The sequence below is a fragment of the Sabethes cyaneus genome, chromosome 2, assembly GCF_943734655.1.
Source record: "Sabethes cyaneus chromosome 2, idSabCyanKW18_F2, whole genome shotgun sequence".
NCBI classification, from domain to species: domain Eukaryota; kingdom Metazoa; phylum Arthropoda; class Insecta; order Diptera; family Culicidae; genus Sabethes; species Sabethes cyaneus.
Genome location: NC_071354.1, coordinates 242,662,988 through 242,735,076, shown reverse-complemented (window position 1 = coordinate 242,735,076; position 72,089 = coordinate 242,662,988).

Below are 72,089 nucleotides of genomic sequence, written 5' to 3'. Positions count from 1 at the left end.
AGGGTTTTTTTTTCTAATTCCCGTCGTACTAAGTAAAGCCATTCTAATTTTCATCATTTGTTGGATGGATTTAATGAATATTTCGAAAGTTCTTGTGCTGATTTGACTAAAACACATTTACCTTCCGATCCGTGAACTTTGAATTCACTGAAACGCGATTATTAAAGCATATTATTGAAATTACGCAACTGACTTTATTTCTAAAATTCGTCGTACCGTTTTAAAATCCGTCCATCAAAATTTTTCATTGTCCGAACTAAAAATCACAACAATGTTTATGAAGTTAACGTAACGTGCATGTATTTGTGTAGGACGGCATGACAAATGTTATTCTGCAAAATTTCTGCAGGTCAGGCAAGTTTTCCTGGCTGTAGAATAACGACAATGCCTTGCGTGAGTTATTTTCATTTATGAATGACGGAAATTAAAACGATTAGTCGACACTGTCTTCTTCGTCGCACGAAAAAACGAAGGAAATTCGGCTGGTAGGACTTCTTTAATGAAAGAAAGCATTTAAATAGATCTCAGCTCACTTTGATTGATCGCGTATGATAGACAACAAACTAAAATATTTGAGAATAACTAGTTTTGCATTGTGTGTCATAAAAATGTTGATATTTTTAATAATTTGTGTTGGATAGGACGGGAATAGGCAATTACGACGAAGTAGCAACATACCCTAATAAATATATTTGATTAGTGAATCGTAGTTTCTAAATTCGTATTCGGTTCTAAATTTAGTTGCATTCTAGCATGAAAACCGATTAATAATAACTTTCTTTCTATAACACATAGTTTGCTTTGATGAATTGTTGTTTGGTGATCAAAAAATAAATGCTAGAAAAGGGAAAGATGACCTCGCATAAAAAAAAAAAGTTGACTGAGTGAGGTGTTGCGCTCTCACATTCTTAAAAAAAGCAGCAATAAATCTGTTTGGTCAGGGTTTAGCATATTAGTAGCCTCATCATATTAGTAGCACAATAAAACTAACAGTTTTATTGTGTCTTGACCAGCAACCGTAATAAGATCAACTTTGTTTGATGCGCCATATTGTATTGCTACATCCCACTTATGGTAAGTTTATAAGAGATATGTCGCAGCCCGCCAGTTTTATCGTGGTAATATAAGTAATCACAATAAATTTGATTTATTAACAGTTTCTTTATGGTTTTATAGCTTGCTATAAGTAGTTTTTGACTTGTATAATGTCGGTAATGCGCAACGCCATGATAAAACCAGAGGTAAATGATTTGTGCCGTCATAAAACCTTTATAAAATTCAAATAAAACTATGCAGCTTTAAAGTTTAGAATCGTCAAGAATCAATGGAATCGTTTACCAGAAGGATTTCGATCTTTTCGGGCCAATGAGCCATTAAAAAGGACTGGACATTGATACTGGTTCTAGCGGTCAAAATACGTGCCTGGAAGTTGAAAAATGAGGTTCTTACAAAATACGACGGATCGTCCAATATTCACGTGTTACTTAAACAACAATTTAAGTAATAACTTTTTGAGTAAATTTTTTTTTCACCTTTTTGGTTTCAGAATATTAAAGATAAACCAATCTCAAGTGTTTTTTCTGAAGATATCAAACTTCTACCTTTTACCCATTTTCAGCAATAGACCTTTGATTATAAACGACCCCTCAAATCACATTTCTTTCTGTAACATGTTTATTTCAACAGACAGCTCAATGTGATGTTCTAGACAACATTTTGCACATTAAATAGGAATATTTTTGCTGGAGACTGTTTCGCTTTTTCTGCATTATTTAATAAGATATAACTGTTTTAGGCTAAAAACCGTTTGATGAAAAATGTGCATTTTTTCAAGGGTGGTGTCTTCGGAGAAGTAAAATAATAAAATATAGCGCATCTTCCTGCACTATTAGGGTGACCATGAATTCACCTATTAGGATGATACAAACTTTTGTTTTCTTAAATAATTTAAAAAAAAAGGTTTTTTCTCCAAAAGTTGCAGAAAATACTAAAATAAGCAACTTTGCTGAATAAAGTAACTACCTATCTCTTACCGGTTACGAAATATAATGATGTGTTAAAAAAGAGCATTTAAAAATCAATTACACTCAATAACTCTGCACACGATTATTTTATTGCTTACAAATATTCTACAAAGTTATTTAGAATGTTGAAATACATATTTTCTGTGAAGACTGTTTGACGCTGGGACGCATATTTATTAAGTTACTAGCTGACCCGACAAACTTCGTATTGCCACAAATTAACCTGTGTTGTACATAAATCATGAATCTCGGATGGTCTTTGTCACAATCTCGAGTTTTGCAAGCCCCCCAGTGGGCGGCGCTTCCGACGGCGGGTCACCGGCAACACTCGCGACCGTCTCGTCCTGAATGATCTAGTGTTACTATAGATAGTTTTTGTGGTCTTGTATTGATTAATGTTTTATGGAAGAGTCTCGAATTTCTCGAGTTTGATTAGTTTTTGAGTTTCGCAAAAATTTCTGTTTTATTTGTATGAGAGTCCATATCCCCCTACCACAGGGATGAGAGGTCTCTAACTATCGTAAAACAAATTCAAGACTCCAAAAACTCCCACATGCCAAATTTGGTTCCATTTGATTGATTAGTTCTCGAGATAAGAGAAAATTTGCATTTCATTTTTATGGAAGCCCACCCTCTTAAAGGGGAGATGGGTCATAACTCGCTTTCTAAAGAAGAGAGGGGTCTCAATTCACCACAGAAAAAAATCTTGCGTCCAAAACCACTTACATGTCAAATTTGGTTCCATTTGCTTGATTAGTTCTCGAGTTATGAGGAAATTTGTTTTTATTTATTTATTTATTTATTTATTTATTCTACACAAATACATGACATAAGACAAAGTCTTTTTATGGCCATTCACGATAAGATCACGAAATATAATAATAACTAACAACACAATGACTAACTGAACTATACTAAAATAATTATTGGTTGAAAAATATCAAGCAGCCTCTCTTAAACATTACTTCCGAGCTTAACAGCTTCAATTCTGGAGGTAACATGTTCCAATACGCCACACACCTCACAAAGAAAGTTCCTCCGTATTTCGCTGTAGAATGAGATGGAATCACCAGGTTGTTGGTCCTTCGGCTTCGTGATAAAGTCAGCTTGTCAAAAAGATAATTCGGGGCACGACGATTTATGATTTTGTGCAGAAACAAGCATGCTCTCAAAGCATAGAAACATCGGAAAGGACACCCCACAAGCTGTTTCTGCAAATGACGTACCGACGTTCGGCGATTAATGTTGTACACGTATCTGGTGCAGTCGTTTAGGGCCACTTCCAATTTCGAAGCCATAGCAGCACTCATGTTTAAGAGTACAATATCACAAAAAATAAAATGTGGTAAAATTAAGGACTTGAAGAGTTGCATCTTAGTATGTTCTGGTAAGCACGAGGACGTCGTCCTTAAAGTACGAAGACAGGAGTAGATTTTACCGCATTTTATAGAGACTGCTCTATCCCACTCAAGATTATCTTGAAAACAAAGTCCAAGGTTGTTGGCTTCACTGCTTAGCTCGACACGGTGACCTTCAAGAGATATTCCTGGTAGTGTTGATAGAGGTGTTTGCCTTGGTCCGAATAACATTGCTTTAGTTTTTGCAGGATTTAATTTTAAAGAATTTTTCCTCGCCCAATTTGCTAAGTGCAGTAGGTCCTGATTGGCAAGTTGAATCAATTCTTGTACAGCTACATCGGGTCTGATGCATATCAACTGAACATCATCAGCAAACATTTGCACACTGGTATGTCTAAGTACATTAGGTAGATCGTTAATGTAAATAGAGAAGAGCAGTGGACCAAGAACAGATCCCTGTGGTACACCCGACGACACGGCCAGCTTACACGAATTAGAGTTCCCGCAATACACTGCCTGGGTTCTTCCCATAAGATAGGATTCGATGAGCTTCACAGCAGAATTCCGAAATTGAAAACGAGACGCCAATTTGTAACACAAATACCGATGTGATATAGTGTCGAAAGCTTTGGAGAAATCGAGCAACAGTAGAATCGCATTCTGCTTCTTGTCGACTACAGCAGCAATATCATCATATACCCTCAAAAGGGCCGTGTTAACTCCCTGGCCTTCTCTAAAACCTGCTTGACGGTCCGTTAATAAATTCCAGTGTTTCAAGTGACCACATATTTGTCCCTTCAAAAGCTTTTCGAAAGCTTTCGACAGTCCACTCAGCAGGCTAATGGGTCGAAGATTATCGATACACTTGAGATTCTTCTTCTTCTGTAGAGGTATTATTCTGGCATCTTTCCAGAGCGATGGAAAAACCGACGACGTAAGTATTTTGTTGAACAAAAAAGTAATTTGTTCAATGACGAGAGGAGTAATCATTTTTAAAAATTTGATTGATAAGCCATCATTGCCAACTGCATTTGACTTCACATCAATGATTGCATTGACTACCTCAAAGGTTTGCGCACTACGAAAAGCAAACTGTTGTTCGGATTCAGAGTTATCAGTTTCATAGTAGGTCTCATCTGTCGTAAAATGCTCAGCAAAGGCAGAATTAATTTCGTCGGGATCAAAGTGACAATGATTCTGTTGCTTCTGCTTTCCTATACCAAGAGATTTGAGCTTTTTCCATAGTGCGCTAGACGAACCACAAGATGCAATTAATTTGTTTAGACTTTCCTGTTTACTTTTCCGGATAAGTAGCGTTACTTTGTTACGTAGTATATGGAATACCTGTTTCTTCGAATCTTTTAATTCGGCAGAAGACTTTTTCCAATCTTTGTACGCCAATTCTCTTTCAATAATCGCCATCCGTATCTCGTCGTTGAACCAGATGTTATGTATTCTACGTTGCTTAACCTGCCGAAGGGGAATGCACGAATCATGAGCCGAAACTATGTTAGCTGTGAAAAACTCGGTGAGACCATCAGTAGTATCCAGATCATAGAACTGCTGCCACGGTATGTCTTCAATCGTTGTCCGAAGTATTGTTGCGTCAAAATTCGTGTAATCTCGGTACGTGCTCAGAGAAACATCATGAAGAATATCTAAATCGTAAGAACCGAATATCATGTCGTGCTTGGAGAGACATGATACAGAGACTTGATTGAAAACAGCCACTTTATCGGGATGATTCGTGACGAATAGATCGATTTGAGAGTAGCCGTCGTCCCGAAAATGCGTTGGCTCAGTATTTATAACCCCTAGACCGAACGACCGAAACACATTTTCTAATGTATTACGACTCGCACCAGCTCGCAACCAATCAACATTTAGGTCGCCAGTAACTATTATATGCTCATAAGAAGACATGAGATCTGCAAGGGTATTTTGAATGTATGGTGCAGGGTCGGTTCCGGGTGGATTGTATATCGCAATCAATAAAACTGTTGCTCCAGGTATTACAATCTCCACAGCAAGGCATTCAGTTCGTTCCATATCTGTCGCATTAGAGGCATGCACGATACTATACCGCAAACCATTACGAATGTACAGTATGATTCCACCCCCTCTTCTATACGCACGGTCATTTCTTACAGTTTCAAAACCAGATATAGAAACAGCATTTGCAGGGATCGATTCACTGAGCCACGATTCTGTAAAACAGGCAACGAAAACCTTTGACCCCATCAGCATTGACTTCACTTCTTCAAATTTACTAAAACGGCGGGCACACAAACTTTGAACGTTGGCATGACAAACATTGAATTTGTTCATCAGTAAAGCTGAGTTCATCACTACTTTCGGTATGATATGTTGAGGTAGTGTGGCATTAACTGGATCAATCATCGTTTGTATGGGAAGCAATGCATAGAGATAGGCTGCATAACGTAATGACGAATATAAATATTACATACAAATCTTTCATAGAACTTCAAATCTTTCATTTCTTCTAATTTACTTTAGCAAATGATAGTGTACAGAAAATAATACATACTAGCAACTTGATTTCAGAGCTGCGCTAACATGTCCATGGATGTAATAGCAATGGAACGGCCATCAGATTTCTTAACATGTACAACACCTAGCTTTGTTGTGACTGCTATCAACTTATTTTCCTTACGCATTTTCAATGCGGCACGTTTGATTGCCCGGGCACTAACAGTAAGATTCTCATTTACGTACACACGATGATCAGAGTTGATACCAAAATGCTTTAGACATAAGTCTCTCTTTGATAAATACTTCGCATAAAATTCGTCTCTTAAACAGGCCATGGAAAACTGCAGGAGAATAAAACAATGTTGTCCATCTGATAGAACGCCGGACCGCAATCGCTTCGAAACGATGTGTGTAGTTTTGCTGTTATCAAATCCAATTGCTCTGGCCATATTCAGAACATGATTGTTGAGATTTTCGTTAGTGATGTACGGAATACCAACAGCAATTAATTCGGTTCTGTGTTCGAGGCGGCTGACCGTTTCCGATGTCGAGTCCAGACGATGATGAACCGAATCCACCTCGGCGCATATTCGCTCAGATTCGGAACTGCAACCAGACTTTAGATCACTGATTTCCTTTTTAATAGTGTTAATTTGTTCTTGCAAGTCCAGTTTGATTCCATCCAGCTTTAGGTTCAGTTCGTCTTTCATAGAATCGATTTTCGCGTTGGTATCATCGAAACGTTTTACTAATGTATGCATAATAGAGTCCAGGGAAGTAGATGATTCAACGGGTTCGACGTCTTTCTTAGAAACAGGTAATGAACCGGGCGTTGTGTTTTTCTGGCGTCGGGTGTTTCTTTCATCAGCAGACATTTTTAAGGGAAACAATAGCACAGCCCTATTTTAACCAGTACAATGCACTCAATCGAAGCTAAGAAGCCAGCAGCGCCTTTCGATAAAAACGGAGTTTATCTTCTGGAATCACGGAGTATATGCAGGAAAATGTCCACACAGTCTTTTCTTCATAGAACGAAAACTATAGTGCTAGTAAAAGTGATAATTTTGGTATAAAACACTAACTATTTGCTATTTCTCGTAGCTATTATACAGAGCGTTCCGCTTTCGACATGGTTGCCAGTTATCTCCAGTTTTTATTTGTATAGGAACCCCCTCCCCCTCTTAAAGTGGGGAAATCCACAGAAAATATACCATAGAAAATATTCTTGCCTACAAAAACACCCACATGATAAATTTGGTTCCAGTTGCTTGATTAGTTCTAGAGTTATGAGGAAATTTGTATTTCGTTTGTATGAGAGCCCCCCCTCTTAAAAAGGTAAGGGGTCCTAATTCATCATAGAAAAAATGGTTGCCTCCAAAAACACTCACATGCCAAATATAGTTCCATTTGCTTGATTAGTTCTCGAATTATGAGGAAATTTGTATTTCATTTGTGTAGAAGCACCCCCTCTTAAAGTTGGGAAGGGTCCTAATTCACCATAGAAAATATTCTTGCCCTCGAAAATTTTCACATGCCAAATTTGGTTTCATTTTCTTGATTAGCTCTCGAGTTATGAGGAAATTTGCATTTCATTTGTATAGGAGCCCCCCCTCCTAAAGTGAGGAGGGGTCCCAGTTCATCATAGAAAAAAATTTTGTCTCCAAAAACACCCACGTGTCACATTTGGTTCCATTTGCTTGATTAGTTCTCGAGTTATGAGGAAATTTGTATTTCGTTTGTATAGGAGCCCCTCCTCTTAAAGTTAATTCACCATAGAAAATATTCTTGCCCTCGAAAATTTTCACATGCCAAATTTGGTTTCATTTTCTTGATTAGCTCTCGAGTTATGAGGAAATTTGTATTTCATTTGTATAGGAGCCCCCCCTCCTAAAGTGAGGAGGGGTCCCAGTTCATCATAGAAAAAAAATTTGTCTCCAAAAACACCCACGTGTCACATTTGGTTCCATTTGCTTGATTAGTTCTCGAGTTATGAGGAAATTTGTATTTCGTTTGTATAGGAGCCCCCCTCTTAAAGTGGGGAGGGGTTCTAATTCACAATAGAAAATATTCTTGCCCTCGAAAACTTTCACATGCCAAATTTGGTTTCATTTGCTTGATTAGTTCTAGAAATTTGTATTTCGTTTGTATAGGAGCCCCCCCTCTTAAAATGGGGAGGGGTCCTTATTCACCATAGAAAATATTCTTGCCCTCGAAAACTTTCACATGCCAAATTTTGTTCCATTTGCTTGATTGGTTCTTCAGTTATGAGGAAATTTGTATTTCATGTGTATAGGATCCCCCCTCCTAAAACGGGGAGGAGTTCCAATTCATCATAGAAAAAAATTTTGTTTCCAAAAACAGCCACATGCCAAATGTGGTTCCATTTGCTTAATTACTTCTCGAGTTATGAGGAAAATTGTGTTTCTTTGGAACAGGAGCCCCCCCCCCCTCTTAAAGTGGGGAGGGGTCCTAATTTACTATAGACAATATTCTTGCCCTCGAAAACCTTCACATGCCAAATTTGGTTCCATTTGCTTGATTAGTTCTCGAGTTATGAGGAAATTTGTATGGAAGCCCCCCCTTTTAAAGAGGATAGGAGTTATAATTCCCCTAATAAAGAGGGGAGGGGTCTCAATTTACCATAGAATAAATTCTTGTCACCGAAAACACCCACATTCCAAATTTTGTTCTATTTGCTTGATTAGTTGTCGAGTTATGCAGAAATTTGTGTTTCATTTGTATGGGAGCCTTCCCTCTTAGTGGGGGGAGGGGTTTCTAACCATCACTAAAACCTTCCCTGGCCCCAAAAAACCTCTACATGCATATTTTCATGCCGATTGGTTCAGTAGTTTTCGATTCTATAAGGAACATACGGACAGACAGACAGACAGACAGAAATCCTTCTTTATAGGTATAGATAAAATGTATGAAAAAACAATCCGCACTATTCCCAGGTATTCCCAGCCATGGTATTCCCAGGTATTCTCTGAAATACACATTTGGGCAGATAGCTTTAATAATTCCCTACAAATTGGTATGCCAACTAATTGCAGATACTTGCAGATGGCTAAGATATTCCGATTTTTCATCAAACGGTTTTTAACCTAAAATCAGTTATATATTATTAATTAATGCATATAAAGCAAAAAAGTCTTCAGTAAAAATACAGTGGTAACCCGATTTTGTCACTCCCCGATTTTGTCACTCCCCGATTTTGTCACCCCCGATTTTGTCACGTTTTTGACCCGATTTTGTCACCCCCGATTTTGTCACGTTTTTTACCCGATTTTGTCACGCTTTTGATTTATCAAAAGCTTAGTATGTCAAATGTGTTAAAACACTGTGAAAAGAATTATGTTCACCAAGTTGATTATCGTGGAGTTTCCACAAAAGTTGTTTCTTATCTCCACAACTATAATAGCTAGAAGGTTACTTTCTTTGTTAAAGTTCTTTATAATAATCTTCTCAAAAGTTTTGTAGAACATTGTTTTGCTCTATCTCTTACTGCTTGAAAAATAAATTTTCTATCTTACTTTTAGGGGGGTTAATCAAAGAATCGTTCATACCATAAGAAAGAGCTTCTTACGCTGTGAAATTTCTCTGAACATAGTTAACCAGTATAATCAACCATTTCGGCGCAATTAAAAAACGCGTGTTTTCATACCTTTGGGAGTGCTGTGAAAAGGTGACAAATGTCCACAGAAAGGTAGAAGGAAGTGCGACATGTCCTTAAAGTGATCAGAATGAAGTATATGTAGTTCGTTCTAAGTTATCTGCAAAAAAATAAAAAATTGAAAAAATACCCGATTTTGTCACTGCCCCGTTTTTGTCACCCCTAAATTCATCATGGGGGTGACAAAATCGGGTCATTACTGTATTCCTCTTTTATGTGCAAAATACTTTCTAGAACATCACATTGAGCTGTCTGTTGAAATAAACATGTTACAAGAAGAAATGTGATTTGAGGGGTCGTTTATATACAAAGGTCTATTGCTGAAAATGGGCAAAAGGTAGAAGTTTGATATCTTCACAAAAATTACTTGAAATTAGTTTATCTTTAATATTTTGAAACCAAAAAGGTAAAAAAAAAGTTTACTCAAAAAGTTATTACTTAAATTGTTGTTTAAGTAACGCTCAAATATTGGACGACCCCTTCAAAATGTGCATCAATTTTTTATTCAAAAAGTTGCCGAAGACCACAGTGCTGAGACATGCTGTTTAACAGCAAATATTTTTGTCCCGAAATTTTAATTTATGGCCCATAGTGCAGCTACCATATACTTCATTTTGGCAGAGTGTATGACCAGCCCTATCCTCGCAGCTTCCTTCTTAAGTGGCTTGTACGCCTCTTTCACAGTTCTTCGGTTAACACCGATGGTATCGATGTCGTTCGCAAGCCCTAGGTGCATTTGAGCTTTTGTGATGATGTTACCGATTCGTGGCACGGCAGCCCTTCGAATATACCTTCCACTGCAATGTTGAATAGGAAATTCAACGAACGATAATTGTTGCATTCGAGTCGGTGCCCCTTTTTGTAAGTAAGGCATATGAGACCTTCCAACCGGTTCGTAGGTAGTTTCTCCTCAGTCTTCCTGATGGATTGCACAATACAGCCGTTCACTCCCGACTTTCAAAAGTCGTTGCACGTAACAGGAGTTGGCACGGTTCGGTTGCTGATTCTGTTGATCGTTTTAAAGAAGCTTCTTGTATCGTGCCTCTCGAAGCAATTCTCCGCTGCCGCAAGAACGCAATCCCATCGCTGGCATTTTCTTACGACGGTTAATTCGTTTTTCGGCAGCTCTAGCATCTCGGTATCTCTCTCTCTGCTATGGCGTAACACAGATTCTTTTCGTCAGTTACTGTCACAATCAGTTGCCACTGATTGGCGTTGATGTTGTTAACTACCGAATGTTCAGTCGTATCTTCCTCGTTGGTCTCGATTCAAAATACGAAGTCGACGTTTGGTCGCCGGAATGACCGCACGTTTACGACATCAGAAAAGTGCCAGCCATCAGCCGGGACGTGGTCGATCTGAGAGCAGGTCTCTCTAGGCCCCTCCTTAGTCTACACTCCATAAAACACAAGTGTAGCGAATATTTGTAAATATTTTTGCGATCATAAAAAACTTTGAGCTGTATTATTTTCTTGAAAGCTTATTAAAACTACTTTTCATTAATTAACAATATCATTGAAATCGGTTTACGAACGGTCAACTGTGGTGTGGGGCTTGACTTGCCATTTATTACATACATGCACCACACCTTTCCCTTTTAAAGAAGAATGGTAGTCTGATTGAAAATCGCGGGATCATATTTTATTAATCTTTGATTTTTAATTCGGTCAGTTTTTCTATATATTTAAATAAAATTTTGACTTAATGTTGAAGCATTGAGCTTGTTTAAACAACAAGTTATAAATTGCTTGAATTTAAATGACAATTTGTTATCAAAGCAAATGTTCATAATAATAAAATACTGCCGGTACCCATTAGTTTCATGTGTTCTTTCTTAGAATATAAGCGTGCAGTAATGTTTCAAATGTCTAAACTGAAAATCATGTTTGAGCAGTAGAAATCGATATACCTATTTTGTTTTTGAGTGCAGTCTCTTGTGCAATGTGACAGTACATACATATCATATGATATATTTTAGAAATTTTTCAGATATTTCAAATCTTCAGGTTGACGAAACTCTTACAACATTTGGAGAAAGTGGTTACGGAAATCGTTGGGCTGGAATTCAGATGAAAAATTAAAATCATTTTTAAAAATGCTATTTATCAAAGATTTTTATCAATTTTTGACAACCGAGGTCACTGTTGTGCTTGGTTGAGACACAATTGCCTCTCTGGGTTGTTAAGTGCTCAGCCCCCACTAGTAAAATTTTTCGGAGCACGCTAGTACGGGTTTGTTGGGTTTTATCCTCACAATTCTACACGGCTTTAGAAGACAGTAGTAACTGACTGGAACTGGACTGGAAGCCAACAAAGAGTACCCACAATATAATATATTTTTAATAGAAAAAAATAGACGCTCAATCAGATTCTCTTTATTGAACGGACAGCTTTACAATTGAATGCAAAAAAATACATACATATGCACATACTCAATTTCTATTATCGATAAATCAGGTAAAATGTCAAAAGCCGAATTTAATATAATTGTACCGTGCAATGCGAATATTTGAACGTTTATATTTTAATTATTCATGACAGCATGTGCAGCAGCCGCTTTCACATGCAACAGTGTCTTGTCGGTTGATGTATTATGTTGGTAGATTAATATGCTGTATAATCGCATCGCATGCATCGTTTGCGAGGCTTCCGAGTCGACAACATCACACGGGTAATTACTGCCGCTGATAATGTTTCTCCGGGTGGTTGTCATTATTTAATCGAATATTTAAGTAAAGTGCGTGCACAGTGAGCGTTTACCTGCGTATTTGGAGTGACCACTTTTCAGCAGTCTTTCTTGGCATCTGTTACGAACATGAGAACAAAAAAATAAAATCGTAATAGAAAGTTTTCAGTTTCCTATCGATCAACTCTTTCCCCCTTCGATATGTAGATCTACTCGATGTGATGTGGTTAGACAGCGAAAGCTTCCGGTTTTAACGGTCGTGCGTGCGTGTGAGATAGTTTTCCAAAATTCATAACTCTGAAAGCTGTTCGAATCCCGAGGGAAATTAGCTTTAGTAATTATTACGCTGATGCTTATGGTAATGAAACCCGGTTTGCATATAAATTTTGTGGTTAAAGCAAGCATTAATGCATAAGTGTGTTAACAAGGCGTCAAACTAGTGCTGTGTAATTGTATTGTGTAATTTGGGAGGCGATGTGTTTTGACATGCAATTATAATTTATGTGTTAATTCAAAAAAAAAATTATTTACTTATAGATTTGACCTTTTGTCAGATACATGAGCTGTCAAATGCGATTCTACTTTTAAATAAAGAACTTTACTAATTCCACATTTCGTTTTTTGATTTAATAAATTATAAATTCTTCTCTCTTTTGAAAAATCTGTCATACAAAAATTAATCACAATCCACCGTTGTCGTTCCGAGAAATCCGAATTGAATGTGTCAAATAAATCAAATGACGAGAAAAAAATCTGTATTGAAGTTCTTTCTTACCGTGTTCGATTTTACAATCATGGAAACGATTGGAAACTTTCACTACAAACATGCTCTTCAGTACTTTTCGTTTATGGCACTGCTGAACTGAACCGAACGTAAACAATGAAAGCGTCAAGATTGAACTGCAGCATTGTAAATGCATTCCTTTTATTAACCGGGCGTGACGAATGGACTATAGACTATACTTCAGTGCCAACTATGATAAGCAATAACAATCATACCGCACAGAATTCGACACAGCATTTGTGAATTTTTGAGAGCGGAATGTAGGGATCAAAGCAAGCAGGGACTGCTGTTTTCTCGAAAGCAAGATGGTTGAAGTAGAACTAGATAGGGAGGTTTTCGTTATATATAAAGCCAATATAGCATAAAAAGCAAATATGGAAATAAAATTGTATTCTTCCTAAACAATCAATTATTTATTTATTTATTTGCTTTTTACTGGGGCTTTCAACCGGTGGTTGGTTCACCCCAATAAACAATCAATCATAAAATCATAAGTTTCCGTGTTGTTTAGGACACATCTATTCATCTTCTTCTACCAGCTGAAAGCCGAAGTGGTTTTTGCCGCATCAAGAATTCCTGTCCATTGTAATCCATCGTGGCTACAACCTGAGCGAGCCATCTGGCATGTTGGGCCCCTCTATGCCTGGTGCCGGTGGACATCTTGAAGAGAACGGATTTCACTGTACATTCGTCCGGCATCCTTGCGACGTGGCCGGCCCACCGTAGTCTTCCGACTTTCGCTAGGTGTACGATTGGAATCTCTCCAACTAGTGCCTACAACTCGTGGTTCATACGTCTAAGCCACTCTTCGCTATCCGTTCGCAACACCTTTCGTTCAAATAAGGCAAGTGCACGTATGTCTTCCGTAAGCAAGGTTACTGTCTCAAGTCCGTAGAGGACTACCGGTCTGATTAGCGTTTTGTACACATCGTCAGCTTTGTATGCAGGTGGCGTATGCTCTTTGATCGAAACGTCTTGGAGAGGGAAAAGTAGGTTCGGAATCTCCTTTCTCATATTATTGTCGGCGGTGACCAGAGATCCCAAATATAAGAACTCATCAACCACTTCCAGTTCATCGCCGTCAATAATCACTGTCCGTAAGAGACAAACGTTGCTTTTTCTGGGGCGTCTCCCTAGCATATATTTGGTTTCTGACGCTTTGATTTGTAAAGATCCAAACAGAATGTTGCTTCAACGCATCCGTTAGCGTCAATTTGACAGTAAACCCATGGGAAAACTGTCATTCATAACCCAATCATCCTGACCTCCGTTTTTAGTCTGGCGTAGATTACCTCCGCCGTCTCTAGTAATGAGGTCGTCTACGTAAGCTATGAGTTGACTACTCTAGCTGAAGATCGTTCCTTTCGTTTCGATGCCCGCTTGCCGGATCACACCTTCAATAGCGATGTTGAATAACATTACAGGACAGTCCATCTCCTTGCCGCAACTCTATACGCTTCGAAAGGACTCGAGAGTGTCCCCGAACAAGGCACGTAATCAGTTTGTCCGGAGAACCGTACTGGTACGCTATCTTTCAAAGCTGTTCACGCTCGACTTTATCGTATGCTGCCCTGAAATCCACGCAAATATGATGCGTATATGTACTTCCGACATTTCTGGAGGACTTGTCGAAGAGTGAAAATTTTGATCCTTAGCAGCACGGACCCTCCTTAAGTTTGTCTGGTAGTGCCCTACGAGTCCTCTTGTTATTGGGGATAGACGACGTAAGAAAATCTAGGAGAGCACCTTGTAGGCGGTGTTGACCAGCGTAACACCGCGATAATTACTGCAATCTAGCTGACCGTCCTTTTTGTAGATAGGATAAACCACACCTTTTATCCACTCCTCGGGTAGTTTCTTCACCTCCCAAAGCCTTGATTATCCAGTTGTAGTGCCAGTGTAGTGCCTGCTAATAAAATAAGACAACATTCACTTGACGAAAACATTGTACCGTTTTGGACCCGAGCATTCAAATGGCATCCTAGGTCAGTCTCTTCACTACGCAGCATTACGCACGGAAGCCCTCAATTCCCCCGCCACTACTGGTCGTGCTACTGCAGCCAGCGATCCTTAGACATCCCGATCTTGTGTATGAGTGTGGAGAAAGGGTCTTCCAATCCGTCTTTAGTGGCAAGTATGCAAAAAATTTAAGGCATTCAAACGTTGATCCATCTTACGTTTTCTTTGCAATATCTCTTCTTATTGGAAAATTCATCAGAATGTGATCCGAAGTAACAATTTGAGTTTTACTGCACTCTTATGATGGTATATTATAACCAATTTTGGTGACAAAACCCATCATAATGGTGTGATAAAACTCAAATTGTTACTTGAGATGTCGATTCATATCAGTAATACAAGTTAAATGTACGAAGATCATCGAAGATACTCTCAACACACACCAATAAAGCGGATGGCATTAGAGCGTACTATCAGAATGTGCGAGGTTTATGGACTAAAGTAGTCCACCTGTTCTTTGCATCTAATAACTACTGCAGCTATGATGTAATCATGTTAACTGAAACCGGACTAGATGGCTGCATCAATTCCCATAAGCTGTTTAGAACCGCCTTCAACGTTTATCGATGTGATCGTAGCCAGAAGAACAGTCACAAAAGTTTTTTTGGTGGTGTATTGATTGCTGGCGCTCAACAGTTTCCTAGTTCGATGGTCGATCTAAACCATGGAAGTTGACTCGAACAAGTCTGTGTTTTTGCTGTTATCAGAGTCATGAAGTTTTTGCTTGTAGTAGTTTACATCCCTCCCGATAGAAGTCAGGTTCATAGACGAGCATATCCCCTCTACCCGTGGATTACGTGAGAAAGGAGCTACTGACCACAGAATTCTCATGTGTGGTGATTACAACCAACCGGAAATTGCAATACGGCAATTCCTTTCTGCTTCATGTTGCTAGTGCTGCTGTGGTTGATGGATTCCTTAACTTAAAACAAGTAAATCCTCTGAGTAATTACCTTGAGCGAACACTTGACCTCGTTTACTGTTTTCCTGTTCAAGAGATGTCTGTGATTTGCGCAATATCTCCGCTGCTTCCCGGCGATCATCACCGTCCTCCACTGGATTTATACCAATGTTGCAATGGCAGTTCTAAATTATTGTCGTATAAACTTTGAAGCACTTGATAAATACCTTTCTTTCCTGGAGTGGGCTGCATTGTTGGGCGAGATGGACGTGGTTGATATGACGGACGTCTATCTTGAGTTAAACTTCCTTTAAACCCTGCCTGAAGTAACAGTGAGCTGCGCAGACTGAAAGGGCATTGGAACGCAAAACGGAGACTACTTCGCAAGCAACGAACCAAGCTAAATAAACGCGCTTTCAAAGATGCCAGTGACGCAAACCGTAGGCTGAATAGTGCTGTTGATCTGGATGTTTTTGACCTCACACCAGATATGGTTATTACGGATACCAAGAAATTGAAGAGCTCCTCCTACTCACCTGGTCCCGATGGTGTCCCATTGCTATTATTTTCTGTCGCTTTAGTAACACTTCTGATGTCCTACAAGGCAGGGATGGTCCGATCACTTTGACTCAATTTTGATTCATTTGACAGTACCGTCTCAGCGGAGCAAAATTTGACAAAGTTATGTATAGGACATTTGTAGAACTAGTTATTATCTACAACTTTGGTGGTTAAAGTTTTGCTGTATCCTTTGCAGTTACGCAGCTACAATGCTAGTATCTCATTATTAACTAAGTGAACGTTCATTTAGTTAATAATGAGTTGCTAGCATTGTATGAATATGAATATGAATATGAATATGAATATGAATATGAATATGAATATGAATATGAATATGAATATGAATATGAATATGAATATGAATATGAATATGAATATGAATATGAATATGAATATGAATATGAATATGAATATGAATATGAATATGAATATGAATATGAATATGAATATGAATATGAATATGAATATGAATATGAATATGAATATGAATATGAATATGAATATGAATATGAATATGAATATGAATATGAATATGAATATGAATATGAATATGAATATGAATATGAATATGAATATGAATATGAATATGAATATGAATATGAATATGAATATGAATATGAATATGAATATGAATATGAATATGAATATGAATATGAATATGAATATGAATATGAATATGAATATGAATATGAATATGAATATGAATATGAATATGAATATGAATATGAATATGAATATGAATATGAATATGAATATGAATATGAATATGAATATGAATATGAATATGAATATATATAGTATGTACTATCACCTGCCTTAGCAGAACATACGTTCATAGCAATGAGCCTATCATGTCAAAAAGAGTTGTACATATTCAACGATTGGTCATGCTTCCCAACTCTTGTATGAAGGGCCAAATAGGGAATTGATCGATAAGCAACATCACTTACACGTACCTTAAGGATTTAGAGAATCTCCTTCCAAGGGCTAAGTCGTTTGAGTCAAACGTTGAATAAACCGTCTTAATGCAGAATGACTCCAGCAGGTGGGGAGAAGTGCCCGTTCATTATTCACGATGTGTTGTTAATCGGGCCAAGATTAACCCTAGAAAGTTGACTGTTGCACTCTCCCTAGGCGCACCGCTTCAAACAAGTACTCTGATGGTCCCTCCCTCTTCCCGATTCTAGTTTATTTATGAAACGTTGTATATTTGGGAAAAAATAGAACAATCTCACCAGCAGTCCTTCGAATGGAATAGAGTTGCGTCCTTTGAGTTTCCATAAGTGCTTCTAATAATTAATTTAACTTTTTCTTCTGGTATCCATGTGCAGTATTAACACTCGTATTGGCCAAAGTTTTCACTATATAGCAGGAGGTGCTTCATAAGCTAAAAAGAAAAAAAATAATTAAAATAACTTATATTATGCTTACCTATTAGCAAGGTCGTGTCGCTCCGCCGTCTGCCCAAAGCCGCGGTTTTGAGATCAGACAGCCGGGAATCACCCATTATCAAGTTAGGTGGTAGTCTCGATAAATACTTACTTATTCTTTATCAAGCGCACGTTTGTCTGCAGCTGCTCCTGGCAGTGAACAAACTGATATCTGTACTAGTAAAACACCTCGTTTTCTTAGTAAATGTACTGACAATGACCAAAACAAAGCATTGTTCGACAGTTAACAATTTTTAACAGCGCGTACTTCAAAAAAATCAATAATATTTCTTTATTTCGCTGAGCTATGAGCTGAGCGCCGGTAACCTAACCACTTCGTGACACGCACCCAACCTCCCCGTAAGACGCAGTGCTACGTCAAAAAATTGCTGCAACCAGTTCGTGGTGGTTCGATTGGTAAAAGAAAAGAATTTATCCTATTGCCAAAGAGGACTGTTTCTTTGTTTATTATGTTCGGAATTGCAAAAGAAACTGAAGTGAACCTGTTCAATCATTTTTGTGATTCTTGAAACGATGGAAAGTAAAAAAACAGCAATCCAGGTAATGCTGACGGAACACGAAATGGAATAATGTTTTGTACTGTTTTATTGTATCTCCATATTCCTTGAACGATTCGTTGGTAATTAGTTTGGAACTTATTCAATTGAAATTACTTTTATTATAATTGAGCTTTTGATTTCTTAGTTGCACAGTTTAATTTTAAAGTCTTGAAATGTTTAAGATTTTTAATTAACAAACAAATGATAACAGGTAAATTCCATGCGAGTCAACCAGTTAAAAAGCGCCCTAATTAAGGACAAAGTCACATCATCGTGCACGTGTTTTCGATATATTTTTGTTTGTACTGCCAAGCTTTGTAATTAACTGATTACCAACCGCCCGGTTGGTCGGGTGTCTGTATGTGTGCTTTCAAACTGATTGCACACCTTCTTTCTTCGGGAATGCAAAAAAAAAAATACCGAATGAACCGAGAGGTGCATCGAATCAAGATAGAGGAACTGATTGTACAGAGTGCACTTGTGTTTTCCCGATGTTTAGTTAGTTGGAAAATTTTAATGATTTCTCTACACACACCCCCGGGTGCAATGCTGGCAAAGGTGATGGGACCACAGAGCAACAGATGCTGAATTTGATGGATGTAGCAGTAAGCAGTAATAGAGAATTTACCACGCTTGTACGTTGGTCGGTCTGTCAGTCCCTGCTGGTATTACTGTGGTAACTTGGAATGGTGGCAGAGCGTAGAAGGAAAACATTATTTCGATGTAAGAGATTATAGGTTTAGAATCAAGTAAACAAATCTGAATGCTGCTCTCCTTCATCTCGAAGTACATGGCAAGTAGGTCACATTGCTTGATGAAAATCTGTGTTTGATTTTCTTATTAAACTTTAACTGCTAGCGATAGGATCGAATAAACACGGATGGTAAAAAGTGGGTCATTTGCGAACTGAATTGAAACTTGTAACCAGCTGCTGGGGAATAATTCAAATATCAGACGAGTATTGTTAATTTACTCCCAAAAAAACCTCATTTGCTCACTTTTTCGGGTTGTGGAAAATGCCTCCATTTTTCAGCACTGACAAGATCAGCCAGTGTACACAATGTGATAGGAACATCGTGTGGGATGCAACGCACAGGTGTGGAAAATTAACTTTTACATGGGTTGGGATTTGTTTACTCACCATAGAGCACTGCCGCAGCGTCGTGTGTCTGGTACAAACTCTTGAGTCTTTTCTTATTGGTATTTCCCTTTTCCCCCTCTCGATGATGATGATGTTGATAGGAAAACGCTGTTAACAGGAAAATTAATTTCGCTAGATCTTGTGCGACACGCAAAATTTCTTTTATAATGTGTTTTTCCGCCACCTTCATTAGATTATTAAATGTGTTCAGTAACTAGACAAATTCCCATAGGTTCTTATGTAAGATAAATTATGTTGTTCTACAGATCGGTTTTGAACAACTAAAAATTTCAGATTGTTTTGCGCATCACTTCTTTACTTTAAATTTGTTAAAAATTGCTAAGTACTTGTCCAGCAACGATGACAAGTCTATTGTCTATTGTCATTGGGTGACAGTGCATGTCATATCACTACATCACAGACAATTCACAAGTTTCCACAACGTTATTTCTGCAGGTTAGTACTTCTTCGTTAAAAAGCCATAACCCTACATTTACCGCGCATATCGGTGACACAATAAAATCACATTTTACAAAAGCACCATTTCCGGTGAGACCTCGGCACACGGAACAACGTGCGTGCACTCGTCGTGTCGGTTGTTCACCGATTCGCCACGGGAGTATTTAATAATTGAATTGAATTTCAATTTATTTTTGTAATTAAATACCGGGCGATACCTACCAAGAACTAGACCGCACCACACTATCGTCGTTGCATTGCACATGCATGCCATTTTACTGGCGAGGAAGCCACACGCACCCGGCGTGCAGTGCAGTGCAGTGCAGTGCATGGATGTGGCTTGTCTCGTCCGACCGCTGGAATAATTACCGGTTGGTTGGTTGGTTGTTACACGAGGAGACCCCCTAGGCTCTTGCGGGGGTCGTCCTTCTTCATGGGTGTGTAAACGTTACGGTATGTTTTGAGTAAATTTTTCATGCACGAGTTATTTCTATTCTTCGCGCGTGATTGAGTTTGTGCTATAGTAAATAATGTAGGTATCTTAAACGGATTCCAAGAAAAAAGGAGCACCAATTAGTTTGAAGGAAACATTTCTGCATTTTATCTAATTGTACAATCATACGACCATTTTGCCCCATCTCCATGCATGTTTGTGGTACTGCAAAATTCAATATCTCGATAAATGCAGTTTAAGAATCATTGCTTGAAGAACAATTCACTGCGTTTTGAAAACTTAGCTGTGACAGTAACAAGTTGCACAATGTTTGGACATATTGTATATTGGTCTATTCATCTGTCAATTGATAATATCTTATAACAGTACGCATCTGGAACTCAATAGAATAGCAATTTCGTTGAAATACAAGGCGAAAAGCAAAGGTCCCAAGTTACTGCCTTGTAGCAGGGATGGTCCGATCACTTTGACTCAATTTTGATTCATTTGACAGTACCATCTCAGCCGAGAAGAATTTTTACAAAATCATGTATGAGATATTTGTAGAACTATTGATTATCTACAATTTTGCTGAAAAAGTTTTGCTGTATCTTTTGTAGTTACGGAGCTTCAATGCTAGCAACTTATTAGGGTATGAAATAGGGAAGGCAAATGAGGACCGTCCACTATAGCTCAAGCTATCCCAAGCCCCTACCTAGCGCCTCCACGTGACCATACGCGGTAATGCTCTATTGAGCAGCCAAGCTAGGAGGTGCGATGCTAGGTGGTTCAAAAGTGCGACACCCGTGCTAACTCAGCAGAACAACCGTTCATAGCAATCAATTGGACTATCTTGACAAGGGGAATTGTACAAACATAACGATTGTTCACGTTGACCAGCTTCTGCATGAAGGGCCTAAAGGAAATCGGTCGGCAAGCAACACATTCTAAAAAATTGACACATCCCATCCACGTGAAAAATCATGTAAACTTCTGTATAGCAATTTACATGGACTTCAGGTGGGAAAATTATTAAAATTTACTGGGATTGCACCAACAGTTCACGTGAACGTTACATGAAAAGAACGGTAGATGAGAATTACCCATGTTGTCACGCAAACTCGATGTGCCGATTTTTTTGAGTGCTTCACGTACCAAGGGTGTTTAAGAATCTCTTTCCAGAACCTAGATCACAGGAGTCGATCATTAAATAAGGCTTCCCAATGCAGAATGACCACAATAGGAGGGAAGGGCCCGCTTATTATTCACAATTGTGTTGTTAGCCGAACCAAGGGTAATGTTAGGGAGTTGACACCACATTGAAACTAAAATGAGACAAAACCTAGCTAGCACCAACTCGTATATCAATGTACGAAAATTATCGTAAATATCTCTTAACAAAGTCTAAATCGTAACTAAAGCTTGATAAAGTGGTCTCAAGCTGATTTTCTATCGTATATAATGATAATAAAACTGACATACATGCGATTTTCTGCACAAACTTGTTTAGCAGTCTGAAGCGAATCGCGCTTAAATCGTATATAAATACTTATATATAGTCGTAACACTTCAAATTATTTCTAATCACGTATATCGCCTCCAAAATAGTACGGATATGCCGATTTTGCGCATCAAATACGATTTATCTGTACGTAATGCTGATTTTTATCTTTTACATACATACTAGTTGAGCCCGAATTTTACGATCCGGAAAATATAAATGTCTGGTCAGAAAACTGCGGATTCATTCTATTGGCCAGTGTTTGCGAAGATGTTTGATCTTTGTATTAGTTCTTTCAGTTCTTATATTGCATAAAATAGCTACAGACAAACAGACATAACACTCGTTTTTCATTCTTCGCACCAATTAAACCGTTATTTCAAAGTTAGTCTTAGTTGACAATGTCTCCGTTTTGGTAAAATTGGCGCTTTTTAACGAAAGAAGGGGAATGCCCCATAAAAATGCTCCTGTTGCTATTTGATATTTGGGAATGTCGATCATAGATGGTGCTAGTGTGTAAGTAAAATGTGAGATACGATAATTTTTGTTGAGTTTTCTTCCATTCAAAGTTTGCTGCATTCGAAATCATCTTATAACTCTGGCTGTGTGGAACATTTATATAGTCTGATTAGAATAAAATGTTGCTTAGAAAATTCTTCATCGTTTGCTGTCATTAACCCATTTTTTAAATTTTGCGACTTGGTCCGGTCTGGTTTGACACCGACCATATGATATCGCGACAAGCAATCGAGTTGAGCAGGTGAGTCGAGCAGTCGAATCAAGCAGGTCAAGCAGTCAAGTCAAGTATTTCAGTCAAACAATTGAGTCGAGTAGTTGAATCCAGCAGTCCAGTCGAACAATTTAATCGAGCGGTTGAGTCGAGTAGTCGTCGAGTAGTCCAGTCCAGTAGTTGATTCGAGCCGTTGAGTCGAGCAGTCGAATTGAACAGTTAAGTCAAGCAGTTGAGGTCGAGTGTCTAAGCTGAGGAGTTCAGCATCTTCCTGTGGATTCGTGTTCCTGTGGATTTAAGTCGATCAGTCTAGTCGAGCAGATGAATCAAGCTGTCCAGTCGTCAGTTGAATCGAGCTATCAGGTCGAGCAGTTGAATCGAGTAGTCTAGTCGAGCAGTTGAATCGAGCAATCGACTTGAGCAGTTGAGTCGAGCAGCCGATTCGAATAGTCCAAGCGAGTATGTGAGTTGAATCGAGCAGTTGAGTCGAGCAGTAGCATCGAATTGTTAAGTCAAGCTGTTAAGTCGAGCTGTCAAGTCGAGCAGTCGAATCGAACAGTTCAGTCGAACAGTTCAATCGTGCAGTTAAGTCGAGCAGTTGGGTCGAGTAGTTAAGTCGAGTAGTCCTCTCTAGCAGTTCAATCGAGCTGTTCAGTCAAGTAGTCAAATCGATCTGTCCAATCAAGTAGTTGAGACGAGTAGTCGAATCGAACAGTTCAGTCGATCAGTTCAATTAAGCAGTCCAGTCAAGCAGTCTAGTCAACCAGTTGAGCAATCGAGCAGTCCAGAAGTCGACCAGTGAGTTGATTGGGAATAGAACTCATTGCTATGAAAACATGATGTCGTATAAGCCTGTTTTTAATTACCGATAAGCCTCTTATTACGTCCTGTCAGAGACCTGGTTTTGGCTACAGACATGCCTCTTATATAAATGTTACATGGGTACCAGTGAGTCACATGCCCTGGCGGGTGTTGTGGGTTCGAATCCGGTTATAATCTCAGATTATAGCTTGATTCGACCCATGCACCTTCCTGCATTGGACAAAAAAGGTAGGAGTCTCAACGACTACTTGTTAAGCATAGCTACCAATAACCCCCCCCCCCTCACACCTTTCCGTTCTTTTCCCCTCCATTCCAAAAAAAAAACAAATTTCATTACTTTCCCCTACCGTCCCTTCATCAATCGTAGAACCACCGTTTCAATTTTTATGCCTTGACAATATTTTTTCGCAACGTAGTTCTACGCCAGCTACGCGGTTGTGTCTGGAACACAACATCTCTAATTTTTTTTTGTCAGAGACTTGGTACAATTTTTATCTTCTTATGTGACGTGTTTGGTTGCATTTTTTGTCGTTTCTTTTTGCGATTTTTCGGTGTCTCTTCGCCGAAAGTCGACAATTTCGTTTTTTTCTGTCATCTTTTCCCTTACTTGTCATCACTTTTTTGTCATCGTTCCGTCGTCTTTTCCCTATCATTTCGCTGCCCCTTCGTCGTCTATTTGTTGTCATTTTGTCATTCAATTTTTGTATTGTCGACGTTTTGACATAGGACTACGTCTGGCGGCAAGATTTAGCATAGGGAGTCATTCCAAAAAATCGAAAAATGCGAGCGTCACGAAAAAGGAAAGATTTTGAGCGCTAATAGCTTAGCGGTTTCCAGATCGCTTTTAAATATTTTTACGCCAATCGATCGGAAAATCATCTACGCATCCACACCAATAATAAAACCTATTGATTTCAAAGTACGTACTATTGAAAAATTGAAAATAATGAAGCATTGTCCAACTGGAAATCCTCGCTTCGTGATTGGTTGGAAGATTCTTTACAATGATCTAAGCCTATACCAATTTGATATCTGCGCTTGGGAAGTAAGCCAAAACAAGTGACAAAGCTTCCTCATCTCAACAAGATTTCTTAACACCGCGATTAAACCTAGACCATTTTGATGTCCTTGCTTGGGAAGTACGCCAGAAAGAGTTACAAGGCCCTTTCGTGCCAACAAATTTCTTGTTGGCTTGCTAAATCTTGTCCAATTTGATGTCTGTGTTAGGGAAGTGTGCCAGAAAAAATGACTAAAGTCCATTGTTTCAACAGATTGCAAATTCTTTACGGCGAGTCGATTTCGACGGCGAGGCGAATTCGATATCTGTGTTGGAAAAGTGCGCTACAGCTGTAATGTCCATTATAATTTAATTTTATATGGATGCTCATGTTTGACGTTTGACTGAACCATGTTATTGATTTACTTGACAAAATAAACGACATTTGCCCCCGCGACGATTCTGGCGACGGTTTCGCCCGCGACGGTTATAATTCATCGCGTACGAAAGGGTGGGTAATTGATAATATAAGTGTAGTGAAAAGATGTACTGTTGAAAAAATGGGATTGAATTGGTAAAATTCCATCAACGTGGTGAAACGATTGGTAATAAAATCTTTAATTTCTGTAAGGAAAAAGAATGCATTAGTGTGTGTTCTTGATTTTGTTAAATTGTTTCCAAATGCACTTAGAAATTAATCTGATGTATATACATCGAGAATTGGACGTATACAATGTTACTACTTTGATAAATGTTACAGATAACGTATATAGCATGTATTTATGCTGCGGTCGAGTCTTGTACACAACCCCTCTGATTTTTTCACTGTCTTTCTGTCATCTGTGTTTTATTTTCTTCATATTCGTTGTGTTTTGTCGTCTCCTTATGGTTTTTTTGCTATCGTTTTATTGTATTGTTAGCGTTTTTTACGCCTTTTTTTAGGCATTCTTTGCCGTTGTTGTCATCTTTTATTGCTGTTTAAAGCCTTTTTCACGTTATTTTGTTGTCTTTTCTTAACTTTTTAGTGATCTTTTCATCGCCAATGTAACCTCACTTTCATCTTTTCGTAACTCCTGTTTGCTGGCAAGACAACATGTTATCTATTTAGTGTTTTGCATCGTTTTTTCGTTGACTTTCTGTAGTATATTCGTCATCTTTTCGCTATCTATCTCTTTTATGTATTTATTTTCGCCTCCTTGACGCTTCTCCTTTGTTGACATCTTTTCATCGTATTTACATATTATTTTCATCGTATTTTTGTCATCTTTCAATCGCATTTTCGTCATCTTTATCCGTCTTCTCGTTGTCTTTCCTTCCTATTTTTAGTCACGTTTTCATCGCCCTTATATGTTTGCTGAAGGCTTAAATTGGAAAGGAAGGAATGTCTGGTGCGAAGAATGATTAATTGAGTGAACTACAAAATACATAGATCAAAAATATATCGGGTTTTGCAATGCCAGGTGGGATTCGTATTCACGATCTTTAGATTGGTACTCGACTGTTTTACTAACTAAACTACCGGCACCCGTTATATCAGGTAATCTAAAATCAAATTTGGTTACTGTTCTCACGATTCTATCATCCCGCGTACGTATCACACATTCCTCGGCGACGGTATTATTTTTGTATGACTGCTTTTTGTTTCTACCGCCGAGAATATTAAGAATTTTAAGTGGACCTTTGAAACATTCTTGAGAACCTTCTTTAGTGTGGACCTCTCTAGTTTTATAGGAGTATGTTGGTCGGTTTATTGCAGTTTTGTAGAATTATGAGTTTTGTGATGGGTTCATGAGTCAGTGTTGTCATGTGACTGGTGGGATCCACCATCTTGATTTTTTTGGGGCATCTTTCAAGAAAAGAAATTTTAGTAAAACAAGTTAGATACACGAAATAGTTCGACTATATTTTTGTTCAAAAATTGTCAGTGAGTTGGTGGACAGCAGTAAACTGGTTTTCATCACTGATTACACTGTCTTTATGGTAGTGATAGAAGAAGGGCCCAATGGGTTAATCAAAATTAGAACAACATGTAAACAACACTGAAGTCTCCGTTCATTTCATTACATTATCATTGAATTTAATTTCTAGTCAATCAAAGCTAGAATTATTCTGGCCGGTTAGTTTAACCAATCGGTAGGTCCGGTTCCATAATTATGTGCTCCATCACCTGGCTTCGTAGTGTGTGCGGCCCTTACGGCGAATATTGACTAGATCTGCAATCTTGCGCCTCACGGGAACAAGCCGCACCGATTCTTGCGCCTAATCAGACCGCGGTCAGCAAGGGAGACCAATTCTCATGGGATTGTAACTTCTTGCAGTATCGTTGTGAATAATTAAGTAAAGTAAACTAATTCACTAAAGTAGCTGAGCTACAGTGAAAGTTGAAGTAACACACGACTGGGATGAATTCCGGACGCTTTTATAAAAGACATTCTAATACAATCATTTAATAATCGCATAGATTAGTCAGTTCTTCGAGGTCATAGCGTGTACAATATTTGCAGAAAAAAAAACTTTTCTTTTCGTCGAATGCAAACAAAGTGAAAGCTAATTTTTCTGCGCTTCTCCAGCGGATAAACAATCTTACCCTGCTAGTATAGGTACACTTTAAATTAGGCCCTTTTGGAAAAGTTACACTTCCTCTTTGTATACTTCACACACAAAGAAACACTTCACGCTTCACATTGAATGAGCCTTGAACAAGTTTGCTTCCAACAGCCCAGTAGGAACATATTTTACGGTGACAAGTAAATTTATTTGTGAAAAGTATTAACCTTAAGTAACTCGCCTGTCCTTTGTACAAAGCAAGAAGGCCTCAACGTTACTAAAGTAGTTTACCGTTGTCGTAGGAAATCTTTGCACAGAACGTGTAGGATGGTTAATTGAACAAAATAGTATAGAAGAATACGAAAACTGATTAATTATGAAGAGTTCTCCTCAATTGAGTTAGAGTTAGTTAGAAGAAAAATAATTTGCTTCAAGAAAAGTTGGTATAAATAAACCACAACCTTCCATTCATCATCTGTGCGTTCATAACTGTGCTACGCCACTACGAGAAAGCTTCATTTGCAAGTTCAGTTTCAAACAATTATAAGAGATTCCCTGTCAAAATCAGAGCATGATTTCCATCTCTCCCGGAGAGAAACTGGCCATGGCCAACGACCTGCCGCAGAGTGCCTTTCCTTGCGGTAGCGTGCTCTACCTAATCTCCTCCCATCATCTACCGTTAACTGAATTACGTCATAACTTCGACACGGAGAAAACGGTCGGAACAGCTTTTCCTCGCGCAACTTTTACAATCTTCCGTTGCTCTCAGTTTGGCCGCTCATTCGAGAAGCATAAACCGTCGCCTGCCGGTTTTGAGCCGATGATGGGGTTGGGACCGATCCGATCAGCTGTGCGAGGAAAACAACTCAGCAGCATACCTACCGGTGCGACGGCGGAGGGCGGAAAATGCTTACGCGTGCGGCACGCTTTCTCTTTTTTGCTCGCGCGCTCCTGTTTCTCACGGCACGGGAAACTCTCGCAACGAACGGTTCCATTTCCCGCCCGACTGTGCCCGGCTTGATTCCTGTGTTTTGAACTTTCACTGAAGTTCGGGCCGGATTCAGTTGTAATCTTCCCGCGGTCGCGTTTACAAGCTATCGACGATTTGCATCACCCCGACGTGGAAGATCATCATCATCAACGTGTGTGGAAGGGTTTGCGGATCGGATTTTCTCGTTCGAATTATCTCGAGTTGCGTCGCTGTCGCCCCACCACAGTTTCAAATTCGAATTGGGCGGTTGTCGTCCTCTTCACGCCTGGAATTACTGTCGCTGCCCTCGGGTGGTTTTTGAATTCCGGACTGTGGGGCTGTGCATTTTGGAGAAACGGGGTTCTCGGTGGCCGGACCGACGGGAATTTGAGTGGTTTGTTAATAATTCGGTTATATTGATCGATCGGCGAGTGCACGACAGCAGAACAAGTGAAAGTGTAAAACCGTGGTCTTGAGCTCTATCCGACCGCTGGCAGCACTGTTTGCGTAACGGAGGGGGCCACTAGTTTGATAGTTTTTAGCACGCTAAGAGTAGATTGTAGTGATTTTAACCAATTGAAGCCTGTAGAGAAATTAGTGATATAACTAGTGTAGTGAAGTTTTAGAGCAACTGTTAACAACCTTCATAATTGTGCTTTGGATGAGAGCTTTAACCATTTAGTAGCCGTTAAAAGGATTATAAATAGAAACACCTTGCTGTAACGGATAAATGTTCCAAATCTTATGATCAACCAGGTGACTCCATTGTTTTTTTACACTGTTGATGTTGCTTCCTCGCCATATCACGCCATACAACGATCGTCATTTCGTACTCAAATTCTGAAACCCCCTAAAATGCTCCTCTAAGCACCCAACCAGTGCTGCCCATTCATTCGTGATTTTCGATCCACCGAAAAGCGATAGGACACTGTACTGTAGTTGTGGTTGGTCCCAGCCTGCGGGTGTACATAGTAACTTTAGTTCATCCTGCGATTACCGCAATGGCACAAATCTGTCGTTCATGATTTAATTTGCAACCGCATTGCCACTAGGCATCAGGCACCAGGCGCAGATCGGACCGTACCGGAATTCCATTACCGTCAGCGGAAAATGATGGCCCTCAGAACGATGCTCGTCAGAAACGGTCCGCTGCGCTGGCAGTAGTGTATCATTAGTGTCAAGTGAGACACTAGGAATTGGCCAAAACCCTTGTCGATATTGTGTGCCGTTCTCTCCTGAAGGGTAAACCTCTTCAGCCCAAGTACCTGGGTGCTATAGGCCGCTCTCTAATGGATTCATTCGCGGGTACTTCGAAGGTTGCCCGTCGAGACACGGTCGACGAAAGCGGTGGCGATGAGCGGCCGGCCGGGTGGGGCGGTGCAGTGGCAGTCTGGCTTAGTGGAGCTATCATTACGGGTTTATTTTTGGCCCACTACTACTTCATCGACCGGGACTATGGTTATGGCTTTCGGTATTGAATTTGATACCGGCTGTGAACGGGAATAAAATTGAAGATCGAGAGTTAGTTTTCATCGAAGTGTGAGCTGAGGTGTGTGAGAGCGTTTGGCGTGTTTGGCAGAATTCAGCTGATTCGTGTACTTGTGCGGATTAGTATATGGGTCATTCCACGGGAAATTTACAGTCAAAATTTTTTTTTTCTCGGGAACATTTTTTTTACGTTCTTTGTTCAAAAAAATTCGACACGTATTTTTGTATTTTGATGTTACTGTTGGAATTCGCAAGATATGATTTTTTTTAGTATTGTAATCCGAAAAAATTACTATTTTTTAAATGCTGATTGTAAACATAGTTTGTAATATCAAAAAATGACTTTCTACCAGATGTGTTCACTATTCCACAAGCTTTCAAAATTGGTATACCATACGTCCTCTCGATTGTTTTTCAATAGTTAAATAGTGCATTTTTATAAACAATTGCAATTTTTTCAAAGTTGGAACTTTTTTTTCTCGATTTTTTTATTTTAAAATAGTTGTTGATCTTTCTCGAAGAAGCATGCAAAATTTGGAAATGGAGAAATGAAAACTCTGGAAGTTATGAGTTTTTATGTCTCAGCGCGTGTGTTAATGTGAAGCGAGAGGAAATGCTCAATCGATGTTCTAACCCACGGGCAGCTGCATAACGAGGCCGCCTTTGATGCTATTAAGTGTAACGTGTCGTTGAAGCACGCGTGTTCGTCCGCTCGTTTGCATTAACGTGCGCGCTTCGATATAAAAATTCATAGCTTCTAGAGTTTTCATTTCTCCATTTCCAAATTTTGCATGCTTCTTCAGAAAAGATCAACAAATATATTAAAATTAAAAAAATCGAGAAAAAAAAGTTCCAACTTTGAAACAATTGCAATTGTTTATAAAAATGCACTATTTAACTATTGAAAAACAATCGAGCGGAGGTATGGTATACCAATTTTGAAAGCTTGTGGAATAGTGAACACATCTGGTAGAAAGTCATTTTTTGATATTACAAACTATGTTTACAATCAGCATTTAAAAAATAATAATTTTTTCGAATTACAATACTTAAAAAAATTCTACCTTGCGAATTCCAACAGTAACATCGAAATACAAAAATACGTGTCGAATTTTTTTGAACAAAGAACGTAAAAAAAATGTTCCGGAGAGAAAAAAAATTTTGACTGTAAATTTCCCGTGGAATGACCCATATGCATTCTGTTAGAAATTTAAGATGGTGTTTGAAGCGTATTATTATTTTCGAGCGATGCACCTTAAAACTTCAAGCTAAATGCGTAAGCAAATGTAAAGAATATTCACAAACATCTGAAATTAATGTAAACGATTGGTGTATATTTTAGAGGTGAAGAGTTAAATCTCGTTTAGCTTAGAATGTAACATTTGACAGCAGACACCGAGCAATGCGCAATGCCATATAAGATGGACTTAGCAACCAGAATGTATTAAATCTTACAAATTTAACAAATAAATTTATCCTTGAAACTAACTTGATACTTAATTAGATGTTCGACTTCGATTGAATTTTGTTCACTGGGTCCCCCTCAGTTACCATTTTCTCTTCACTTTAATTATCAACGAAAACAGTTTTTAACAGACAGACAAGCAAATTACAGAATAGCTTCATAGTTTTTATAAAAACGCTGTGTGGAATTTTAACGGATAAGTCCGCCTCAAGACAGTTTTCACTTTCATCCCAAGCAGCACACTTCCCTCATTTCTGGTTGCAGCAACTTATTTAGGACTGAAATTAGTCGTTAATCGGTTACCACAACTCGTTTATAACAACTGAGCTAGTAGGGATAGCCTCAGTGTCATATATGACAATATGTTGAGAATAATTTGCTGGACATTCCGGCATGAATATAACAACATTCTGACCGTATATTCAAGACTTTTCATTAGACGGATTGCACGCCAACTCGTCTATGGAGTTGACAGTACCCTCTCAGAATTCAATGAAACTTTGTGTGTGTATAGAGTTCATGTAAATAAGTAACTATGCCTAATTAGTTTTTCCGAAATTGGTCTAGACTAATATAAAAAAAATTAACTCGAAAATTATAACCCCTATAAAATAATGATCTATAAGGGACTATTAGAAAATATTCTGAATTTTCATAAAAAACATTGACAAAAATAAAACTGAATTTCTACACTGAAAAAAAAAAAGCATTTTAAAAACTAAAAATCGATTTCCCAAGAAACATCGTCTCAGAAATTGATGAAAATTTTTATGAAAATAAATTTCTACAAATTTTCCGTACATCGCAAGATGGTCAAATTGAAGGAAAAAAGTTTTCCTAACAAAAACTTTTTCAAGTCCTTACCGAAAAAAATGGTATTTCAGGAGTTCCGAAAATTATGCCACCTACAAAAAATAATCTATGAGTAGACTAATCTCAAGTTTTTAGTCTTGACCTTGGAATGAGGTCATACATATATTAATATTTTTTTGAAACGATGGTTCTACAATTGATGAAGGGACGGTAGGGGAAAGAAATGGAAAATTTTTTTGGTGAAGGAGGAGGAGGAAGAGCGGAAAGGAAAGGGGGGGGGGACTTCCAGCATTGGACAAAAGGTAGGAGTCAAAATGACTACTTGTCAAGCATAGCTACCAATACCCCCCCCCCCCTTTCCTTTCCGCTCTTCCCCCTCCTCCTTCACCAAAAAAATTTTCCATTTCTTTCCCCTACCGTCCCTTCATCAATTGTAGAACCATCGTTTCAAAAAAATATTAATCTATGAGTGACTTTTAGAAAATATTCTGAATTTTCATAAAAAATACTAGGAAAAATAAAAATTATTTCCTACACTGTGTGGCAACCGAGTTTTAACTAATTTTAGTCATAATTCAATTCCTGCAACTAAAAGTGCCAAATATGTGCTGGTTGGCTATAAGAGGATTTGCAGTAAAGTAGCCGTATATCTTGCCAAAGTAGTTTTTAGGTAGCATTTAAGGTGACCGTAATGCTTATTGGCTTGTAATTGAATGGTATTGGTAATGCATATTGGTTACCTGGGTATTTCAGTAATGTTTTCTTAATTTTGCGACATGTATCAGCTTTAAAAACTACAGTTAAATCGACCGTATAAAATTTTGAATCTCAAAAATTAAAAGCACAATATTCCTCGGAAGAACTGCTTATGTCTAAAAGAAGAGCATGCCCATATAAATTTATACACTTTTTGCCAGAGTTCTCCAAAGAACTGTCGCATTGCGATGGTCAAAGCCAGTACAACTCTTCGCAGGATAGCTATTGTTCATCCGACCACCTTTATAGACAAATTAAGCCTATCGTCCATTATACATGTTGTGCATAATGTCTAACGTCAGGAATCCCTGCAGGAACGTACCTTTGAATGGGAAAACAGAAGCATTCATATCGCTTTTTGTCGATTGCTTGTGTGGTGAAACCGATTTTTAAATACATTCCCCATCTTCCCGCAACGGGTTGGTATGGTATGTTTTTATATGCAAAAACTACATATTTCTAGTAAGGATACGGATATCTACGAGATTTTTTACCAACAATATCCTTTTCTTTGCGCTTGAAACACCATGCGTTTGCGTTTCACAATTGAAACTTCATGTTTTAAAAAAATTATCTCAATTAAATATTTCGACATAAACGGTTTGACCTAATCTCGGAATTTTCAAATTCTATCTGTGCTTTTTTCATGGAGGTTTTATCCTTGCCTGCATTTTACAAAACTTTAAAAAAAATTAAAATCGCTTAGAGTCACTTCATAACTCAAAGTTTATTTAGTTCCTTTTAATTATTAGATTTAAAACAATTTGATACGACGGTGACATGAAGTCGAAACGAAACTGGGACAAACCTATGAAAAAAATCAAATATAAGTAAAAAATTAAAACAACTTTAACGGCCAGATTTGGTTCCAAGAGCTGCTGAAAGGATACAATTTCCCCTCAAGGGGCTCTGTAGCGGCATGGTTACCGAGTTTGCGTTGAGGAGTGAGTGGTCATGGGTTCGAATCTCGGTAAAATCAGGCCACTCGATATTAAATTATTAACCGACTTTCGTATAGGTTTATTCTTAGGTTACACCACATCCTTCCGTATCTACTGGCTCGAGGTTTTTGTCTATGGGTAAATTGTAATTTGTTCCACTTCCTGGCTCTAGGAACGAGATTAGTCATGCAAAGTAGTAAGGAATCCGGTAAGAATTATCGGACGGACGTCGTCCGACACAAGCGTAACTCTTACTTGCGTCTGTCCGACGTCGCACGATAAATTTTTTAATGGGAAATAAAAACACACAGGTAACACAATACATACCCTCCCTTTGCACTGAACTCTGCTATACCGACGAAAAGCCTTTCGCCGGCTTCTTTCAATTAATTTAACAATGGTACTGGCTCGAGGTGCGTAATAAAGCCTCCTCTTGCACAATGGCAAACTATAGCTAGGTTTCGCACGTTCTGGCTGTAGAAACGTCCAGACTTGCAGTAAAAAGAAAATGTGGTAAAAGCATACAGGAAAGCAGGAGCAAAAACACCGACACTTGAGCATGGATAATAGGCATTTCGCTCACTCAAAACAATTGGATAAATGGTTTTGAGGAGAGGAGCGAACGAGATATTGCTTGACCGGAATTTGCAAGCGCAATGAAGAAGCAAAAACCGAGGCTTATGACGGCGCCGCTTAGTTAATGACTGGCTGTTCTGGTTATTGACGAGAGCCTATCCTGGCGACAGGTTAAAGCCACGGCGTAACTGTGTAACTTTTCAATTAAATCAGTTATCGAAAAGTCCTTTGGCACAATATTTTTGAAAATATTAGCCTCGCGAAAATACCCAAAAATAAAAATAGATTTTTTCAACATACCATAGTAGGGTCCCCTCTTAAGGTGATCATTAAGTGAAGTCGAGAGGAGAAATCCAACACCTTTACAATTACAATTGGACAAATTTTGTTGGAGCAGTAAAGGATTCAAAAGCCCTTAATGACGAAATTAAAATGAAAGGGAGAGAGGTTTTACAGCTTCCTTGGAAATAGGATGGAAATTCAATTCCCCACAGAGTATGCATTTTGGAGGTGTATGGGAGTGTTTGATACGTGAAATAAAAATCAGAGAGGTTGTGCACAAGACACGACTGCATAGGTGACGTAGGACTACGTAAGTCTCTTTGTAGCGATAGTAGGATGTATCCATGTATGTAATAATATAATTCTTCATGTATACAAGCTACATAAGTAACGTTTATCAAAGTAGTAACATTGTATACATTCAATCCTCAACCGATTTTGGAGTTATATCCATGAATTGATTGAATCTATTTTATTAAAATGAAACCAAGTCAGTAACTAAACCAAACAGTAAATAAATTTTTATGATCTGTTTTTACGTTGAATAGTGCTTTTCCTCTGGTAATCGGTAGACGGTACTCGCGAGTTTTTAAAAAGTTGAAAATTTTGCGCAAAACTTTTCTGCGGCTCACAAAAGAACACTGATAAAGCATTTATAACCTGCAGACGTTTTAGAAGTCCCAGAAAATGTCGCCCGTGACCAAAAAACTTATTTCCGTCATTTGTTGGTCGTCCGCAATGGCGAAAAATTCAACTTTTCCCTCGTTGCCTGTGTTATTATGGTATTAACTGGGCAAGAAAATATAATAAACTCTTCAATCGTTGTGTGACCCTTAAAAGGACCGATTGTTTGATTATCATAACTCCTGCTTGCAATAAACTTGCACTAACGCACTTAACGTAACTCTCTCTTCGGTAAATTGGAGTACCGATAACCGCTAACCAGGCACGGCTTGTTGCAATGGACCAATCGGAAAGCCTCAGCAGCTATGCTGAGCGAAGCCGTTCGTGTATGGTCCTGAGTCACGATGAAATACCACTCCAAGTTCTCTAAGTTGTCGCGTGCAGCATATTTCCTGCCAATTCCAGAACTTCAGCAACCAGATATATCATCACGCAGCGAAACGAGTGCTTCAGCTCCAACACACGCTCACCATACTTTCCTTTCCTCAGCAGCCGATGAACACGACCGACCGGGAACTGCAGACGTGCACGACTGCGTCACCGCTCATATTGCCGTTGGTGGTACATCTCAATAAGGAATTTTCAAACCAATTAGCAATCAACGAGGAAGGGTAGGATTCCATTTAATTCTTTTGTAACTTTTTTATAGTAGAATTAAATGGAACTTTCCTTCAACTTTCGCGGTGATTCCTGAAATGTATCAAGCCTTGTTCGATAATAATTGGAAATTATTCCAACCAATCACAAAGCGACAATTTCTAGTACGACCAAGTTAGAGTTATTTTCAATTTTTCAATGACGCGCAATAAAAATCAATAGTTTTCTATATTTTCATTATATTCCAAATCGATTTTTAGATCAATTGGTGTAAATATCTTGAAAATCTATTGAAAATTGGCTGAATAATAAGCCGAAGTGTGAAAACGCGTTTCTACTTTGATGACGTCATTTCCAACAACCAATCACGAAGCGAGAATTCTGGTAAAACATAGGTTCATTATTTTCAATTTTTCAATAGCTCAACATAAAGAATCCATACTTTTCTTCATTTGGGTCAATTTTTAAAAGATTTTCCGACCGATTGGTGTCAGAATATTGAAAATCGATCGGAAAACCGCTGAGCTATTAGCGCTCAAAGCCTATCATTTTTCGTGACGCTCGCAGTTTTAGATTTTTTGTAATGACACCCTCTCTCAAAACTTGCCGTAAGACGTAGTCCTACGTCAAAAGATTCATTAGAGCGCATGAATAAAAGAGTATGCTCTACTTCACCTATAAGGTTTCCACGGGAAACTGAATCTAACGTTACGCTTAAATTTTTTGCATTATCTCCATTTTCTCTCAGTGATTTTATTTCCAGTAAAAATTGTCTTGCTTTATCTCAATTCGTTTCGAGATCTCTGAATTCAGTTTCGTGAGAAGCTCAACAAGGTTTTAATTTTTATTTAACTGATCCAGACGCATTCGTTGCTCGTAATACCAATCTTGTCTCATTCGTGTTTCATTCAAAATCAATTTTGTCATATGTCATTTTGTTAAATTTTCTTAGAATATTACCTTGTTTTATATAAATTATATTTTTTTAAACTTTACTTTCATAGTGGTTTTTAATGGTAATTTTATTCGTTAATATTTTCACTAAATCTCTAAACTTTGCTTTAACCTTTATGACTTTCTTTACGTGTTTTTTAATTTTTAAAATGATGATACCTTCAGTGTAATGCAACACGTAGTCCCTTTGCTCTATTTCGTTCTTGGAATCTTACTTTTTGCTCATATTTGACAGACTTCGTAATCAGCTAGTAGTGTACAATTTTTAGGTTAGTGCTAGTATCCTAAAAAGTGTTGACTGATGGGCTACAAAATGCGACGACTAATTTGTTAGACCAGTACCAGAAGACAGTTAATGACATTGAGTAATATTAAAATAAAAAATCAGTCGCAAAATAAAAAAAAATGTATTTGAAATCAAGCCACTGTAAACAAAAAATTATGGTAAAGAAGAACAAGCAAGTTTGATTAGAAATAATCGCATAACCTAATATAGCATAAAAAAATCAACGCAACAAATTCAGCAGTTATCAACAAAAGAAAAGAAAAATTTAGGAATAAATAAGAAAAAATTTCAAATTTTGGACGTAAAAAAAGAGAACGTTAATTCGAAGTTTGGACGTAAAAAGCATTTCGAATTTTCTGAAATTACCTCATAATTTTTGACGATGACGTTAGTTCAAGTTTTGGGCGTAAAACCTGAGAATGTTAATTCAAATTTCGGAGTGGACGTAAAATGAAATCACGTAAAATGAATGGACGTAAAATGAGATTCTAGTATACCAAATTAACAAAGGCGGTAAAGTTACACTGATTTTCATAACATGGAAGATTTAAGGGACATTCCAAGGTAGGAGCCATCAAGCAAAACGCACGAGTTTACGTTGCATAGCAACCCGTTGAATGCGGTTCTGATAGTATGGTACCCATACATTTAAAACATGTTCTAATACAGATCGCACTAAAGAACAGCACAAAATGTTTAAACATGGGATGTTCCCAAACTGTTTAGGGACTTTGAATCAGAAGCCAAGATTTTTCGAAACTTCAGAACAGATAAGTTTTTAACGACATTTTCCCATTTAGAAACAATGTTCAAGATTTATAAAATCGATATGACTGGTCGATTGAGTGTAAAGGAGATACAAGAGCACTTCGAAGCATTTAATACCATTCAAGAGTTTAAAATTTTTAGCATACGATAATTTCATGTATTTCTTTGTGGCCCGCTAGGTGTGACAGAAAAGGACAAAGAAATATTATTTCCAATTTCGAAGGACATGGTTCCTAGTTCTTGTAAGGTATGCGATCTGATGATTTATATGATTAAACGCCGCTGATAAATCCGTATATATTATTGCGTCGACTTGATGATGGTTTTGCCTAGAGCGAGCAAAGAAGGATGTGTGGGAAATCAAGTTAGTACAAGTTGACCGTTTGAAACCGTGCTGATTGTTATCAATGCTAGAGCAAGAGAAATTGTAGATAAGGAATTTCAGAACTGTACGAAGTTTATTCAACAGCCCAGAAAGAATCGCCCAAATCTTACTTGTTAATCAACTGCAAACGACTGACTGTGAGCAGCAGTCAAGCCGTTGAACGTTGAACGCGGCTTGACAATACGGATGATTTGTATCGTATCGGATGATGCACCGAACTGTTCATGACGTTTCTCGCGACGGTAGCGCAAAGCAACACTGCCGAGATGGTTTATTACACGAGACATGTTCTGATACTGGGATAAGCGACATTCTGTATCAAGGATATTCAACACCCACAAGAGGCTTAACTGGTCTTCTGCATAGTTATCTATTTGTCCCCGGGAAGTGCTGAGATATTGATCCTTACTTCCGAAAACAGTTGGGTGAAATGCTCTTCATTTGGTCCATATTTGATGGAATCGCAGTTGGTTTGCTTGCAATTTTTCAGATTGTTCCTCGGTCACTTGGAATAAAATGATAGGAAGCCATTCCTATCGAATTAGCTATGCGCAATGAAGGTCTCATACGTTGCCCGAAAAATCCAAAAGATTTTTTTTTGCTTTAAATATTTTGCACGAACAACAGGTTTTGTTTTATCGTTATACCACTGCTATATCTTAAATCTCGGTAGAACGGGTTGCCAATTGAAAATAATCGTATTAATTTTTCGAACATTATCTTGAAAATCTCTCGATTTCATACATAGCAGTAGCAACAGCACTGCAGAAAGAAAGAATAAAGAACTGGAGAAAGTATTTAAAACTTTGATGTCCTATCAAAACGTGAGAGGTTTGCGGTAAGAATTTTCTGCTAAACTCCAGATAACGTAAGTTTGCAGTAAAAAAATTGCTTTGGATTTTTTGATCGACTTCTCTTAAACTTTGCAATTTTTTCGTGTAAAAAGAATATTTTGGAAATACTCTGTAAGTGCTAGAGAGAAATGCACCACAAAAAACATAGAATTTTGCCTATAAAATTCTATGCAACTGATGTTTTTAGGTAGACTAATATAATTCCTGCTTGGAGGTTCTAGAAACGTATCATTAATAGAGAATAAATATCCTTTAAGTACCTCTCCTCTCACTCTAATCGCCGTGGAAAGAACACCTCAAGGAATAAATTTGAGCAGTTCGAAGAGTGGCTAACTGTCATCTGCAGGGGTAAATACGAAACCACGAATAATTTTGAATTTGAAACCGCGTTGCAATGTCACCTAAAAACCTGGCACATTACCACCATTCACAATAAACGGAGCAAATGGTAGAAAAACAATGAAAAAGTTATAGTTTATGTAGGTAGTGCTCTAAACGGAGATAAAAAGACAAATGGTAAACAACGAAAAAATTATAAATAGCAAAAACTACATTTACAACGCGCACTTATATTGCTAGATCGTAAGAGCCATAAGTTTAGTCGGCTTTGATTTGTGCCTTAGTCTGGCACTACTTACGATGGCCATAAATTTTCGATAATTTATGTGGTGAGTTAATGGCCAGATGCACAGCAGGTGAGCAGTTCAGATAATTTATTACAACGTAAATGCTAAAATAAGACACTGGCGGTTGTGTCGAAAATTTGTAATCGCATATTATACATTCGAAAAATATTGGAAACGAACATTTCCAACAGTTTGCAGTTTTTCACACCATCGAACTACACACCAATCACCACGTGCTTTGGCCAATAGCTCCACATGCTTTTTATTCGTACCTATTGTCGTGTACCTATACTATTCGAATCCTATGAAGCTGAAGCAGTAAATCTGCCACCGCATCACCATTGCCAATAGAACACGAAAAAGGATTGAAAATTGCTGGCATTCTACAGCGAGCGGGCGGGCAGGCCAAGCATTAATAAATAAATAACGTCCCGATGTTCAACCGGCAGTACATGCCCTGTTCGGTGACACCGGACTAACTCTTATCGCATTCACCGGATCACCCAGCCCAGCCCAGGTTGACCCATCCTCGGGGTGGCCCATTTCGATTTTAGGTTCTCCGAGGAATTTATTCGACCCTGAGATCATTGGCTCGATACCAGTGACGACAAGGACGACAATGTCGGTAAAATTTCACCGGAAAACACCCCCTCCGGTATTTGCCAGGAAATCCACATCAACTTTTACAGCACAATGTTGGTCGTGCCATAGCCGACGTCCGGCATTGCATTGAGCACCGGCATTAAATATTACTCAACATTTATGGCAAATATTGCGGGCACCCGAATTCTACGAAATTTTCACGTAGCTCGCGGGAAAAATCGGCTTTCATGACTGCGCTGACGGTCGGGTGGAATTGAATTGCAAATTCCGACTGCTCAGCTCTCCTCAGCAAAACAATGCATTCACTATACACTACCTTTGCTTCTCTTCCCCCCGGTCGAAACTCTGCGAACCAGAGCGGTAAATTATTTATTTATAGATTACAAGCCAGCAGTTATTGTTTGACCAGAACTAACGATAAATCACCTTTTTCGCTGCTGCGAAGATTTATCACCCCCGCGGCGGTTTTTATTGGTTTTCTCGCAAAAAAAAATCCAGCCCCATAATTCTGGCTGCTTTTTGGCCAAGAAGGTATTTACATTACGTCGAAGCAAATCAATCGCTTGCCGTGCTGAAGAACGGCACGCACAGATTGTTTGCTACTTGCTAGTCTAGGCTTGTGGGGCGGTTGGATTGTTTACTATCGCCGTCGGTCTGGATGGGATGGGATGGGAAAACAGATCAGAAGCTTGTTTGAAGAAATGTTTCTTTTCTCGTTTTTCGGATGAGCTAAAATTATTTACTATTCGACAATTAGCGGGGAAAAATAAATAGGAACTGCCCCTTTGAAACTGTTGGACGATAATGGCTGGTTGTTGATAATAAAATAACTGGTTTGTTGCCGATGGTATTTGGTTTGGACTCGACTGGTGTCGATGCATCGTGAAAAAAGAAAGCAGTCAAACGTACGGTACGGTTATGGTTGGTTGTTGTTGTTCGACTGGTTCGAAATAAAATATGAATTTAGTTGCTTTGCTGGTAGTAAACTGCTGCTCAAACTGCGGCTCGGTAATTACGTGTGTGAATTAGTTTCCAATTATAGGTTCAGTAAATGAGTTTTTGTGAATATTAATTCGGTAATAACGATAAACTTTGTTAACTACTCACAACAGTAAATGTAAAAACAAAGGATATGCTGCCACATCCGGTATGAAGAAATATCTGTTTTAACTCTCACTCTAATGACCATCATAGTAAAATAAATATACTGATTTGTTTTTCAATGTTAAGGTCATAATGCTCAAAGTGTAAAAAATAAGCGATGGAGGAGTAACATGTGTGTGTACGAATGGTTAGACTGGAATAATCGATACTAGATGTGAGATTATCTGATATAGGGTGTCTTGTACTGATAGTTTAATTGTCAAAACACTTGGGCGCAAACCGAGAGACTGTGGGTTAGAGTTCCACTCAGTAATTGAACTTCGCAACATATTTTTGGTCGCACTTCGAAGTTTCGCAATATCATAAATAATCATCCAGTCTACCATTCTTCCTTGAAAAGCGCTCCTCCACTTTTAATAAAAAAAAGAGTCAAAGACAAGTAAAACAGAAAAAATATCCCCGTAATTGTGCTGTACTCTAACAGCCGACTGCGAAGTCTGTCGAAAAAGAAGGGTCAAGTCCTTGAAAGACGTTTAAGCCCAAAGTTTTGCTCTTTTGACTTCTAAATGATACAAAAACACAGAAGACAGAAGAAACGAGTCAAAAATGATATCAATTTGATAAAAGGCATAGAAATAACAAAAACAAAAACTAACGTGAAATTGAAAGGTGGTATAGAAATGAAACGAAAATGGCATCAAAATACCAGCGAGTCACATGCCATGGCGGGTGTTGTGGGTTCAAATCCGGTTATAATCTTAGATTATTGCTTAGTTGGATCCATGCACCTTTCAGCGTTGGACAAAAGGTAGGAGTCACAACGACAACTTGTTAAGCGGCTCCCTCCACTCCAAAAAAAATTTCATTACTTTCCCCGTAGAACCACCATTTCAAAAAAATATTAATAGGTATTAATGCCTGACCGTATTTCAAGGTCAAAGACTAAAAACACGAGATTGGTCTATCAAAATCGCTTTTTTATAATGGTAGTTTTTAAAATCGCCGGATGGGTAGACGGTAGAAGAAAGTAAAGAAATAAAGGTGTTTATAGTATCCAAACAGAGTGGGTCGAGACGTAGAGGAGAAAGAGCGGGAAATTAGGGAAGGGCTGGTCGAAGCAACGCCTATCTATATATATAAGAGCCTTGTCTGTAGCCAAAACAAGGGGCGCGATATGTATTGTCGTGGGTAAAGACTCAAACCAATCACACCAGATTGCATTCAAGACGAGCAAAAGTAACGTAGTTGCACCTCATAGAGTTACATAGCATTAGCCTTACATACCGTACCTCCAATTTGCTCTCAATTAAGGCTCAAACAGAATGCTGCACCAACGCGTCGCATTCAGTTTTTCCATGAGTTTACTGTCAAATTGACGCTGACAGATGCGTTGTCGCAACATTACTTGGATCTTTAAACGCGAGGCGACGCACGCAGGTTACAGCTAGTTAAGTATATGTACCGTTCCTAACGGGTGACAATTAAAATTTTGGATTTTTTTTCAAGCTGTTAAAAAAAGACAAAGATACATGAAGAAGATCTGATTTACCGAAATCAAAGACACACAATCCATTGTTGAAAAAAATTAGTGTACGTTTAAAACCGGCTCGTACTCGTAATCGGCTGTTTGGCGAATCTTCCGTTTAATGTCCGAACAGGAGCGTTGTACGGCCGTCATGTCAACTTTGCGAATGCATCTCTTGATTCTACCAATCAACTGTTTGCAATTCGTGGCTCTCCAGTTATTTTTGTACACCAAGGAACTCAAAATTCCGAAAAAATCTTCGATTGGGCGCACTGAGACAGATTTTTCAGGTCGTAGTTTTTGGGTACAAATGGGATCGAATGGGTAGTCAGGAACGATTGTGTTTTTTTGGCGTAGTGTGATGATGCTCTATCCGGCCAAAACACGTATTGTCCATCTGCATGATGTTTTTGTAGAAACGGGATCAAAATTTTCTTCAAACATCCGTCTGGTGCACATCTTAATTGATAGCCTAACAAGAGGGCTCGTTGTTGAAGGTACGAGAAAGAGAACGTTGTCCTTCTGCGTCCATAATTTTAGCTGGTCTTCCATGCGAATAGTTGTTAGGCATCTTAGGATATGGTAAACAGTCGAAGCCGCCCACATATTCGCTTTTAAAATGTTGTACCATACACTTTTTGCCGAGATTTCTGTGGCAGTTCGTAGAAGTGTACAACGCGCTTCCGAAATGCTTCTTGTTTCGATGCCATTTTAAGCAAAACTGGGCAAGCATAAACAAAACAAAAAATATTGACAAAAAGAGGAGCGAGAGAGCTAAATAATACATACTTTCATTCAGGGATGGTTCGATCACTTTGACTCAATTTTGATTCATTTGATAGTACCGTCTTAACAAGGCCAAATATGACAAAGTTATATATGGGACATTTGTAGAACAGGTTATCATCTATAATTTTGCTGAATAAAGTTTTGCTGTATCTTTTGTAGTTACGGCGCTACAATGCTAGTATCTTATTAGTGACTAAATGAACGTTCATTTAGTCACTGATGAGTTACTAGCGTTGTAGCACCGTAACTACAAAAGATACAGCAAAATTTCGTTCAGCCAAATTGTAGATTAGAACTAGTTCTACAAATGTCCCATATATAACGTTGTCATATTTGGCTCGGCTGTGACGATACTGTCAAATGAATCAAAATTGAGTCAAAGTGATCGAACCATCCCTGCTTTCATTTTTATCTGAGCTCGTTTGTTGTTAAATTTCACCAGTTAGTACTACGTTAAACAGGGTTTTGCGACGAAATTTGAACTTGGACTTGGATATGGACTTGGGCATCGACTTGGACTTGGTTATGGAACTGGATTGGGACTTGGACTTGGATTTGGACTTGGTCATGGGCTTGCATTTGGACTTGAATTTGTATTTGGCCTTTGGGTTAGACTTTTGCTTGGACTTGAACTAGGACTTGGACTTGGACTTGGATATGGACATGAACTTGGACGTGGACTTGGACCTGGGTTTGAATTTGGACTTGAAATTCGACTTAGACTTAGACTTGGACCTGAATTTGGATTTGGACTTGGATTTACACTTGGAATTAGCCCTGACCTAAACCTGAACATGGACTAGGAGTTTAATTTGGACTTAGGCTTGCACTTGGACTTAGACTTGAACTTGGACACGAACTTGGACCTTGACCTGGATTTCCATTTGGGCGTGGACTTGGTCCTGAACCTGGACCTGAACTTGCACTTGAAGCGAAACCTGGACTTGGACTTGCACCTGGACCTACACAAAGATCTGAATCTGGACTTGGACTTAAACTTTGACTTGGACATGGATATGAACTTGGACTTGGATTTGGGCTGGGACTTGGACCTTGACTCGAACTTAAATTTGGATTGGACTTTGACTAGATCTAGGACTTGGACTCGGACCCGGCATTGACCAGGGGTTGGATTTGGAGTTGGACCTGAACCTGGACCGTGTGTTGCACTTTGACTTGGACTTGGAGCTACACCTGGACTTGGACTTGGGCTTGCGCCTGGGCCTAGATATTGATTTGAACCTGAACTTGGACCTGAATTTGGATTTGGACTTGGACTTAGACTTGGGCTTAGCCCTGATCTAAACCAGGACTAGAAATTTGATTTGGACTTGTGGTTGTACTTGGACTTAGACTTGGACTTGGACGTGGACCTGGATTTGTATTTGGGCGTGGACTTGGACCCGAACCTGGACCCGGCCTTAGACTTAGACTTGGACTTGGAGCTAGACCTAGACTTGGATTTGCACTTGGACCTTGATATGGATTCGAACCTGGACTAGGACTTAAACTAGACTGAACCTGGATTTGGTCTTGGAGTTGGGCTTGGATTTGAATTTGGGTGTGAACTTGCACCTGGACTCGGACATGGAGTTTGACTTGGTGTTGGACTGGTACTTGAACTTGGAGTTGGATTTGGATTTGGTTTAGACTTCGATCTGGACCTGGACCTGGACTTGAACCTGGACTTGGACCTGGACTTGGATTTGGACTTGGACTTGGACCTGGACATTAACTTGCATTTCGACTTGGATTTGTATTTGGACTCGGGATTGGACTTGGACCTGGACTTGATCTTGCAACCTTGACTTTGGGACATGGAGTTTGACTTGGAGTCGGACTCGAACTTGAACCTGGACTTGAACTTGGATTTAGACTTAGATTTGGATTGGACTTGGATCTGAACCTGGATCTGGTCTTGGATCTGGACAAGGTCCTGGACCTGGGCCTAGAACTAGACCTGGATCAGGATTTGGACTAGGACTGAGACTTGGACTTGGACTTGGACTTGGATTTGGACTTGAACTTGGACTTGGACCAGGACATGGACTAGCATTTGGGCTTGAATTTGTATTTGGACCTGGGATTGGACTTGAACTAGAACTAGAACTAGAACTTGGACTTGGACGTGGACGTGGACGTGGACCTGAACCTGAACCTGGACCTGGACGTGGACCTGGACCTGGACCTGGACCTGGACCTGGACCTGGACCTGGACCTGGACCTGAACCTGAACCTGGACCTGGACCTGGACCTGGACCTGGACCTGGACCTGGACCTGGACCTGGACCTGGACCTGGACCTGGACCTGGACCTGGACCTGGACCTGGACCTGGACCTGGACCTGGACCTGAACCTAAACCTAGACCTGAACTTGGAGTTGGTCTTGAAGCTGGACATGGACTTGGATTTTGTCTTGGACTTGGATCTGGACTTGCATTCGGACTTGAATTTGTAATTGGACTTGGACTTGGACCTGAACTAGAACTAAGACTAGGACATGAATTTGAACGTGGACGTGAATCTGGACCTGGGCTTTAATTTGGACTTGAACCTGGACCTGAAACGGGGCCAAAACTTGGATTTGGACTTTAAATTCGACTTTAAATAAAAAATTAGACCTGAACTTGTATTTGAACCTGGACTTGAACTTGGATTTAGACACAGATTTCGATTGCACTTGGACTTGGAGCTGGTCTTGAATCTGGACTGGAACATGGACTCGGATTTTGGCTTGGACTTCGACCTGGATTTGAATTTGTATTTGGACTTGGACTTGGACCTGGACTTAAACTGGGATTTGGACTCGGATTTGGATTGGAGTTAGATTTGAACCTGGATCTGGACCTGGACTTGGACCTTGACTTGGACTTGGGTTTGGATTTGGACTTAGACCTGATCCTCAGCCGGGACCTGAACTTGGATTTGGACTTAACATTCGACTTAGACCCGGACTTGTATTTGAACCCGGACTTGACCTTAACCTGGACCTGAACCTGGACCAGGACTTGGATTTGGTCCTGGAGTTGGACTTGAATTTGTATTTTGGCGTGAACTTGAACCTGAGCTTAGACTTGAGCCTGGACTTGGACATGGACTTTGACTTAGAGTTGGACTTGGATTTAAACCTGCATCTAGACATGGACCTGGACTTGAACTAGGACTTGGACTTGGTCTTGGACTTGGACGTGAACGTGGACCTAGACCTGAGCTAGGATTTGGATTAAGACCTAGAGCTGAACCGAAACCTGTCTTAGACTTGAACCTGAATTTGGATTTGGACTAAGACTTGCACTTGGACATGGCTTTGATCAAAACCTGAACCTGGACTAGAAATTTGGACCTCGATCTGGATATGTATTTGGGTGTGGACTTGGACCTGAACCTGGACCTGGGCATGAACTTGGAGCTAGACGTGGACTTGGACTTACACCTGGACCTAGACAAGGATGTAAAACTGGACTTGGACTTTGACCTGAATTTGGATTTGGACTTAAACTTAGACTTGGACCTAGATCTTGACTTTAACCTGGACCTGGACTTTGACTAGGACTTGAATTGGACTTGGATTTGGTCCTGGAGTTGGGCTTGGATGGTATTTGGGCGTGTACTTGGACCTATACCTTGACCTGGACCTGCCCCTGGACCTGGACATGGACTTAAACTTGGATTTGGACTTGAACTTGGAACTGGACTTGCGTTAGGACTTGGATTTGTATCTAGACTTGGACCTGGATTTGAACTAGGACTAGGACTTGGACTTGAACTTGGACATGGACATGGAGTTGGACTTGGTCGTGCACCTGAAACTGGACTTGTACTTAAATTTGGACTAGATGTGATACTGGCTTTTGGTCACTGGTTTCGTGCGAAAATATTTATATTTCGTTTAATGTCGACGTTTCGAAGGGTATCCCTTCATCCTCAGGACAGAACGTATGCCAATATTTTCTTTGTCAAGTAATTTGTGTCATTTGCGTATATAAAGTGGTCAGTTTCTCTACATTTGGACTACTATTTCTATTGTTTTATACTTTATACTGGACCTGAACTTGGACCAGGACTTTGATTTGGTCCTGGAGTTGGATTTGGACTTGTATTTTGACGTGAACTTGACATGAGCTTAGACTTGAGCCTGGACTTGGACATGGAATTTGACTTAGAGTTGGACTTGGACCTGGACTTGTACTTGGAGTTGGACTTGGATTTAAATCTGGATCTGGACGTAGACCTAGACCTGGACCTGGACTGGGACTTGGACTTGGACCTGAACATGAGCTTGAATTTGGATTTGCATTTGGAGTTAGGATCGGACTTTTACCTGAACTTGAGCTAGGACTAGGACTTGGTCTTGGACTTGGACGTGGACCTAGACCTGAGCTTGGCTGAACCGGAGCTTGACTTAGACTTGGACCTGAATTTGGATTTGGACTTAGACTTGCACTTGGACTTGGCTTTGATCTAAACCTAAACCTGGACTAGGAATTTGAACCTCGATCTGGATTTGTATTTGGGCGTGGCGTTGGACCTGAACCTGGACCTGGGCCTGGACTTGGAGCTAGACGTGAACTTGGACTTACACCTGGACCTAGACACGCATGTAAAACTGGACTTGGACTTTGACCTGAATTTGGATTTGGACTTAAACTTAGACTTGGACCTGGATCTTGACTTTAACTTGGACCTGGACTTTGACTAGGACTTGGATTGGCCTTGGATTTGGTCCTGGAGTTGGGCTTGAATTGGTATTTGGGCGTGTACTAGGACCTATACCTGGACCTGGACATGGACTTCAACTTGGATTTGGACTTGGACTTGGACCTGGACTTGCGTTAGGACTTGGATTTGTATTTAGACTTGGACCTGGACTTGAACTAGGACTAGGACTTGGACTTGAACTTTGACATGGGCATGGCCTTGGACTTGGTCTTGGACCTAGACCTGGACTTGTACTTAAATTTGGACTAGTATTTATATTGTTTTATACTTAGACGTAGACATATGCGAAGACCAGTCGACCTTCACCCTTCCAGGTAGAAATTTGCAGCTAATACAGATGTCTTCCCAGTAACGATTAGCAATAGTGGGTTCCGCCTTAGATTTAGGAGAAACAGCAAACAGCGTCTTCTTAGGGAAATACCAAACCCTGAAAAATTTTATAACGGTAATTTTGTACACTTAACGGTAAAAGAAAGTAACGAAATACAGAGTCAGTAGGATATCACAGGTTGGGATCAGGTGTGAAGGGGAAAGAGCGAAAGATGAGTGAGGTTCATTGAAGCAATGCTTCAGAAGTTGTGTACCGCAATCTTTTATCCAAGCTGGGAGATCCGCAGATCGAACCAAGCTATAATTGGAGCCAATTGAAACCGGATTCATACCGACTCGTCCTTTCAGGCCTCTGTGGCTCGCCGGTAGTGATAATCCTTTGAACCACATTGGACTGGACAAAAGAGAGACTCCACAATCCCCTTATTAGGCGTGCGGCGTTCTTCAGAACTCCACCAGCACTGGCGGGTTGTGTTATTTTTAGACACAAATTGTGCCTCTTTCTCCGAAAACTGTAGTCAAACCACCAAGTGAAAAGTTTAATCTAATTCATTTTATTGGCGGGACGATGGAATCCAAGTGACAATTTTGGTTTTATTACACTCTTACAATGGCATTTAAGACTAAAATTGGTCATGAATATCGCCATAAAAGTACAATAAAACCAATATTGCTGCTTGGGAAGCGTGCAGGCCCTACGACTTTCAAACAGTGCCACAAGTGCCACAAGTGCAGACATTTGTGCATGGATAAATTCAGGAACATTGCTAGAACCAGAACTCACAGGAACTAAAATAATTTATGGGTCCCAAATTTATGCCTGCTCACATATCTGTGCTTGTGGTAACGCTGCTTATAAGGTACTGCGCGTGACGTTGTTCGTCCGCCAGCGTGTTAGCCGTGATTTTCAAAGCGGGTGTTCGGGAAAAGACGCCGTTCCTATCAAATCCCCCAGCTTGAATAAAAGATAAAAAATTAATTATATGTCTGACCTCATTTCAAGGTCAAGACAAAAACGCGAGGCTGGTCTTGACTAAATGTTAGCTTTATATGGTAAAGCTTTTTTCCATGTCACCGTTAACTGTGATCATGATTTACTTTGAAGTTGATAAACTACGAAAAAAATATGTAGAGAATTTCCACCTGCCTATTTATTATAAACTAGCTGACCCGACAAACTTCGTATTGCCACAAATTAACCTGTGTTGTACATAAATCATGAATCTCGGATGATCTTTGTCACTTCTCGAGTTTTGCAAGCCCCCCAGTGGGCGGCGCTTCCGACGGCGGGTCACCGGCAACACTCGCGACCGGCTCGTCCTGAATGATCTAGTGTTACTATAGATAGTTTTTGTGGTCTTGTTATTGATTAATGTTTTATGGAAGAGTCTCGAATTTCTCGAGTTGGATTAGTTTTTGAGTTTCGCAAAAATTTCTGTTTTATTTGTATGAGAGTCCATATCCCCCTACCACAGGGGTGAGAGGTCTCTAACTATCATAAAATAAATTCAAGACTCAAAAATCTCCTACATGCTAAATTTGGTTCCATTTGCTTGATTAGTACTCAAATTATAAGGAAATTTGTATTTCATTTGTATGGGAGCCCACCCTCTTAAAAGGGAAAGGGGTCGTAATACACCACAGAAAAAAAATTCTGCCATCTAAAACTCTCACATGCCAAATTTGGTTCCATTTGCTTGATTAGTTCTAAAGTTATGAGCAAATTTGTATTTCGTTTGAATGGGAGCCCCCCCCCCTCCTAAAAAGGTAAGAAGTCCTAATTCATCATGGGAAAAATGGTTGCCTCCAAAAACACCCACATGTCAAATATGGTTCCATTTGCTTGATAAGTTCTCGATTTATGAGGAAATTTGTATTTCATTTGTGTAAAAGCCCCCCCTCTTGAAGTGTGGAAGGATCCTAATTCACCGTAGAAAATATTTTTGCCTCCAAAAACCTCCACATGCCGAATTTGGTTCTATTTGCTTGATTAGTTCTCGAGTTATGGGGAAATTTGTATTTCATTTGTATTGGAGCCCCCCCTCCTAATGTGGGAAGAGATCCTAATTCATCACAGAAAAAATTCTTGCCTCCAAAAACACCTACACGCCAAATTTGGTTCCATTTGCTGGATTAGTTCTCGAGTTATGAGGAAATTTGTATTTCGTTTGTATAGGACCCCCCCTCCTACAGTGGGGAGGGGTCCCAATTCATCATTGAAAAAAAAATTGTCTCCAAAAACACACACATGCCAAATTTGGTTCAATTCGCTTGATTAGTTCTCGAGTTATGAGGAAATTTGTATTTCATTTGTACAGGAGCCCCTCCTCTTAAAGAGGGGAGGGGTCCTAATTCACCATAGAAAATTTTCTTGCTCTCGAAAACCTTCACATGCCAAATTTGGTTGCATTTGCTTGATTAGTTTTCGAGTTATGAGGAAATTTGTATGGAAGTCCCCCCTCTTAAAGGGGAGAGGAGTTACAATTCCCCTTATAAAGAGGGAGGGGTCTCAATTTACCATAGAATAAATTCTTGTCACCGAAAACACCCACATGCCAAATTTGGTTCTATTTGCTTGGTTAGTTCTCGAGTTATGAGGAAATTGGTATTTCATTTGTACAGGAGCCCCCCCTCTTAAAGTGAGGAGGGGTCCTAATTCAACATAGAAAATTTTCTTGCCCTCGAAAACCTTCACATGCCAAATTTGGTTCCATTTGCTTGATTAGTTCTCGAGTTATGAGGAAATTTGTATGGAAACCCCCCCTCTTAAAGGGGAGAGGAGTTATAATTCCCCTTATAAAGAGGGGAGGGGTCTCAAATTACCATAGAATAAATTCTTGTCACCGAAAACACCCACATGCCAAATTTGGTTCTATTTGCTTGATTAGTTCTCGAGTTATGAGGAAATTGGTATTTCATTTGTACAGGAGCCCCCCCTCTTAAAGTGAGGAGGGGTCCTAATTCAACATAGAAAATTTTCTTGCCCTCGAAAACCTTCACATGCCAAATTTGGTTCCATTTGCTTGATTAGTTCTCGAGTTATGAGGAAATTTGTATGGAAACCCCCCCTCTTAAAGGGGAGAGGAGTTATAATTCCCCTTATAAAGAGGGGAGGGGTCTCAAATTACCCTAGAATAAATTCTTGACAGACAGACAGACAGACAGACAGACAGACAGACAGAAATCCTTCTTTATAGGTATAGATTTTCGCTATTTATCAATTGAAATATGGATTTTCCCATGCGAATCAGCTTAAAGGAGAATTTCTTATCGATGTTGTTGTTGTTGTTAAACCGTTAAGAGATGAAAGAGTTATAAGTCCTACGAAAAAGTTTTACAGAAATATAAAAAAATTAGAACAATTATAACTCGAAAAAGATGCAAAAATTCATATAACAATGACACAGAATGACATAAAAAGGACTCAATAAATTACAAATAATGATTCGAGCACAATTGCAAAAATGACACTAAATATAAAAACCGCACAAAAGGGCATAAAATTAGAACAACAACGATGCCAGAACAACAGAAAAATAACATGGACGACATGGATTGCATTCTTGCTAGTGTTAATGACCAATAGTGGTCATTATAATTGTGCAAAAAAATCCATTTATTTTTACTGTAATTTGATATTGGCTTTGTGTTAAATTTTACTCAGTTAATCCGTGGTTTGTTAATTCCCTTTTTTGATAATTTGAAATTGATCTTAACTTAGCTCTTTTAGATTTTTTTCGAGAGCGTTTTAAATTTAGCTCCGTTTGGTTTATTATTAGTTTCAATTACACTTAATTTCATTTCATGTTTTCCTAAAATTTAATTTAAGAAATTATTAGAAACTTTATCATAGTAAAATTTCTTATGACAACATTTTTCCAGTTCTTAAAGTTTCATTGTTATCCTTATCAAATCAAGACGATTTTGAATTGAGGTGGTAAAACTAAATGGATAAAAATGAATATTGTAGCATAAATTTGGGTATCTTATTTAAAAAAAAAAACTATAAAATATGCATTGATACCATGACGGCTTAGGAAACAAAACCGAAAATGACTTGAAAATATTATTGAGTGCATTGTAAATAATTGCAATGTAATTTAAGATATATTGGATCACTACAGTCGGGGAAATCAATCAGATACTGTCAGAGAGAACAACAAATAACCTCTGCATGAAAAGAAACATTTCTCCCACCATTTATATCTATTGCGAGAATGTGTCTATCTATCTATCAAAACATTATTCTTCCAAACATGCTATCCAGCTTCAAACGAGCAGTTTATTGACACCTTTCAATTGTTGTCTGCGTCTGTTGCGTTGCACCATCGCACCGGGCCCTCAGGATAAAAGCTGCCTTTGTGTCAGAGACACACGTGCAGTAACATTATAATCCCTTCGGAGTACCGTAGCCTAGCTGCCTAGGGGATGGGTGGGGTAACTGAATTTGATCGTAGAGCTATTGATTCTTTTCTGTCTGCCCAAAACCTATCATCATATTTACAAAATTTGAATAATGTTTCTAACAATTTTAATATGAAATCCAGTGTTTTACATTTTATTCAATCAAATTCTTTAAACATACTTTCTAGTGAGAAAGGTCTTGTTACTCCACCGAATGGATAGAAATGGGTGTGTATGGTAAACAGGTAAACACCGACGATGATTGACGGTGACAGGACACCGAACGAAACGGCGTCTATTACTGTCGTGTCGTTATTTTTTTTGCATTCTCCCACATTCCGTGATTATTATGATTTTGCCAGGTGCAGAGTAATGTATGCTTTTAAGGCTATGTATGTGAATATGTGAATGGGCTATATTGTATGTGCGCGCTATTGTACATCGGAAAACTAAATTACCGGTTTTTCTGCCACGAAAAGCTCACCACAAGAAAAAGCAGTAGGACATCCGAAGTTGATGTGCATAATTCTCACCTTGCATGGTTGGGTTTGAGTGAAAGTTTTTACACTGTGAAGCTTATGAGAGTAATAAGAAAACGAACGCTGCAAGTGACCATTTACGAGGAAATGACGATCGTCCGTGATATGGCTGGAATTTTTATTTTATTACAGCGTCTGTATGGAAACGATTCTAATGGTTGGAACTGCTGATGGTGTTAAGGATCCTCGAAAATGATGACTGTGCGGTGAAGATGACAATCACTTTTAATCTCTCTTGGATCGTATAAAATACCTTAAAGTCACTATTATCTGCGAATTTATAGTTTTCACAGTTTAATTTTTTCCCTCTAACATTCTGTTTTATGTTCGAAAATGTCTGGTCCCATCGGTATTAAAAGTCTCGTTCTCATATCAACTCAACTCAACCAACCACCCACCCCTCAGGCTCGAACATGCGAAAACGTAACTTCTTCCCATCAATAAAACATGTTGTAGCTTTCGTAAAGCTGTGCCATAAATCTGCTTCCAGATAGAATTTTCGTTCCATCTGACGGAACTCTCTCGCCCCAAACGTAGGCTGCCCGCCCGGCACTGATCTGTTTCTGGTTTGTTCGGTTTGTGACTCGATTCATATACCTACTGCAGCTGCCGGTGAATTGCCTCGGTCGGTGCACACCGGGCCGGGAGAACGGCGTAGGTCGTATTGAAATCGAAATTTGGCAAAATTCCCGAAAAATTTATAGGTCACGGTTAAGGTTTTATCTTATAATTAAGCTTAATTAAATCAAGATTAATTACCTTCGCGTATTTTATATAACTAACTGGTAATAAAGCAAGCGGATGTGTTCGATTGTGGATAAATTTTGGGTTTTGTCCAATTAATTGCTGTAATTGGTTAAATGAACACGCTTAACTAGAGATAGAGACCCGTGAGATCGACTCTCACCTTCATTTAGTCGATATTTCTGGTCTTACACCAAATTTTCAATTCAGGACAAAAAATAGGACAAAATTGACGCTAGAGTAAAAAAGATTATTGACCAAAAACTAAGAAGAATGAAAAAAAAAAGAAAAGATAAAACCAACCAATATAAGATAAGACTGCCAAACAATAATAGGACAAAAACGAGATAAAAATCATACAAAGTTGAAAAAAAATTAGATAGAACGAATCAAAAATAACTTTTAACTTTGGCAAAAAATAGCATAATAAGGCCTAAATAAGAAATAAAAACAAGATTAAAATGGTAAAAAATATTTGACAAAATAGGTACAATAATAAAATCAATATAAAACAAAAATGAAACATTACTGCTTGTTTTATTAATGAGATAAATCCTAACTGACACAAAACTAAAACAAAAGCGAAAGAAGAAAGAAAAAAATTAACAAACAGACAGAATTGACAAACCTTAAATTGAACTAAAACAAAAGTAAGACAAAAACGACACTAAAATGAAACATCAATAAGGCAAAAATGAAACAAAAATGGGACAAATATGAGAGCAAAATCCAAAAAACAGATGAAAAAGGCTTTTGTTTTCTCTCTCACCAATCTTTTCTCTTTTGGTTCAACTCGTTTTCGTTGCGCTTTCTCTTTCTTGTCTCCTCTTTTTCTCTCCTGTTTTTGCACCTTTTCTGTCTGGTAGTCCCTCTGTCTTGTTTTTTCTACTATTCTCTGTTTTTTCCCATTTTATGTCCGCCCTTCTTTCTTTGTCTCCGCTCTTCCTTTTCGTTTTTCGTCATTTTCTGTCCCGTTTCGTTTCCCATTTTAACTCCTTGTCTCGTTTTTGTCTGTTTCGTTCTTCCACGTTATATGTCTTGCTTTTCTGTCACATTGTTTTCATTTTCTCTTTCCATTTTCTTCTTTTTCGGTTCTCGTTTCTTTTACCCCCGTATTTTCTCGCTGTTTTCCTCCTTTTGTATTCAGTTTTTTCTAATTTCTTATCCATTTTGTTTCCATTTTTTCTCGATTTCCTTATTGGTTTCAGTTTCTTTCTTTTTCTTCTTTTCTCTTCCGTTCTTCTTTTTTTTTTGTCCGGTCGCCTCCGTGTTTGCCCATTTTTCTCTCTTTTTCCTCCCATTTCCTTTATCACTTTTTCCACTTCCATTCTGTCACATTTTCTCTTTCGTTTGCTTCATATTCCAGTTTTTTTTTCTTTGTCCCGACTCTGTCTATCTGTCGCAACTGTCTGTGTGTGTCTCTGTTCTGGCCCTTTGTCTATCTGTCTCGACTTTCTGTCTGTCTGTCTCGACTGTCTGTCTATTCCGACTGCCTGTCTGTCTGTTCCAACTGTCTATCTGTCTGTCCCAACTCTCTGGCTGTCTGTCCCGACTGTCTGTTTGTCGCGACTCTCTGTCTGTCAGTCCCCATTGTCTTTCTCTCTGTTCTGGCCCTCTGTTTATCTGTCCCGACTCTCTGTATGTCTGTCCCGATTGTCTGTCTTTCTGTCCCGACTGCCTGCCTGTCTGTCTCGACTGTCCGTCTGTCTGTCCCGATTGTCTGTTTGTTCCGGCTGTGTGTCTGTCCCAACTCTCTGTCTGTCTGTCTTTCTGTCTCAATTGTCTGTCTGTCTTTCTGTCTCAATTGTCTGTCTGTCCCGACTGCCTGTCTGTCCCGACTGCTTGTCTGTCTGTTACTACTGTCTGTCTGTCCCAACTCTCTGTATGTCTGTCCCGATTGTCTGTGATTCTGTGTTAACTGTCTGTCTGTCCCGACTGCCTGTCTATCTGTTCCGACTGTCTGTCTGTCTCTCTGTTCTGGCCCTCTGTCTATCTGTCCCAACTCTCTGTCTGTCTATCCCGACTGTCTGTCATTTTGTCACGACTGTCTGTCTATCCTGACTGCCTGTCTGTCCCAACTCTGTCTGTCTGTCTCGACTGTCTGTCTCGACTGCCTGTCTGTCTGTTTCAACTGTCTATCTGTCTGTCCCAACTCTCTGGCTGTCGGTCCCGACTGTCTGTTTGTCCTGACTCTCTGTCTGTCTGTCCCGATTGTCTTTCTCTCTGTTCTGGCCCTCTGTTTATCTGTCCCGACTGCCTGTCTGTCTGTTCCGACTGTCAGTCAGTCAGTCAGTCAGTCAGTCAGTCAGTCAGTCAGTCAGTCAGTCAGTCAGTCAGTCAGTCAGTCAGTCAGTCAGTCAGTCAGTCAGTCAGTCAGTCAGTCAGTCAGTCAGTCAGTCAGTCAGTCAGTCAGTCAGTCAGTCAGTCAGTCAGTCAGTCAGTCAGTCAGTCAGTCAGTCAGTCAGTCAGTCAGTCAGTCAGTCAGTCAGTCAGTCAGTCAGTCAGTCAGTCAGTCAGTCAGTCAGTCAGTCAGTCAGTCAGTCAGTCAGTCAGTCAGTCAGTCAGTCAGTCAGTCAGTCAGTCAGTCAGTCAGTCAGTCAGTCAGTCAGTCAGTCAGTCAGTCAGTCAGTCAGTCAGTCAGTCAGTCAGTCAGTCAGTCAGTCAGTCAGTCAGTCAGTCAGTCAGTCAGTCAGTCAGTCAGTCAGTCAGTCAGTCAGTCAGTCAGTCAGTCAGTCAGTCAGTCAGTCAGTCAGTCAGTCAGTCAGTCAGTCAGTCAGTCAGTCAGTCAGTCAGTCAGTCAGTCAGTCAGTCAGTCAGTCAGTCAGTCAGTCAGTCAGTCAGTCAGTCAGTCAGTCAGTCAGTCAGTCAGTCAGTCAGTCAGTCAGTCAGTCAGTCAGTCAGTCAGTCAGTCAGTCAGTCAGTCAGTCAGTCAGTCAGTCAGTCAGTCAGTCAGTCAGTCAGTCAGTCAGTCAGTCAGTCAGTCAGTCAGTCAGTCAGTCAGTCAGTCAGTCAGTCAGTCAGTCAGTCAGTCAGTCAGTCAGTCAGTCAGTCAGTCAGTCAGTCAGTCAGTCAGTCAGTCAGTCAGTCAGTCAGTCAGTCAGTCAGTCAGTCAGTCAGTCAGTCAGTCAGTCAGTCAGTCAGTCAGTCAGTCAGTCAGTCAGTCAGTCAGTCAGTCAGTCAGTCAGTCAGTCAGTCAGTCAGTCAGTCAGTCAGTCAGTCAGTCAGTCAGTCAGTCAGTCAGTCAGTCAGTCAGTCAGTCAGTCAGTCAGTCAGTCAGTCAGTCAGTCAGTCAGTCAGTCAGTCAGTCAGTCAGTCAGTCAGTCAGTCAGTCAGTCAGTCAGTCAGTCAGTCAGTCAGTCAGTCAGTCAGTCAGTCAGTCAGTCAGTCAGTCAGTCAGTCAGTCAGTCAGTCAGTCAGTCAGTCAGTCAGTCAGTCAGTCAGTCAGTCAGTCAGTCAGTCAGTCAGTCAGTCAGTCAGTCAGTCAGTCAGTCAGTCAGTCAGTCAGTCAGTCAGTCAGTCAGTCAGTCAGTCAGTCAGTCAGTCAGTCAGTCAGTCAGTGTTAAAGGATATTATTGTATTGTATATAATTTTTCAGCAGTTCAGAAAGTTATTATCTTGGAAAAAGTTTTCCACAAAAAAAGTCCTTGGAATTCACATGGAATTATGATTTTTCATTAATTGCTGAGGTAATTAGCGTACATTTCCCATATTGTACTAACCTTCGTGCACTCTTGAACTGTTCAGATTTCGTCCAGCGTACCCCAAGGTAGCATACTCGAACCATTGTTCATCAACATGTTCAACATCGTTAAATTGTGCGTGACCTTCAGTTGTAATTGATTTTTTGTCTGGTGTCTGTAATAATCTGTACTTAAACCGTACAACTTCAACAATCCTAATTGGGAATAAAATAAACCAAAATCTTTGCGATTACACCATTCAACCCAGTGTGCCTACTCGGTCGGTTGGTTACTCCCACCACCCACGGGGGCAATTCTCATTTGTACCATTTTGTGCTCTGTTCTGTTCGCAAAATAAATGATTGTGCACAAATAATAAATAAAGGCGACAGCACACACACACTCCACACGAACAGAGTAGGGAGAAAGGTACTCCTACGAAGAAGACACATTTGTACGGAGTGGGATTGTTCATCATCACGTACCTATTTCGTTTCGTTTTTTTAAATATCCCATTCCGGTCACGTACGGTCTCTTTGGTGTCGATAATGTATCATCGTTTTCACTGTGGCAAGGCTGTGTGTTTTTTTTGGTGTGTTTAAGGACGAATCATATCGTTCTGAAACATGGATGGATGGAGGGATTTAATCGCGTACCAATTGTTTGCTTTTGAGGGTAATTTCCCAGCTTTGTTCCAAAAAGACGGCTGTAAAATATTTCTGTTCAAACATGCTTAGTAATAACAGTGAGCACATGTCGAAAAGCGATTTGTGGTTTTTTATCTTGCTAGTTAACGACTGTTGCCATCCATCAACATGAATCCCCGTACGTCGCACAGTGGTTCCATTGGTATCAGCACACGCGTTTTTTTAATTGCGCCGAAATGGTTGATTATACTAGTTAAGTATGTTCAGAGAAATTTCTCAGCGTTAAAAGCTCTTTCATATGGCATGAACGATTATTTGATTAATCCCCCTAAAAGTAAGATGAAAAATTTATTTTTTGAACAGTAAGAGATACATCAAAACAAAGTTCCACAAAATTTTTGAAAAGATTATTATAAAGAACTTTGCCAAAGAAAGTAACCTTCTAGCTATTATAGTTTTAGAGATAAAGAACAATTTTTATGGAGACTTTACGAAAATCAATTTTTTGACCACAGTTCTTTCTACAGTATTTATACGCATTTGACATGTTCGGTAAAAATTTTCTAACAGTCAAATTACATACTTTTGTAGAATATAGTAACTTGCTATCGTCAATATTTGAGGAGAAAATTAAAGTTTTCGTTTAAAAATTACCCAATTTTCAACAGCAATAACTCCCAAACATGCAAATATATTCAAACCATTTATTACCCATGTGAAAGTACAAGAAAAATACTACCAAATGCAAAACAAATTAGCTTGACCCTGGCTATCCCTCTACCAAAACACTCGCATTGAAAATTGTTACTCGGTTGAATTTAATATGGCGCAGTGTAAAAACCGTGTTATCCCGATCAAGTAAGTGTGCAAAATAAATAATGAAAATGTGTAATCCAAGTAGTATGGATTATTTGTAGAGAAAAAGATTTTCAAAATTCGTTTTCGGATGAAATTTGATTACTGCAGTTCGAGATGTACGAATTTCGAAATGTATTTGAAGATCCTTCATCCTCACTATCGCTATTATTGTGCATATCATATGTACTGACCAACAGTTGCAGTAGGTACATCTTCAGAGGACATGGCGTTTTTGTTATTTGGTAGTTCCCTCATGCTAGAAATTACCGGATCAGAAGATTCAGACGGCAGAAGATCCGTATTTGTAGCCATTCCGGAGATCTTCCTTGTGTGATGAGTTCGGAACTGTTGTATGTCCTTGTCCACCATTGTCATCATCAGCTCGTAACCACTACCGTTCTACCTTCACATTCAATGGATGTAGGATGAATTTTTGCGAATTGCTGGTCTATGTTAATTTTTTCTTGCAGCGTTAGTGCAGTCGTTTCCTTTGCAAACTGGAGATGCAACGGCCGGCAATGCCTGGTCGAAGACGATCTAATTAGACTAATTTAAAGAAACATATCTGATCGAAGATGGATGTGGACTTAGGAATATATTCTTTCCATTTGTTACTGCTTTCATGGGAACAATTGATGTGACACAAAGGCTTGAGTTGGACTTCGTGCCATCATCATCATCATCATCATCAATGAATGTTTGCTAATACTCGCTAAGATCTGCGGTTCCATCGCAACCGTATTTTACGAAAAAAGTTACTGTCTTCAGTTCTTCACCAGAAAACGTATTTAGTGATGCAGCTTTCGAGCTGATACTGGACGAGGTCTGATATGCACAGTAACAGCGATAGTGAGGATGAAGGATCTTCAAATACACTTCGAAATTTGTACACCTCGAACTGCAGTAATTAAATTTCATCCGAAAACGAATTTTGAAAATCTTAATAATCCATGCTGCTTGGATTACACATTTTCATAATTTATTTTGCACACTTTACTTGATCGGGATAACACGGTTTTTACACTACGCCATATTAAATTCAACCGAGTAACAATTTTCAATGCGAGTGTTTTGGTAGAGGGATAGCCAGGGTCAAGCTAATTTGTTTTGAATTTTGTAGTATTTTTCTTGTACTTTCACATGGGTAATAAATGGCTTGAATATATTTGCATGTTTGGGAGTTATTGCTGTTGAAAATTGGGTAATTTTTAAACGAAAACTTTAATTTTCTCCGCAAATATTGACGATAGCAAGTTACTATATTCTACAAAAGTATGTAATTTGACTGTTAGAAAATTTTTACCGAACATGTCAAATGCGTATAAATACTGTAGAAAGAACTGTGGTCAAAAAATTGATTTTCGTAAAGTCTCCATAAAAATTGTTCTTTATCTCTAAAACTATAATAGCTAGAAGGTTACTTTCTTTGGCAAAGTTCTTTATAATAATCTTTTCAAAAATTTTGTAGAACTTTGTTTTGCTGTATCTCCTACTGTTCAAAAAATAAATTTTTCATCTTACTTTTAGGGGGATTAATCAAATAATCGTTCATGCCATATGAAAGAGCTTTTAACGCTGAGAAATTTCTCTGAACATACTTAACCAGTATAATCAACCATTTCGGCGCAATTAAAAAAACGCGTGTGCTGATACCAATGGGACCACTGTGCGTCGTGCTGGATTATGCGTTAAATGATTGGCATAGAATAACTATGTACACCATCTTGGACGAATTCCTTGAAACGCCGCAACACATTTTTCACACATTTTCCCATCAACTTAACCATACACTGCTCGTATCTCTCTCATCAAGCACAAAACCTTCGACTGACGTTTCAGTGAATACACCTATGAAAGAACATAAAACACACCTACATACTTTGTACTGAATTGACTGTGACTTCCTGATGGCAGACTTTCACTCGCTACACTGCAGGAACGTCACGTAACGTTTGGTAGGAATATGGCCTCTGTCAAAGACTCGTTTGAAAATTTAATTACTTTTCTTATCAGTGTTCCAAGCCAGAGAACACACTGACACTGACTGGGCTCAGTCAGTTCAGAAAGTTCCCATCCTCGGGGAACCGATACTGTTTTTCGATGTGACGATGTCTTCTTCGTGCTGTTCCAATGAGTGAGTGCTTTATGACTTTTGCTCTCATATGTTGGCTCCCTTTTTTTGGTTTGAAGTGCAATTATTCAACTGCAAGAGTGCAAGCTGCCAAGCTTCGAACGTTTTGTGTGGGCTTGCCTCGGCTTTTATTAGCCAGTAAAAACGGCAAAGTTCAAGTGCAATTATGATGATATGACCGACGACGGGTGCAATCTGTGGAGCGTCCGGATTGTTTGAAGTGGCGTTAAAAAAAAGTACTGCATCAGAACATATATCGATCATCGATCTGGGATTCGTTTGCAAAAAAAATGATAATCAATCGTTTTACGAAAATGTCTAAAGCCACAAACAAGGGGAGAACAGTTTATGGATTGTTACTCGAATTGCAGAACCAGCCCACAATGGCCCCACCATGGGGCTTATAAATTTTATTTCAACATCTGTTTATGCCAATTGCTTATTCCAATACGCTCGGAGCCAGGGGTTTTGAGGATTGAATTAATTGAATATGGCATTGCAAATTTTTCGATTGCATTTTTGATTTACATTATTTTCTGTTACTTCTCCTCTTGGTGATTTACAATACTGTTTTGAGTAGATGCTTCTTTTGTCCCAGTACTGATTTTAATCGGATTTACCTAATAGAATTTGTACTTTACATCCAATGTACTTTTGGTAAGGCACCAAGCATTCATGTTTTCACTAACGTGCCCAGACATGAACAAAAGGTGGGGCACCCAAACTTTCATAAGAATGTTTTGGCTTGAGAAACACAATAGGTACCTCCGGGCTCTCGAATGCAGTTGGATTTAAAATTTGAATTGATTTTAGACTAGAAATCAGACGTGGAACCGGACTAGAACTTAGAGTTGAATCGGACTTGACAAAGGACATTAAATTAGACTATAGTTTGGACTAATTCTGGCCCAGTCTAGGCACGCCAGTGATGTAAAGTTCAATTTAAACCCAATCTCAACTCCGATTTGAAGTCGAATACCAAGACTAATTTGAAATGCACTTTAAACCCCAATTTTAGATACAATTTGAAGTTCAATTGTAATCTAATTTCAAGTCCAATTTTAAAACCAATCCCAAGTCGAATTTAATTTAGTCAATTTCAGCTCTGATTTTAAGGCTAATTTTAAGTTCAATTTTATATCCGATGTCCAGTCCAATTTTGAGTCAAATTCAATTCCGATTTCAAGTCTGCTTTTAAGTCCAATTTTATCACGCCTAAGTTTAGCTCAACATCTAGCTTAATTTAGATCTAATTTATACTCAACTCAATGTCCAATTGTCCAATTCAGGTCCAGTTTGAAGTCCAATTTTTACTTCAATTTTGATCCAATTTAAACAAAAAGGTCAAGTCTAAGTTCAAATCCAAGCGCTAATCCAATGTCTAATCTAAAGTTCAAGTTTAAGTTAGATTACCTTACCTCTTGGAACACCTGAACTTTTATGCGCCTCGTCAGAATTTGCGAAATTATACGTTAGTTTGGACCCCAATGCCCCGAACAATGTATAGTCAGAATAACCCGTTTCACGCTTGTTGTAGGCTTTTTAACGAAGTATGTAATACTTTAATATCAGTAAGAGTAGGTTTAAAAACGGAATTAATTTAAACTAATACTAGTCTGTACTGAACTGAAGACTGTAAACAATAAATAAATTTAAAAAAAATCCTAATAGGGAAACACTGAATTTTGGAGCTGTTAACCTAATCAACAGCAATTTTTGCGAGATTAATTTAATTACGTAATTAATATCCACTATCCCACGATTACTTTGTGTTTTTCTACGATTTCTGTACAAAACTGTGCTTTTGAAAGGTCGGTTCCCTACCTTCTGTTTAGGCCTGGGAATGCCAGTGCTTCAGATTAGATTGGGATAACATTTGAAATTAGATTTGTATTAGAAACTGGACTTGAAATTGGAATTAGACTTAGACTTAGAATTAGACTTGGTATTGATAATGAACGCAAAATTAGATACGAAGTTTTACTAAAGATTTACTTACTTTTCTTCCTTCTCCTTCCGTTTTTATTTTTTCTATCGTTTCACTTTTACTCTCTCGTCTTTACAGTTTCATTGCTCCGTTTGTCTTCGTTTTCTGTCCAATTTTTTCTTATCAATCCCATATTTCCGCTTGTTTTTCACTCGTTTCTTTAGCGTTTTTCGTGCTTTCACTTCTCTTTTTCATCGTCTTTTTCTAACTCCTTTTATCTCCTTTTCTTCTCGTTTTTCGTCTTCGGCTGTTTTTCCTTTTTTGCTGTCCTTTTCTGTTTCGTTTATTCTGTTTTTGGCTCTCGTTTTTTTCCTTTTTTAGTCCTAATTCTCGAATTGTACCTCTTTTTCTCTTCCGTTTTTTTGGTTGTTTGGTTTTTTTTTGTAAAACTTCCTGTTCTTTGCTTCTGTCCCATTTTCCCGTTTATTGTTTCATCTTTTAACCTTTATCTCGTTTGATCTTTTTCTTCTCCCGTTTCCCCAGTTTCCGTTATCGAGATTTTTTCTCTTCCACTATTCTTTTCATCCTTTTCAGTCCCGTCGTCCTGCTGTTTGTCTTGTTTTCTCTCCTTTTCTCTTGTCTTTTTTTCTTTTTTATGCTCGCTGTTTACTCTTTTCCTTTTGTTTTTTTTTAAATCATTTTCTGTTCCGTTTACCCTCCTTTAACTGAGATCACGTTTCTTTTTGTTTTACGCTTCCATTTTTCTCTCCATTTTCTTTTATTTTTCTCGTTTTTTCTGCTCCTGTATTTTATCTCTTTATTCTGCTGCTCTATTTTGTTTTTACTCCTGTGTTTAAATCGTTTTTTGTTATTTTCTTTCCCGTTTTCCGTGCTCTCAGTTCCCTTGTTCCTCTCTTCGTTTTCAGTCTTTATGTCTTTTTCTAACCCTTTTTATCTCCTTTTCTTAGTGTCATTTTTCGGTTTCGTCTGTTCCGTTTTTCCTGTTTTGTCACGATTACTTTGTATATGGTTTACTATGGTATATGCTTTATTACTTTGTCCTGGTTTATCCCGTTTTTTATCTTTTTCAGAAGATGGTTTGTCCACATTATTAGATATGAAGTTTTACCTATGCCTTATGTTCGGTTTAAGTCGGTTTTCCTGAATATTTACCTAATTTAAAAATTCCTATCTCTAGAACCAAATAGCATAGAGCAAACAGTTTCTTCTGAAAATGTAAATATTCACAGAGGGATTACCGACGATCTAGAGGCAGTCCGTTTCCTGCTGCTCTTCAGAACAAGAACCAAGAAAAAAATGAGATAGAAGGAGAAAAAATATGTTGAAAGAACAAACGGGCTAGTAAGAGAGAAAAAGAAGAAAAACTGGAATAAAAATAAAAGAAAAACGAACAAACAACGTCACAAAGTGGAAGAGAAAACAGAACAGGAAAGAAAATAGGTAATAAGGCAAAAAGGAGGAAACTGAACAGAAAAAAGAAGTAGAACGGACGAGAAAAAAATCGAGGAAAACTGGGACAAAATGAAAAAAAAAAGAAGAAAAACGGAATGCAACAAGAGAAGAAAGAACAGAGTAATGAAAATAGGTGGAGAAACGAAAACAGGAAAAGAAGAAAATGGAGAGGAAAATGAAATCAGAACGTATCAGAAAAGGAAGAAAAAGAAGAACGGAACAAATGAAAACAAAAAAAAGAAAAGACTTTAAAAAAGGAGATTAGAAAGGGGCATACTACGTCATAAGTCGAAAAAGAGAAGACAGCGAACATAAAAAAGGATAAGAGAGAAAAAGGAGAGAACATTGAAAATTTTTTTTCTCGTTTTTCGGCTTTTTACCAACCATTTCATTTTTTTCATTTTTTTTCAGTTTTCTTTCAGTCTTTTTCAAACTCTTTCCTAGCTCCTTTCCATCTGATTTTTTGTCTTCATCATATTTATTTTCTCACCTGTTTTATTTTTTTCTTTGAAAAATGTCCTCTTTTCTTCTTTTTCTGTATCATTTTTCCGTTTTTTTTTTAGCCACGTAGCGTTTTGTTTTAGTTTTTGCTTTTCCTTGCTTTTCTTCCTTTTCCTTCCCTTTTTCGTCTTCTGCTCCGTTTTTGCTGTCTGTTTCCAGTTTCATTGCTTCGTTGTCTCATTTTTTTTTTCTTATTTTCTATCCTGTTTTCACTCGTTTTTTTTCTTTCCCGTTTGCCTACCTCTTTCCTTTTTTTCCTGTTTTCTGTCAGGTATTTGCTATTTTCCTCTACTGATTTAATTTTTTATTTAGAAAATTTTCTGTTTTTTTCTTTTCTGTATCATTTTCCTATTTCTTCATCTCTCTCCTTTTATATCCCGTTTGATTTTTTTCCCGTTTTCCTCGTTTCCTTTCTCGGATTTTTTCATTCTCGCTAGTTTTTTCTCTCCTGTTTCCCCACCTTTTCTGTCACGATTTTTTTTTGTTTTTCTATCCCTCTATTTGTCTCATTTTCTCTCCTTTTTCTCTCTTTTTTCCTTTTTTGTGTACACATAAAGTGTTCATAAATTTATTCATTTTCTGTTCCGTTTCGTTTCCTGCTCTCTTCCGTTCTTTCTTTCCTGCTCTCTTCCGTTTCCGTTTTTTCTCTTTATTTGTTCATTTTGTCCTCATTATTAAAAACGAAGTTATATTAATTTTAAGTAAAATTAGGATTTATTTTGTTTTATTCTCTCACACGTTCTACTTTATTAAACATTTGTCGGCGTTGCACAGACACAAGCGAAACTTTTGGTTGTAACGTTGGACGAAAAATTGTTACTCTTTTCTACTGCCGTTGTTCCTCGTTTTATGCCGTTTTTCTCTCTCTTTTACCTAAGCTAAGTCAAGCTTTTTTATTTTTCTATCCCGTTGTCCCTCTGTCTGTCTCATTTTCTCTCCTTTTTCTCACGTTTTTCCTTCTTTACTGTCATGTTTATCTATTTTTTGATTTTAATCACCTTTTTTTTGGTTACCTTTTTTTTGGTTCTTTGGAAAGTTTTCTGTTTTTTCTTCTTTTTCTGTGCCATTTTACACGGCTTTTTGGCCCATCTTTTCACTTTTATAACCCGTGTGACCAGGAAAGTGGTTTTTGGGTTTTTATTCTGTCTCTTCTGGTTCCAATTGTTTTCTGCTTGCTTTCCCTCTTTTTCTCTCCTATTTTCCTACCTTGTTTGTCCGGTTGTACCTCTGTTGTGTCTCAATTTTCTATCCTTTTTCTCTCTTTTTCCTTTTTTATATCCGCTTTATATATTATATTTTAAATAGAATTACGTTTATTTTACTTTAGCTTTGTTTTCAGTTGACATTCGATTTATTCAAACTATTTTTTGGTTTACTTTTACTTTACTTTTACTTTACTTTTACTTTACTTTTACTTTACTTTTACTTTACTTTTACTTTACTTTTACTTTACTTTTACTTTACTTTTACTTTACTTTTACTTTACTTTTACTTTACTTTTACTTTACTTTTACTTTACTTTTACTTTACTTTTACTTTACTTTTACTTTACTTTTACTTTACTTTTACTTTACTTTTACTTTACTTTTACTTTACTTTTACTTTACTTTTACTTTACTTTTACTTTACTTTTACTTTACTTTTACTTTACTTTTACTTTACTTTTACTTTACTTTTACTTTACTTTTACTTTACTTTTACTTTACTTTTACTTTACCTTTACTTTACTTTTACTTTACTTTTACTTTACTTTTACTTTACCTTTACTTTACTTTTACTTTACTTTTACTTTACTTTTACTTTACTTTTACTTTACTTTTACTTTACTTTTACTTTACTTTTACTTTACTTTTACTTTACTTTTACTTTACTTTTACTTTACTTTTACTTTACTTTTACTTTACTTTTACTTTACTTTTACTTTACTTTTACTTTACTTTTACTTTACTTTTACTTTACTAAAAATATCAAATTTGAACTCAATATATAAAATTTTGTATAGAAAATTGGTCTTAAAGCTCCTACTTCATGAAATTTAGTAACTTTTTAGAAGCAAAAAGCACTGAAATAAGAATTTTTTAAGGCGGTTTTATAGAATTTCTCCCAAAAAGGTGCGATAAAACTAATTACTTTTAATCTGGTTTCATTTTCCTTTCCATTTTCTTCTTTTCCTGTTTTCGTTTCTGCACCTATTTTCATTACTCTGTTCTTTCTTTTTTTTTCTTTTTGCCCGTGCTTTCCTCGATTTTTTTTCTCGTCCGTTCTCCTTCCTATCTAATCAGTTTTCCTTTTTTTTGCCTTTTTACCTATTTCCTTTCCTGCCCTGTTTTCTCTTCCACTTTGTCACGTTGTTTGTTCGTTTGTCTTTTAGGTCATTGCAAATTATTTTTAAAGTTTTTGTCACTCCCCCCCCCCCCCCCTTGGAAAGTGGCTTGAAAAATCGGGGGGCAAAAAACTAATTTGTAGGATGTGTAAATTTTTTTTAATAAAATCAATTGTCTGTGGGCTCTACAGCCTAATGAACTCGAAAAATGAGTGTACGAGTTGTGTTAACGCTTCTAGCACGAAATGGAAATGGAAATTCGAATAATGGAATTTCCAAAAATTGGCCAAAAAATTTTTCTTTCGTTTTTGTCTTTTTTCGTATATTTTTGCATGGAAAATAAAAACATATATATTAAAAGCAAGAATAGATTTAGTTTTCACGTTAAAACTTTAAATAAAAATGCCTAAAATCCATATTTTTTTGCTCGATTAAAAAAATCTCTTGGTTTTTTTGCTCCCCTGCTCCCTCTTCAGAGGCTCTACACCGCAGGGTCAAAGACTTTTTTTTTTTAATTTTTGTAATGGCCTTATTTTTATTCCAGTTTTCTTTCTTTTTCTCTCTCACTAGCCCGTTTGTTTTTTCAGCTCATTTTTTCTCCTTCTATGTCATTTTTCTTTTCTTGCTTCTTGTTCTGGAGGGCAGCAGGAAACGGATTTTAATCTCTCGTGTTACCTTTTTCTTTGGTTTTTTGGATTTTTTTGTTTTTTCTTCTTTTTCTATCCCATTTTCTGGTTTTTTGGTCCATCTTTTCACTTTTATAACCCGTTTGGCCAGAAAAATGGTTTTTGGGTTTCCAATCCATCTGATAAAATTTACTTTACATTTTCATAGGAAACTGTTTGCTCTATGCTATTTGGTTCATGAGATAGGAATTTTTAAATTAGGCAAATATTCAGGAAATCCGAGTTAAATCAATAAATTAATGAATAAATAAACAAGTAAAATCAAATTTTAAAAAAATCGATGTGACAGAACATACTTCCGGCTTTTCTTGAAAGTTTTCCATCATCACTTAACATTAAATTGGACTTAAAGGTGAAAACGAATATAAATTGGTTTTAAACTGGACTTAAAACTGGATTTGAAGTCGAATTTGAAGTTGAACTAGAAAAATTTTAAGACTGAAATCGGACTTGAAATTGTACTAAAAGTTGGCTTTACAATCAAAGTTGAAATTACATTTGAAAATAGACTTGGCTGTGGACATGAAGCTAGAGATGATGTTGAACTTAGAGTAAGAATTGAAATTGGATTTGATCAGAATTGAATTTGGACTTGAAATTAAGATTAAATTGGGCTTGAAACTAAACTTGAAATTAAATTTATAACTGCACTTCAAATTGAACTTGAAACGAATTTCTGGATTACAGAAATGCTTTTGTTTTATATTGAATTTTAGAGACAAGGTGCAGGTGCATTTGCCCCAGCGTGATTCAGCCTGGGCACGCCAGTGCATGTTTTATATCTGATCTTTGATATAACCCTCTTAGATTGCTTCCCTACCGAAGAAAACTCAGGAGTTAGACCAGCTTCCCAGGATAGAAAAACTTCCTGGAACAGTCTTTTTATGAACAATGGTAATTGAATATAAAAAAGCTACTGTTATTCAAATGTTGAAACAATTTTCCAGTTTTGTACCTATCTATTGTAAATGGCGAAGAGATTGTTGGTTAGTTTTCAGCAGTTTTATGACTTCTAGAAAATAACTTCTTTTGTCAACGTTAAATGGTTACGATGGACGAGTAGCATTCAAATGCAGGAACAATACAGCTTTACAATATCAAACCATAAGAATGCATCTCGGAAAGATTCTGAATGATTGCTGGCTGCTTCCAGTTCCCCCAGTTACACAGGTCTGAGCAATAAACTGAGAACTTTGCATCAATTATCCTCACTATCTGCGGTGAAGATCACGTTTCTTTTATGTAAAAATTCATGATATTCAATCCAGATTCCCCCAGCCCCCAACGGAAGCACTCAGGCAGTCTCAGTCGAGGGAAGTAAAACTTTCATATTCCATTAAATTACACGGAAGGAAATTTACATTTCCCACAAGCCCGACCGACCCAACTGGATGGGTTGCTAAAGCAAACCCGATATCATCGGAAGTTTGAAAGCACCATGGCAATCCTCCTAACTATTGCTTCTGTCTAGTGCCTACCCACTATTTATCCACATCAAACCGAGTCGTGTTCCTTCCCGTCGCGTGCACTTCCCCTTACAGCTTCCGCTGGAGAAACGTCTGCCCCACCACTTACTATCGCATCACTATCGTTGGGCGGAAATTTAGTACCCGGCCAATTTCCATCATCTCATCTCACAGACGGTGTACCTTCATCGGATGAATTCCCTCGGCCGGGGGTGGTACAGTACACACGACTCTTCATCTTCTGTGCGTGTACGGAACTGTGGGTCTTGAGACGGGCAGGTACCATTATTTCGGCAAACGCATTTTGGTCCGCCATCCAGTGCAGTGGTAAGAGGATGCCGGTTGATAGAACAATTGGTGAATGATGAGGCCGACAACGACGACGACGAAGCCGTTGATGATGTTTTTCTCCTTCTGGAAGCTGCTAACAAGCAGCAATAACTACTGCGAGTTGAATTTTCGCGATTGTTTGATGGTCCCCGAGCATAGGGTGTTTCTGTGTTGATTTTTCGTTCAAATAGAGCGTAACATCACAGGAACACCCTGCACAAGTGCCTACGCATGATTATTGCCTTCGGCTCTATTCGCATAAATTTACTACTTTTGTCCATTTGGCGCCAGATTGAAACAGGCCATTTTGCGTAGTCTGTAATAATGCGGGTTGCATCGTTAGAGGGTTATTATTATTATTATTATTGATGATGTCCTAACTGGCTAGGTAGGTGTGTGAAAAGTGAACCATTATGGATTCGTGGACACGTGTGCACGTTGTTCCAGTATAACGTCATTCATTCTGTGGTACTTAAACGGTAGCTTCGTTACGTGCATTATTAAATGGCGTTTTTCTCTCTCGAACCAAACCAACAAACCAGCAGCTAAATCTTCTTTCTAACGTAGTGATGAAAGTTTATTCCTGCTGCTGGCTGCTTGCGATTATGAATATTTAAATAGGCTTGAAGTAAACAACCACGTTTCTGCTGGTTTATGCTTTAAAATTTCAGAGAATATTACGTCGAGTGTTTCCGTTATGCATTGTGCGCTACTTTCATCCTTCTAGGGATGTTGATTATTGAAAATTAAGGTCTTAAGCTACAGCGTAATAACTAGCAGGAAGCAGTTACCGAATTAAGTTATTCTTCGAATGAAATTTAGTTAGATACACCATAATTCTTTGGAAGAAATTACTATCAATATTATAATAAAGTGATCCGATTTTGTTCAAAACTTGTGTTCCGGTACTCACTCGCTATTTTACGCAGTTTTTCCTTCAAACATTCTACTACTATAAAACACCCTTCGCTTTATTACTTTCTTTCACCATTGACTGTGGCTATTGGAAAGACTACCGCTATAAAAAATTAATGACGCCTGACTTCACTATTGGTCGAGATAAATACACGACGTTAAATCGATTTTAAGTTTTATGATATTATGCCGCATCAAAATTGATTGAAATAGTTGTTGGCACTGTTATCTGGAGTTGCATTAAGAACAACATATCTTCCGATCAGCACGGATTTGTCCCTGACCGATCCGTGTGTACGAACCTTTTGGATTTCGTGTTAAACTGCGTTTTGGAAACTGAACGTAAAGCGCAAGTGGACATAATTTATACAGATCTGAAGGCAGCATTCGACCGTATTGATCGTCATATACTAATTACGAAAATGTTACACCTAGGAGCTACCCAGCGGTTTGTGCTGTGGTTGAAATCGTTCTTATTGTGTGACAGAAGCATTGATCAGACTTATCATCTGTATTTTCAAACAAAGCGGGTGTACCCCTGGGCAGCATTCTTGGTTCGCTACTTTTCATTATATGGTTCAACGACGCCCCTCATTGACTAGTTTACGTCGATGATTTTAGAATCTTTTTGACGATCGTAAATTAATAAATACTTTTCCCGGTGCTCAAACGCCAATTTCCTTCGAGGACTCATCGCCAAAATAGGACGGGACTTCAAGGATCCTCATTGCCTGAAAGCCTTATACTGCTCACTTGTACGTCCTATACTTTAAAATGTTTGTGTGGTTTCGGACCCCGCACCAGCTCGATTGGAACTTGCGGATTGAACGTG